The following is a 61,175-nucleotide window of genomic DNA, read 5'->3' on the forward strand; positions in this document are numbered from 1 at the left end:
GGACAAGAGCAGCAGGCGCATTTGAACACCACCACTGTTGTGTATGTAATATGTGTGCTACTTTGAACCTATGGACAGGACTGCACTACTTGTAGGGCGTAGTGATACGCAGTACCACTCCTGGCCATAGGGGTATAAATAGTACTGTGGGTACTGATCTCCCCTCAGTTCCCGCCTGTGGGCATGAAGTAAAGACCTACGTGTAGTCCCTACCTCCAACCAGTAAAGACCTGTTTGAGTTATACGTTTAAGTCTTTGTGTTAATTGTTCAATACAATACACATACTTAACACTGGTGACGAGTCAGGTTCTTACCCTGCGGCAGTTGAGGAGAGGTTTCAAACCTCACCACCCCACTAGAAGCGACAGGCTTAGGACTCTGAAGCCTCCATCAGCCACTGAGCACTGGAGTGCAGCAGCCATCCTGACAGCTTCCAGCGACTGACAGAAGTCTTTCTGCAGTTTCCTTGTTCAACCTAGGTGGTGGGGTAAGCCGTGCAGCGTTGGCTGCAAAGACAGGGCTGGGGAAGTCGGAGCAGATAAGGGCCATCGATCACGATCGGAGATAAGGCCGGGCCGCCTTCAAGTGCCAGCGATCGGGACCAAAGATAAGGGCCGCACTCGGACTGAAAGGCGCGGCGGCTGCAGAAGCTCAAGGTGCGAGAGCCGCGGTGCACAGCGCGGGCTATCGATCGCACAGAAGATAAGGGCCAAGAGCCGCTTCGGTCGGGAGCCACTTCGCGATCCAGCGATCGCATCCGCTGATAAGGGCCGCACTCGGGCGATCGCGGCGAAGATAAGGGCCGCACTCGGGGGCTGAAGGGAGACGGCGTCGGGGGACGGGTGAAGACCGCCAAGCGCGGGAAAACCACCATTTTGTGGGCGGAGGACGACGGCAAGAGCGGGAAGCTGCCATCTTTGATAACAAGTAAAGAAAATAAAATCTGAGAAATTGCAAATCTACAATGCCTAAACACGGGAATATTAGCACCTTTGATAGTGACCTCGAAGATTGGGCCATATATGTTGAAAGAGTAAAAAATTATTGTAAGGCCAATAAAATTCGTGACCAAGATAAAGCTCTAACATTATTAAATTTAATGGGTGCGAAGACATACGGGCAATTGAAACACCTGTTATCACCAGATGAACCGGCGGATAAGACGTTCGATGAGATTGTTACTGTCCTGAAAGATCATCTAAACCCCACGCCGCTGATGCTAGCGGAACGATTTAAATTTTATGACAGAAGGCAGCTACAGCATGAAAGCAATGCTGAATATTTGCTGGAATTGCGTAAATTAGCGAAATATTGCCAGTTTGGAACGGGACTGACAGATGCACTACGAGACAAATTTGTGTGTGGTTTATTTAAACAGGATACACAAAAGCGACTGCTCGAGGAGAATGAGCTGATGCTTGAGAAGGCGGTCACTATGGCAGCAGCACAGGAAGCCGCAGCGAGAGGCACGGCAGTAATGCAGCTACGGTCACCGGAGCTCAGTGCACACAAATTGGGTGTGAGTTCTGGCAAATGTTATCGTTGTGGAAAGACAACGCATGATCAGAACCAGTGTTGGTTTAAAAACCAAGAATGTAGAACTTGTGGTAGGCTTGGACACATAGCTAGAGTATGCAGGTCAGGGAAGAAGACCAGCAACAAGAAGTCACCGCAAGGAAAATAAGCAAAAGTACACAAGGTGGCCGAACAGGAGTCCGATTCAGACGCTAGCAGTAATGAACTGGCTGGCTTAAGCAGTATTGAACTGGCTAGCTTAAGGGTACTCAACGTTGGTAAGGGTGCAGACCTCCAGACAATTTGGGTCACTCTTCAGATAGAAGGAGTCCAAGTAAAACTGGAATTGGACACTGGATCGGCATTGACGGTCATAAATAAGAAAGATTATGGAAGGTTATTCCAACATATTCCCCTACAGGATACGGAGCTCATATTGAAAACATACACGGGGCAAAGAGTGTACCCCATCGGGAAAATTGAGGTCACAGTGGTCCACAAGGGCGAAGAAAGTCAAATAATGGACTTATATGTGCTATCTGAAGGAGGTCCTCCACTACTAGGACGGGAGTGGATTAGGAAAATGAATATCGACTGGCATTTCCTACAAACAATAACGAGTGAGAACTCGGTGAACATAATCAACCCAGACTCTGGAACTGATGATGGTAAGACCAACCCGTGTGCAAAAGACAAAGTTTCAGCACACAATTCCACTGAGATAGAGAATTCTGAGTCTGTCCAGTCTACTGACATGCACATTTCTGAGGGACACCGGGCTCGAACTCAACTCCATTTCAAACTGCAACAGCAATTAGAACAAATGATTCGCCGTTTTGAGCAAGAGATGAATGCGACGAAAGAGTTCTTTGATATAGAGTGGGAACATCTGGAAAGACAACAGAAGCAGCTGCTGGAGCAAATGGAGCAGGAGCACACAAAACGTCTGATGTCAGAGGAGTTAACGGTCAGCCAACTCCTGCATATGCTGAAGGACAGGACTCTGAAATGGGAAAAACTTGAACACGAACTTCAATATTCAAACGAAAGGGGTTCGGAGCTCTCAAAGGTTATTGGAAGAGCTGAGGTGGCAACACAGACTGAGATGACTGCAACAGAGCAGCCCTTGGATGCCAAAAGTACGCTGATTCACGTCAACGTAGAACAACAGACCGCTGAAACAGCTGCTCCGGTAGAGGGATTGAATAGTCCGATCAATCAATCTCCAAAAGAAGTTGAAGTAGTAAAATCTCAAATGAGGTCATTAGTAAACGACTTGCTGAAAGCCCAGAAAAAGCTGGATGAAGAGGTACGCATGAAGAAGTCTCTTCAGGAAAGATGTCTGGACTTGGAACAAAAGCTGGCTAACGCCCAGCTGGGTATGGAGGAAATAGAAGACCCTCTCGCTGGCCTAGATCAGGACGACACCGAATATTACCATGACCTATTGAGTGACACTGAATATTATAGTGACCTGGTCTGCCCAGCTTGTGATGAAAACTCCCAAAGTGCAGAAATCAGGATGAATCACTTAAAGTCTAAGGAACATAGGGAGATGGTGGCGCTACAGCTGGCAGCTGACAGGGGAGCCCAGAGAGTCTCTAAGAAGCAGAAAAGGAAAAGACGAAGCAGAAGATGATAACCATCTGAACCATTATCACCCCTACCAGAGCACACACGTGGTCCCTCCGAACGGAGCCAAATCAGTTCGGAAGTTCAAGCCGTTAAATCCATGGAAGGACTATTGAATGAGTCACTGCAGCAACGTGAACCGACTACACCACAGAGATTGAATCTGTGAACTGTTTTCCGCAGAGACTGAATCTGTGATCTGTTTTGACATGAAGTTATCTATGTATCTATGTTATTCTGTTATGTAAACCTGAAGTTATATATGTATATATGTTATTACGTTATGTTAAATGGGGAGATGACTGTAAAGCTAAGAAGGGAGGAATGTTGTGTATGTAATATGTGTGCTACTTTGAACCTATGGACAGGACTGCACTACTTGTAGGGCGTAGTGATACGCAGTACCACTCCTGGCCATAGGGGTATAAATAGTACTGTGGGTACTGATCTCCCCTCAGTTCCCGCCTGTGGGCATGAAGTAAAGACCTACGTGTAGTCCCTACCTCCAACCAGTAAAGACCTGTTTGAGTTATACGTTTAAGTCTTTGTGTTAATTGTTCAATACAATACACATACTTAACAACCACCTCCAAGTTCCCCTCCAAGTCACACACCATCCTGACATGGAGATACATCGGCCGATCCTCCATCGTCGCTGGGTCAAAATCCTGGAACTCCCTCCCTAACAGCACTGTGGGAGGACCTTCACCACACGGACTGCAGCGGTTCAAGAAGGCGGCTCACCACCACCTTCTCAAGGGCAATTAGGGATGGATAATAAATGCTGGCCTTGCCAGCGATGCCCACATCCCAGAAAAGATTGTTTTTTAATTCCTCAATACGATTAGTTTTAGGAAGCCTCCTCTCCAGGTTGAATCGGCCAAGTCTCTCCACATAACTCAGTCCCTCTGGCGCCGGGGATCGGTCTCGTGGCTCTACTCTGTGATGCCCCTAGTAGTCGAATTTCTCCCTTATGTCTCCATGTACAGAACTGCACCCAGTACATTTAAAAGAAAGATTTGCATTGATAAAGCGCCTTTCACTACCACCAGACATCCCAAAGCACTTTACAGCCAATGAAGTACTTTTGAAATGTAGTCACTGTTGTAATGCAGGAAACGCGGCAGCCAATTTTTGCACAGCAAGCTCCCACAAACAGCAATGTAATAATGACCAGATAATCTGTTTTCTAGTGATGTTGGTTGAGGGATAAATACTGGTCAGGGCACCGGGGAGAACTCCCCTGCTCTTCTTCGAAACAGTGCCACGGAATCTTTTACGTCCACCTGAGAGAGTAGACGGGGCCTCGGTTTAACGTCTCATCAAAAAGCCAGCACCTCCGACAGTGGAGTTATCCCCGGTGTCCTGGCCAATATTTATCGCTCAATCAATATCACTAAAACAGATTATCTGGTCATTGTCACATTGTAGTTTGTGGGAGCTTGCTGTGCACAAATTGCCTGCCGCGTTTCCTACATTACAACAGTGACTACACTTCAAAATTCCTTCATTGGCTGTAAAGTGCTTTGGGACGTCCGGTGGTCGTGGAAGGCGCTATATAAATGCACGTTGTTGATTCGGAGGAAAGCAGAGTAACAGCAGCCTGGGCAGACGGCAGGAAGGAACAAGATAAACGGGGTGTTCGAAGGGAGGAAGTGATTACCTTCTCAGCGTAAAACCTCATCTCATCAGCCCGGGCCAGGGTGGTTTCAATCCTCTCGTGTCGCACCAACGCTGTCACAAGGTTCCGCAACATATCGATCCGGGACCATGTCCCACACTGATCACCGACCCCCCGGACCATGTCCCACACTGATCACTGCACCCCGGACCCCGTCCCACACTGATCACTGACCCCCCCGGACCCCGTCCCACACTGATCACTGACCCCCCGGACCCCGTCCCACACTGATCACTGACCCCCCGGACCCCGTCCCACGCTGATCACTGACCCCCCGGACCATGTCCCACACTGATCACTGCACCCCGGACCCCGTCCCACACTGATCACTGACCCCCCGGACACCGTCCCACGCTGATCACTGACCCCCCAGACCCCGACCCACACTGATCACTGACCCACAGCTCACTCGGGCTGCTAACTCTGGTTGCAGGTGTTCCTGGATATATCATCACATGAACTCCGACCTCCAACCACCCCGCCCGGTCAAACAACCTTCCCCCCGCCCCCATCTCCCACTTGCCTGAATGAGTGCAGCTCCAGCAACACACAAGAAGCTCGACAACATCCAAGACAAAGTAGCCCGTTTGATTGGCACCCCATCCGCCACCTTGAACATTCACTCCTTCCACCACCGGTGCACCGTGGCTGCAGTGTGTACCATCTACAAGATGCACTGCAGCAACTCGCCAAGGCTTCTTCAGCAGCACCTCCCAAACCGGCGACCTCTCCCACCTAGAAGAACAAGGGCAGCAGGCGCATGGGAACACCACCACCTCCAAGTCACACACCATCCCGACTTGGAAAGAGCACTTCAGCTAGTTCCACTCACCCGCCCTTTCCCCGTAGCCCTGCAAATTCTTTTTCCTTCGGGTACTTATCCAATTCCCTTTTGAAAGCCACGATTGAATCTGCCTCCACCACTCTTTCAGGCAGTGAATTCCAGATCCTAACCACTCGCAGCGTAAAAAAGTCTTTCCTCACGTCGCCTTTGCTTCTTCTGCCAATTAAAAAGTGGAAATAAATTTCCCGGATTAAAGTGGATGAAACGTTTTAATGAAATCTAAAAATAATAAAACTAAAAGTGTCATCAGTGGCTAGCACACTCGCCTCTGAGTCAAAAGGTTGAGGGTTCAAGTTCCACTCCAGGGACTTGTAGCATATAAATCCAGGCCGACACTCGAGTGCCGTGCTGAGGGAGTGCCGCACTGTCGGAGGTGCCGTCTTTCAGATGAGACGTTAAACCGAGGCCCCGTCTGCTCTCTCAGGTGGACGTAAAAGATCCCATGGCCACTATTTCGAAGAAGAGTAGAGGAATTATCCCCAGTGTCTTGGCCAATATTTATCCCTCAACCAACATAACAAAAACAGATTATCTGGTCATTATCACATTGCTGTTTGTGGGAGCTTGCTGTGCACAAATTGACTGCTGCATTTCCCACATTACAACAGTGACTACAGTTTGAACTTAATTGGCTGTAAAGCACTTTGAGATGTCCGGTGGCCGTGAAAGGCGTTATATAAATGCAAGTCTTTCTTTTAGTAAGGTTAGATTTAAAAATAGAAAATACATTTATATTTAAAAGATTATAATCATGTCTTTTTTAAATCAAATAAATTACAATAAAATTAAAGAGGGGTTAAAATGAGCTAATGTTTTTTAAGTGTGACTAAGTGTAAGAGGTTGAAGTGAATGAGAAGTTTGAGTGGAATGTGAAAGTGCTGCTCAGGTTGAACTGGGCTGAATGTGGGTCCTGGGCCTGAGGTTGGGGGAGGGGAGAGGAGGGGGACCTGGGCCTAGTCTCCAGGGCCCAGCCCGCCCACTCATTCCTGCTCCCGGCGCCTCTCCGGCCCCACTTACCCCAACTCCGGGGCCTTATCGGCGGCTAGCGGGTGCCCACTCCCTGGGCGCCTCTTTCTCCGTGGCTCCGGCGGGTTTTTTAAACCCGGTTTTCTTCCTCTTTTAAACAACAAGAAGCCGCTTTTCCCCCTCACATGGGTGCCACCATCTTCATTCCAGACCCGCGTCCCCGCGCTAAACACGCTGGCCGGCACACCTCGCCCCGCCGACAAATGTTCCGCCTGACTCCCCTCGGATCAGAGGCAATTCAGTCATTTTCAGAATAAAAAGAAAGACTTGCATTTATATAGCGCCTTTCACGACCACTGGACGTCTCAAAGCGCTTTACAGCCAATGAAGTACTTTTGAAAGTGGAGTCACTGTTGTAATGTGGGAAACGCAGCAGCCAATTTGTGCACAGCAAGCTCCCACAAACAGCAATGTGATAATGACCAGATCATCTGTTTTTGTTGCACCCACTATTAGAGCCAGGGGAACTTAAACAGCAGAAGAGAGGAGACTGGGTTAGAAAGAGCAAAGGATGGCAACGGATGGCCAAGGAGCTCCCTCGGGAGCTGCCAGCCCAGGAGCCATTTGTAAAAAAAATTGATCTTTCACAATTTTGTGCCCTCAACCGCTATCTATAACCGGCTAGAGGCTAAAATATATTAGCATTAAATAAACTGCTCAATGACAATGAATCAGATCACAATTTGCTTGTTTAATAATGTTCAAATAACTCTGTGCACCAACATAGATTTTACTTGGACAATGTAGACACAGATCAACCAGTTTGCATGGAAATATTTTAAAAACAATACACAATAATACAAATGAAAACACATTTCGGCCTGTCAAGCCTGAGTCAAATAAATTACACGTTTCAACCAACTGTACAATTTTCAAATTCAGCTTCTGATTAAAATTTTGTCAACAGTTTCTTAAACTTTGAAAACTACAATAACAGCATTTTACTGAACATCTGTTCACGAAATCTTATGGGCAACAATTTTTCACTCACTATATTTATTAACACAGTATATTTTGTGATAGGCACCTTTACCAACGCAGATGTAACCAGACTAAATAAAAACAGCATCGATCCCAACGATCTCTGACGAACAGAATAAAGGGGCTGTGACAGCTCGGTGGGACAAAGACTCACGGAGATTAAACACATTCTGCAGATGCTGCAGTTTATATCAGAGGGAATATTTTGAAATCCAATTCGGAATATACAATTTCAGAGCGAGTGGATCAGACATTAGGCTACAGTAACATAGCCCCGAATCTCCAATCCTCACTGGGAGTGAGGGATCATGGAATTTACCCTTATATTCCATCTTAATCCGCACACAAATATTATCAGGAAGAGTGAAAGGTAAGAATTATAAATATGAGTAATCTTTGAGATGACTAGTGGTTATTGAAGGTCATTCAAATACAAAGAAATATTTAAACTTCGTCAAATTATAAATTGGTTACCGTTCTCTTCATTATGTTTCGGAACATTTTCTCAGGTGAATTTTGAAAGCTGTTGAATCCTTGAAGACTTCCCCACAATGACGGCAGGTTTCAAAGCACGTATGAGCTTTCAGCTGATAGATGTAAGCAAAGCTCTCTCCACATTCAGTACATTTATACGGCCTCTCTCCTGTGTGGATCCGCTGGTGTTTGTGGAGGCTCCCTGACTCTGTGAAACTCTTTCCACACTCAGTACATTTATACGGCCTCTCTCGTGCGTGGATCTGCTGGTGGATCTGGAGGCTCCCTGCCCGTGTGAAACTCTTTCCACATTCAGTACATTTATACGGCCTCTCTCCTGTGTGGATCCGCTGGTGTCTCTGGAGGTGCCCTGACACTGTGAAACTCTTTCCACATTCAGCACATTTATACGGCCTCTCTCCTGTGTGGATCCGTTGGTGATTATGCAGGTGCCCTACCTGTGTGAAACTCTTTCCACATTCACTACATTTATGCGGCCTCTCTCCTGTGTGGATCCGCTGATCTAGGTGAAAGTCTCCTGATTTTATACATTCTCTCCTGTGGATAGATTGTGTGAACAACCCCTGCCCATTTTTGCGTTGCGCAAGATACTTTATGCTGGAAGGAGGAGATTGTCCTGCTGAAATCTGTCCACTGGATTCTGGATGTCTTCTGATGTGTTTCTGAAGAAAATCTGCAGTGACAAAAGCAACACTGCAATGAGGGCAAGGATGACACTCATCTCGGTGCACTTGTTGCCCTGCTGGAGAAGGAAGAAAGAGAAATTGTCAGTGTAATGAATCATCTATTAGTTTCTTTTGGTAGTACAATTCATGGTTATTTCAGTGTAAACGCGGGGCTCTTTAGATGTTAATGGCCCAGTAATTCCGTTCCAAACGCGTGAGTACGGTCGGGGTACTCACGCGTCTGGCCGGAGGAAATGCCGGTTTTCAGCATGCACAGCGCATGCGGGGAAAACCGGCATTTCCAGTCCTCTGAACGAAGGGGTTCAGAGGCAGAGCGCGTGCGACTGCACAGGCAGCGCTTGTGCAGTGAACTTCGTCAATTTCATTCATGGATTCAGTGAGGTTAAGTCCTTACAAGTTACACTTGAAAAAAGCATGTGTAAAGCTGCTCCAGAGGCTGCGGAGGAAGATATATTTTATCATGGAGCTTCTGAAAGGCAATATTTTTGTTTGGGAAAGGGAGGAAAGTTATTTTAAGAAATGCTGAGGTAAGTTTTAAAGTTTAAATTTTTTTTTTTAAACGGGTTTTTAGTACTGTAGGTAGAAGGAGCAATTGTGGCTGTGTGAATTGAATGTGAAAATGAGTGTTCTAAAATGAGTAATGTAACATTTCCAACACTTTTAAGAAAGAAACTTTTCATCAGTAATAAGTAATTATGTATGTATGCCCGTATATATTCCTTTACGTATATGTATATATGTTTTATATTCCTTTACTTATGTGTATGAATGTATGATTTTAATTATGATTTTCCAATAAGTTACTTTCTCTGAAAGTCATAATTAAATACATACATTCATACACATAAGTAAAGGAATATATACATAACACGCAAAGGAATATATACAGACATACATACATAATTACTTAAAAGAATATATTACTGATGAAAAGTTTCTTTCTTAAAAATGTTGGAGTCATTTTTACATTTAATAAACACAGCAAATTCAATTCACATAGCCACAATTGATCCTTCTACCTACAGTACTGAAAACCCGTTTTAAAAAACAAAAATAAACTTTAAAACTTACCTCAGCATTTCTTAAAATAACTTTCCTCCCTTTCCCAAACAAAAATATTGCCTTTCAGAAGCTCCACGATAAAATATATCTTCCTCCGCAGCCTCTGGAACAACTGTACTCATGCGTTTTCATGTGTAAGTTGTAAGGACTTAACCTCACTGAAAGCATGAATGAAACCGGTGAATTTTACTGCGCACGCGCTGCCTGTACAGTCGCACGCGTTCTGCCTCTGAACCCCTTCGTTCAGAGGACAGGAAATGCCGGTTTTCCCCGCATGCGCTGTGCATGCTGAAAACCGGCATTTCCTCTGGCCAGATGCGTGAGTACCCCGACCGTACTCGCGCGTTTGGAAGGGAATTACTGGGCCAACATTTTACATGTCAATAAAATGAAAAATTTAACAATTGCACGATTTGCCCCCTCGCATCTGCGACTGAGGTTCCAAGGAGGTGAATTGCGCAAGAGGTCATCGTCGTACGTATCCTCACACTGTTCCCTTTCGGGAACTGTATGAAGTGGTGGAAGGATTTCTGGCCACATTAACACTCCTTCCGTGACCATAACCATCTTCATACCAGCCATTAGGATGGTTAGTCCTATGGCGCGAGGGTTTTACGGGCTCCCACAACCCATCCGAGGGGGGTGGCCACCCACACCCGCGGACGCAAGTATCCCGCTGGATGTCCACCCAGAATTTATAGTTGGAGCTCCGACTACACTTGCCGGGACTGGCTGGAGCGGGGTTCGAAACCCTACTCCTTCTGGCCCAGCGGCGGGGATGCTTACCGCTACGCAAAAGGCCCACTCCGCGCAAAAGATGACACCCTTACGTTTCCTGCACCTTTTCCCTCCCCGTGACTGGAGCCCTATGCTGCCACTTGAAAGACCAAGCTATCATCTGTCCTTTTTGCGGAGCCTTGGACTTCTCATTGCCAATGATGAGCAGGCGCTGCACCTCCACCTCATTGAGGAGATTGCTGAGGTCATCATCAGTTCAATTGTGAGTTCTGTTAATGCCGTGAATTGTGCTCATTCCAGCCATTTCACGTTGTTAATCTGAGTGGGCCTTTAGCGTAGTGGTAGCATCCCCGCCACTGGGCCACATGGCATAGGGTTTCAAACCCTGCTCCAGACAGTCCCAGCAAGTGGAGTCGGAGCTCCGGTTCTAAATTCTGGGTAGACATCCAGTGGGATATTTGCGTCCATGGCTGTGGGTGGCACCTCCCCCCTCGTATAGGTTGTGGGAGCCCGTAAAACCCTCCCGCCATAGGACTAACCACCCTAATGGCTGGTACAAAGATGGTTACGGTCACGGAAAGAGCATTAATCACGGCTAGAAATCCTTCCACCACTTCATACCGTTCCCCAAAGGGAACAGTGTGAAGACACGTACGACGACAACGTTGCTAATTAAATAAATGGAATGAAAAAAATGCTTTCAGGGCTTTTAAAAGTCGTGAAATCGCTTTAATTCTGTTTAAAACTACTTCAGATTCTTCAAAATAATTTTAACGTTTTTAAAAGTTTATAAAAGTTACCAAAAGCTTCTTAAAAATACGGAAAACCTATTTAAAATGCTGCTCTACATGTAAAAATGCTTTGCAGCTTGTAAGAAGCATTGGGGGCGTGTCCTTTTAAAATGAGACCTCAAGGGGCGTGTCTCACTTGCACAGCGCGCTCCAGGTTTCGCGCTGGCTGCACTCCTGGGCGGCGTGACGTCAGACGCTGCCCGGGATTCTTCAGTTTCAAAATGGAATTCCAGGCGTCCCTGGAGGTGACCGGCAGGCGCGTCGGGTAAGTGCAGATCGGGGGCTTGCACGCGCGGCAAGCCCCCGACCCGAATTACTGCCCCATTATTGTGAATTTAGAGCCTCCTCCAGTGAAAGAAGTGGTGAGGGGGGTGTCGTGTATTGATTGCGAGTTTGACACCAGTCAATACGGTAATGTAATGTGCGAGTTTGACACCAGTAAATACGGTAATGTAATGTGCATTGCATTATGGGAATTACCCGGGAAAACGGCAGTCGGCCATTTTACACAATAAAGTGAACATCGCAGTTATGAGCCTGTCTGCCTGATTCTATGCTTTAATGCGTTCATACAACAGGGGTAATCATCAATAGTGTGTGTAGATTTAAAGGGCAGTCCCAGCCCTGCTCACAGCTCCCTGACACAGCCCCGTCCCCAGTCCTGCCCCAGCCCCACCCCCAGTCCACAGACACAGCCCCACCCCAGTCCTGCCACAGCCGTGCCCCCAGTCCTGCCACAGCCCCGCCCCAGTCCACAGTCACAGCCCCGCCCCCAGTCCACAGTAACAGCCCCGCCCCAGTCCACAGTAACAGCCCCGCCCCAGTCCACAGTAACAGCCCCGCCCCCAGTCCGCAGGCACAGCCCCGCCCCCAATCCCAGACCCCATCCCCCAGTCCCAGAGAGAGAGAGAGAGGGGGGGAGAGAGGGGGGCAGAGCGAGACAGTGGGGCAAAGAGAGAGAGAGAGTGAGGCAAAGATGAGAGAGAGAGTGGGGCAGAGAGAGAGAGAAATGGGCAGAAAGAGAGAGGGGCAGAGAGAGAGAGTGGGGCAGAGAGAGAGAGAGACTGGGGCAGAGAGAGAGAGAGAGAGTGGGGCAGAGAGAGAGAGACAGTGGGACAGAGAGAGAGATAAAGTGGGCAGAGAGAGTGGGACAGAGAGAGAGAAGGCAGAGAGAGAGAGTGGGGCAGAGAGAGAGAGAGAGAGTGGGGCAGAGAGGGAGAGAGAGGGGGCAGAGAGAGAGAGTGGGGCAGAGAGAGAGAGAGTGGGGCAGAGAGAGAGAGAGTGGGGAAGAGAGAGAGAGAGAGAGAAAGGGGCATAGAGAGAGAGTGGGGCGGAGGGAGAGAGTGGGGCAGAGAGAGAGAGAGAGTGGGGCAGAGAGAGAGAGTGGGGCAGAGAGAGAGAGTGGGGCAGAGAGAGAGAGAGTGGGGGCAGAGAGAGAGAGAGTGGGGAAGAGAGAGAGAGAGAGAGAAAGGGGCATAGAGAGAGAGTGGGGCGGAGGGAGAGAGTGGGGCAGAGAGAGAGAGAGAGTGGGGCAGAGAGAGAGAGTGGGGCAGAGAGAGAGAGTGGGGCAGAGAGAGAGAGAGTGGGGCAGAGGGAGAGAGAGAGAGACAGTGGGGCAGAGAGAAGGAGAGAAAGAGGGGCAGAGAAATAGAGTGGGGCAGAGAGAGAGAGGAGCAGAGAGAGGGAGCAGGCAGAGAGAGAGGGGGGAGGCCGCAAGAGAGAGGAGATCAGAGGGGGGAGAGAGAGAGAGGGAGGGGGGAGAGAGAGAGGGAGGGGAGAGAGAGAGAGAGGGAGTGGAGAGAGAGAGAGAGAGAGGGAGGGGAGAGAGAGAGAGGGAGGGGTGGAGGTCAGGAAGTTGGGTGGGGTGGGGAGGGAGTCAGGAAGTTGGGTGGGGTGGGGAGGGTGTCAGGAAGTTGGGCAGGGTGGGGAGGAGGTCAGGAAATTGGGTGGGGTGGGGAGGAGGTCAGGAAGTTGGGTGGGGTGGGGAGGAGGTCAGGAAGTTGGGTGGGGTGAGGAGGATGTCAGGAAGTTGGGTGGGGTGAGGAGGGGGTCAGGAAGTTGAGTGGGGTGGGGAGAAGGTCAGGAAGTTGGGCGGGGTGAGAAGGGGGTCAGGAAGTTGGATGGGGTGAGGAGGGGGTCAGGAAGTTGAGTGGGGTGGGGAGGTCAGGAACATGTTTGGGGGTGGGAGATGGTCTTAACCCGCGAGGGTGAGCCCTGTCTGTTCCAAGTGAGCTCTCTTCTGTCTGGAGTACGCAGTCAGAATGGCTCGAATTACACTTTGCAAAGTAACTGATTACGTAGGCTGGGAGGATCTAATTACACATTCCAGAGAAACTGCTGGGTGTGTCTTGTCCTCCAAGGGGACCAATCAGCAATCAGGACTTGTCATCCAAGGGAACCAATCAAAGCTTTAGGTGTTGCAAATAAACACATCCTTTAAAGAATACTACCAAAGATTTCAAGATTCATGCATTCAGTCTTTGAAATTCTCCAAGGAACAAAGTAGATATCAATGCTCTTTCAATAACTTTTATAAACCAGTGTGAAAATCAGTTTTCTTACAACGGGACAGAAAATTAAACAGCAAGTGTTGAATAAAAGAGCAGGGGAACTGGCTGGGAGTTGCCAGGGGCCCCAACAGTGCAATGAAGCTCATTGTATCTTTATAATTAACAACAACAACTTATATTTATATAGCGCCTTTAACGTAGTAAAACGTCCCAAGGCACTTCACAGGAGTATAATAAAGAGAACAACCCCAGCTTCTTTAGTTTCTTTACGTAACATAAGAACATAAGAGTTCTGATGAAGGGTCATCGACCTGAAACGTTAACTCTGTTTCTCTCTCCACAGATGCTGTCTGACCTGCTGAGTATTGCCAGCATTTTATGTTTTTATGTTATATTATATAAGACATAAGAATTAGGAGCAGGAGTCGGCCATACGGCCCCTCGAGCCTTCTCCACCATTCAATAACATCATGACTGATCCTCGACCTCAACTCCACTTTCCCGCCCGATCTCCATATCCCTTGATTCCCCTAGATTCCAAAAATCTATCAATCTCAGCATTGAATATACTCAATGACTCAGCATCCATAGCACTTTGGGGCAGAGAATTCTAAAGATTCACAACTCCCTGAGTGAAGAAATTCCTCCTCATCTCAGTCTTAAATGCCGACTCCTTATCCTGAGACTCTGCCCCCTAGTTCTCGACTGTCCAGCCAGGGGAAGCAGCCTCTCAGTCTACCCTACAATCACCCTCAGAATCTTATATGTTTCACTGAGATCACCCCTCATTCTTCTAAACTCCTGTGTATAGGCTCAATCTACTCAATCTCTCCTCATAGGATAACCCGCTCATCCCAGGAATCAATCTAGTGAACCTTTGTTGCACCGCCTCTAAGGCAAGTATATCCTTCCTCAGATAAGGTGACCAAAACTGTGCACAGTACTCCAGGTGTGGTCTCACCAAAGCCCTGCACAATTGTAGCGAGACTTCCTTAATCTTGTACTACAGCCCCCTTGCAATAAAGACCGTCTTGCCATTTGCCATCCTAATTGCTTGCTGTACCTGCTTGCTAACTCGGTGCTTCCTGTGTGAGGACACCTAAATCTTTCTGAACACCAACATTTAATAGTTTCTCACCATTTAAAAATATTCTGTTTTTCTATTCTTCCTACCAAACTGAATAACCTCAGATTTCCTCACATTATACTCCATCTGCCACCTTATTGCCCACTCACTTAACCTGTCTATACCCCTTTGCAGGCTCTTTGTGCCCTCCTCACAGCTTACCTTCCCACCTAGTTTTGTAATGTCAGCAAACCTGGGTACTTTACACTTGGTCCCTTCATCTAAGTTATTAATATAAATTGTGAATAACTGAGGCCCAAGTACTGATCCTTGCGGCACCCCACTAGTTACAGCCTGCCAACCCGAAAATGATGCGTTTATCCGTACTCTCTGTTTTCTGTCCGTCAACCAATGCTCTATCCATGCTGATAAATTAACCTCAACTGCATGAGCCCTTATCTTGCATAACAACCTTTTATGTGGCACCTTATCGAATGCCTTTTGGAAATCCAAATTTACTATCTACCCTGCGAGTTACATCCTCAAAAAACTCGAATAAATTTGTTAAACACGATTTCTCTTTCATAAAACCATGTTGACTCTGCCTAATGATATTACGATTTTCTAAATGCCCTGTTACCACTTCCTTAATAATGGATTCCAGCATTTTCTCGACAATTGATGTCAAGCTAGCTGGACGGTAGTTCTATGTTTTCTCTCTCCCTCCTTTCTTGAATAGTGGTGTTACATTTGCTAACTTCCAATCCGCTGGGACTGTTCTAGAATCTAGGGAATTTTGGAAAATTACAACCAATGCACCCACTATCTCTGCAGTTATCTCTTGTAGAACCTGAGGATGTAGGGGTCCAGGGGATGTGTTGGCTTTTAGTTGCATTATTTTCTCAAGTACTTTTTCTCTACTGTTCTTAATCATTTCCCTTCCTTTCATTTGCCCCTTGGTGCCCCACTATTTTTGGTATTTTTTTCTGTCTTCTACTGTGAAAACAGATCCAAAATATTTGTTTAAGGTCTCTGCCATTTCCTTATTCCCCATTATAATTTCTCCTGTCTCAGCTCCTAAGGGATCAATGCTTACTTTTGCTACTCTCTTCCGTTCTACATACTTGTAGATACTCTTACAATCTGTTCTTATATTTCTTGCTACTTTACTCTCCTATTCTATTTTGTCCCTTTTTATCAATGTTTTGGTCATTATAAGCCTCTTTTAATCTAATACTATCCTTAACTTCTTCAGTTAGCCAAGGATGGATCAGTTTTCAACAGGAGTTTTTAATTCTCAATGGAATGTATATTCACTGAGAATATTGGAATATGTTTTTAAATGTTTGCCAGTGTTTCTATACCATCATATCTTCTAATCTAATTTCCCAATCTACCATAGCCAACACACCACTCATATCTATGTAATTGGCTTTATTTAAGTTTAAGACACTAGTTCAGACATAAGTATTTCACTTTCAAGCCCAATGTGATATTCTATCACATTATGATCACTCTTTCCCAGAGGATCCTTTACTGTGAGATAACTGAAGTCTCCCATCCCTGGTATGATTCTGGTAAATCTCCTTTGCAACCTCTCTAAGGCTTTAACATTCCTTCTAAAGTGTAGTGCACAGATTTGGACACAATAGTCTAGCTGAGGCCTAAACAGTGATTTATAAAGGTTTACCATAATTTCCTTACGTTGGTACTCCATGCCTCTATTGGTAAAGTCTAGGGTCATGAATGATTTATTAATAGCCTGAACAATATTCCCTGCCACCTTCAAAGATTTGAGTATGAATCCCAAGGTGTCTGTTCCTGCACCCACTTTAAAATGTTATCATTTAATTTATGTTGCCTCTCGTCAGTTTTCCTTCCAAATGCATCACTTCACACTGTTCTGCATTAAATTTCATCTGCCATGTGACTTCCCATTTCATTAGTCTATCTACATCTTCCTGAAAACTTCTACTATCCTTTTCACTGTTTACTACGTTTCCAAGCTTTGTGTCATCTGCAAACATTGAAATTATGCCTCCAATAGTCAAAGTCTAGATCATAAATATGTATCAGAAAGAGCAGGGGTCCTAATACTGACCCCTGGGGGATACCACTGTATACTTCCCTCCAGTCTCATAAACAACCATTCAGCACCACTCTTTGCTTTCTGTCTCATGGCCAATTTTGAATCAACGCTAACATTCCCCCTTTGATCCCATGGGCTTCAATTTTGCTTACAAGTCGATCACTTTATCAAACACCTTTGAGACTGTAACAGAAAACAAATGATACTTTGGCTACAGTTCCCAATTTTGGTCAGAATCCTTACATTTTGGTTCTTGTTTTGCCACCGACATTGTGGTCCTTTTGATACCGAGTTCCTTGGCATATTCATCACCATGCCAGACCAGCAGCTCGCACCGAGGAGGAACAGGCTTGCAGGTCCTGTAATAAATTTTGCCGCAGTGCTGAAAGGCTACAAGGTTCTGCTCCTCCTCCTTTCTGGCACAGTTAACAAACCTGGAACATAACATACAGATATTTAAGTGGCCAAAAATAAGTTAAAATTGTTAAATGAATACAGAATGTAAAGCATATTAGTACAGTGAGTTAGAATGAGAGAACATATCACCAGCCATGGACAAATTTCAATTTCAAACATAATGGCCCAGAACTTGGTGTCGGGGGCTTGCCGCGCGTGCAAGCCCCCGATGTGCGCTCACCCTGCGCGCCGACATCTGAAACCTGGCCCGCAGTGGATTTCCTGTCAGTGGCCAGGTTCTGATGTCGGCGCGCTGTGCTAACCTGACCCAGCGGCGTAGTTAGTGCGATGTGCCGGCTGGGATCAGGTGAGCACTGTTCAGCCAATCAGGGGAGGGGAAACTTCATTCATAAGTTTGAGAGTAAGAACTGTCAAACTCATGAGAAGTACTGCACCCCAAAACACTACTTAAACTTTAAATAAAATTTTAAAAAACATCCCAATCATTAAATTAAGTATAAATAAGTTAAAAAAAATAATTTAAACAATTGAAAAAAATAAATTTTTAATAAAAAGGGTCTAAAACTAAACTTACCTTATTGTAGATTGTTTAAAATAATAAACCTGTGGAAATTTTTTTTCTAAATTACACTAAAGCACCACTTACCTGTAAAAATAAATACTTACGTGTGCTTTTTACAAGCGTAAAGGCCGGAGGCCTTTAGACATGCGCAAATCCCCCAAAACACAGGAAATCCAAGACGCACGCGCTGCCCCCTACAGCGCACGCGCTAGCCTCTTCAACTCTCGGGTGAGAGGAGAGGAAATGCCGGTTTTCAGCGCGTGCGCTGTGCATGCTGAAAACCGGCATTTCCTCCAGCCAGACGCGTGAGTACCCCTTCCGTACTCACGTGTTTGGGGAGGAATTTCTGCCCCACTGTCAGGAGAGGACACTCAGTGGGGACCAATCACTTCACTGTAGATACGAAAGATAATGGCCCCAATATTTCTAAGCAGGGAGTGTCTGATTACGGGGGTGGGGGAGGTGCAGCGATCCAGAAATACAGATTTCCCGGAGTTCCTGCTGAATTTAATGCCTAGAGCTGATTAAAAAATTTGGCTCGTTTTCCCAGCCACAGCCACCCAGAATGAAAGGCTGACTGGTTGTTGGGTGGGATATTGCACTGGATGGATCATATGAAATGGGACAAATGATCTTCTTCATCCGTTACTATCTTGTGATCCTCACAATATGGTATCAGTCTTCCCTCACCTCATCCAATTTGATGTAGATTCATCCTTCGCATCAATGTATTCAAAATCCTTGTTGGATTTGCTGATCTGCAGAAAAGTATTTTGATAAAAAGACTGGATTAATAAAAATTTTAAAAGCAACTTTATCTTTATATTAGATTGTCATAAGGCTGAACACGTATTGCAAGATTCTATTACATCGCCTCCCACGTCTTTGAGTAAAAATTGACCTTCCTCTTACCTGTGTTCTGTGATTATACCTTTTCATCCGAGTGCCCAGTTCAACACGATGTCTGGGACTGAAATGATGTAGCATAGGAGCTCAAAAAATAGTATAATGGTGCTGAACAATTTCAGGAAGCTTTCTAAAGTCGGGAAAGGTCCCTGAATTACTGTATTGTCAGAGCTACTGTTCAATGCATTCTGAAACTAGGAATGATGAGAGTTGGTTGAGGTGATGCCTGACTCACCTTTGTTCATAAATACAATGACAGCAGGCTCTGGGAATCTCCTGGAACTGCTTTAATACCTGAATTAGAGCAGCAGGACTAAATTAATCAGAAGATGAACAAAGTACAAGGGACTGGAATGTAGGCTCATTCTCAGTTGACCTTGGCTCCAGTGCAAAGCCATTCGATTAAAATGATAACAGCTACAAGGCCATCCAATACCGATAGGCTCTATTCCTCAAAAACAGGAATGGGGAATCAAGCTAAGAATGCAATAGACAGAGGCCTAGAAATTGGATAAGACCCAAAAACAGGCGCGGGCAGCACAATGTGCTCACGCCCATTCAAAGTAGTGCAGGCAGCACATAAAATTCATGCAGCATGCTCATTATAATGATTGTAGCGCTGAAATGTGCTGCTGATTGTCTTAGTGCTGATTCGGGGGGCCAATATTGGGTGGAGTCTAGTGGCCAATAAAGTTGGTTCAAGGCTCTAATACAGGGGAAGTGCTTTTTTGCACAAACACCTCATTGTCATTGCGGAGAAAACGATGGCCCAATAGCCAAGAACAAGGGCAAGGAGATTTTCTGATGTGGCACTGGAGGCCTTGATCCTGGAGGTTCTATGACATCTTGAGGTCCTCTACCAACAGGGGGCAGGAGGCCCGTGGACACAAGAAGGCTGTGGGTGGAGACTGCTGAAACCGTCAGTATGATGAGTGTTGTCCGCAGAACCTGGATCCAGTGCTGCAAAATGTTTAGTGACCTCACACGACTGGTCAAGGTGAGTAAATGCATCTTCAAATACCATATCCCACTATCTGTGCCATGAATCGCACACACTGTTCAATGCACCACACCCCCATCAGTCACCTACCAACAATCTCTAGCCAGCACCACTCATACCTCACACACTTACCACTGCAAGACTTACACCCACATCTCACACCTTGCACAAATTGCCAGCTATTCAACCATGGCAGGCACATCACCCAAACATACTGTACCGCACTCACTGACACTTCCCTTTCTCTTGCAGGCCAAGTTGGCACGCAACATCTGGGAGCACCAGCAGATGGGTGAAGGGTCATCGGGTGGCAGTACTGTCAACAAGGGCAAACGGCAATGACGAAGTCCAGCATTGCCTTCAGTGTGCCAGTGCAGCCTTCGGTCGCCTCAGGAAGAGAGTGTTTGAAGACCAGGACCTCAAACCCGGTACCAAGCTCATGGTCTACACAGCAGTAGTGATACCCGCCCTCCTGTATGCCTCAGAGACGTGGACCATTTACAGTAGGCACCTCAAAGCACTGGAGAGCTACCACCAACGCTGCCTCCGCAAGATCCTGCAAATCCATTGGCAGGATAGGTGCACCAGCATCAGTGTTCTCGCCCAGGCCAACATTCCCAGCATCGAAGCTTTGACCACGCTCGATCAGCTCCGATGGACAGGTCACATCGTCCACATGCCCGATACGAGACTCACAAAACAAGCGCTCTACTCGGAGCTCCGACACAGCAAGAGAGCCCCAGGTGGGCAGAGGAAATGCTTCAAGGACACCCTCAAAGCCTCCTTGAAAAAGTGCAACGTCCCCACCGACACCTGGGAATCCCTGGCCCAAGACCGCACAAAATGGAGGAGAAGCATCCGGGAAGGCACTGAACACCTCGGCCCCGATTTTCTCCCAGCCGTCGGGCAGGTTTTCAGGTGGGCAGGGGCCAAAAATCGCAGAAATAGGGGGTCGCGACCCCCCCCCCCGCCTGATTCCCCGCCCCGTCTGACTTTCGGACCGCCGTTTCTCTCCGACCTGAATCAGTCCCGCCCGCCACTGGCGGGGCTGGCCGTCGGGACCCTAATCAGCAATTATTGGCATGTTTAATGCCATTTTAGGGGGCCCTTGCTATTTTCAAGGGTTCCCCACGCTAAACACGCCTGCGGGGAACCCCGCTGATGAAACCTGGCGTGAAGCATCCCGGCTTGCTTGCTCTCAGCTGCAGGTCATTCGGGAAAGCTGAGATTTAACCGGAGAGCATTTGTATGTTGAAGGACCTTGTTGTTGCAGGCTTGGGGCTACTTGTTCAAGGCTTAGGCACAGCTATGGAAGGTTGGAGCCTCACACACTTCTCCAATGTGATCTCTTGGGAAGCCCCTCTCACCACCCTCACTCAGCGCTTCCTCAGCGGAGGCATCTACTGTAGTGTATGTAACCGTCTACCTTTAAGAGAACTATTGTATGTAACCGTCCACCTTTAAGAGAACTATTTTAGGGGTTGCACTACTTTATCTTGGCTGCTGTATACTGTAATACCGGCGGTGACCACACCGGTATATAAGTGCTGTGTAATGATTTATTGGGCAGATCCGCCCTGACCTTCAACCAGTAAAGTCCTGTTAAAGTTTACTCTTGTGGTCTGTGTAGTAATTCGCAATATAACACACAGACTTAACAGTGGCGACGAGTTCGATCTTACCCTGCGGCAGAGATACATCCAAGGCAGTAACGGGCGTCGAGAAGAGGCATCCGCCCTCGTCGTTCTGCTGAGAGAAGACTCGAGTCTGCAGAGCAAGGAAGAAGGAAGAATTCTGACATGAAGCCTTCCATCAGCAACAGGCAGTGATCGTCCCTTCTATCACGGTGGTGAGGAGCCGATCAGCGATGAGAAGCAAGTCGGCCACGTTGACTGTGAGTAGGGGAGAAAATAAAAAATAAAAAAAAAACAGAGGATATAAGGGCGGAGAACTCGACCACGGCCGGGGAAAGGAGCCGGACAGAAGTCGGGGCCAGAGGCGCTGAGACTGGGGGCAGCGTAAGGCACGGAAGCCGCGGTGCAGGCAAACGCAGCCGGTGTGAGAGACCGGGCTACAAGCGGGAACGCAGCCGGTGTGAGAGACCAGGCTACAAGCGGGAACGCAGCCGGTGTGAGAGACCGGGCACAAGCGGGCTGGGAGACGCAACAGCGTCGAGAGACAGCTCGACCGTGACAGGGGAAAAGGGCCGGGCAGCTACCGAGGCCGCGAGGCACTGCGACCGGGATCGTAAGGCGCGAGAGAGGTAATAAAAATTTTTAAAAACCCGCAAAGAACTCAGCCGCAGCCGGGGGAGGAAAGGACCGGACTGCGAGAGGGGCTGGGAGGCACAATTGAAAACCGCTGAGGGAGAGACAGAGCCCGAGTGAGCGGGAGAGACAGAGCCCGAGCGAGCGGGAGAGCGAGGGAGAACGAGACCGAGCGAGGGAGACCGAGCGCGGGAAACCGCCATTTTCGGAGGCGGGGAAGAAGACAAGAGCGGGAAACCGCCATTTTGGAAGTAGGCGGGGAATAAGACAAGCGCGGGAAACCGCCATTTTGAAAGTAGGCGGGGAAGAAGACAAGCGCGGGAAACCGCCATTTTTGAAAAAAAAAAGTTAAAGAAAAAAGTCGTGGTTGTTTCTCAAAAAGATTGCGAAGATGCCTAAGCGTGGTAACATCAACGATTTCGATCCCGATGTGGGAGATTGGGCCACGTATGTAGAACGCATAGAGATATATTGTAAGGCAAATAAAATAGCAAATGATGATAAAGCTCTAACCTTACTAAACTCAATGGGTGCGAAGACATACGGGCTATTGAAGCATCTTCTATCACCAGCTAAACCGGCGGATCAGACTTTCGCTAATATTGTTGCTGTCCTGAAGGATCATTTGAACCCCACACCGCTGATGTTAGCGGAACGATTTAAATTTTATGCGAGAACGCATCTGAAAGAGGAAAGCAACGCGGAGTACTTGGTGGAACTGCGTAGACTAGCGAAATACTGTCAGTTTGGGGAAAATCTGACAGAGGCACTGAGAGACAAGTTCGTGTGCGGGTTGTCGAAGGAAGGAACACAAAAGCGACTGCTCGAAGAGAACGATCTTACACTTGATAAGGCTGTCCTTATTGCAGCATCGCACGAAGCCACAGCGAGAGGCACTGCGGAAATGCAGCTGAAGGCAGCGGTACTCAGCGTGGATCAAATGGCTTCGGGTACAACGAAATGTTATCGTTGTGGAAAGACAACACACGACCAGAACCAATGCTGGTTTAAAAACCAGGAATGTAGAAAATGTGGCAAGCTTGGTCACATAGCTAAAGTATGCCGGTCAGGAAAGAAGACCAGCAACAAAAAAAAGTCACCGCCGGAAAAGTACAGCAAGGTACACAAGGTGGCTGAGAAGAGTTCGGATGAACAGAATTCGGATTCAGACTCCAACAGCAAGGAACTGGGTAGTCTGAGAATTCACAATGTGAGTAAGGAAGCTGACCGACAAACTATCTGGGTCACACTGCAGATAGCAGGAGTCCACGTGAAAATGGACTTGGACACCGGATCGGCGTTGACGGTCATGAATAAACAAGATTACAAAAAGTTATTCACACATATTCCCCTACGGGATACGAAGATAGTATTGCAAACATACACGGGGCAAAGAGTATACCCCATCGGAAAGATAAAAGTCAAGGTGAGAGACAAAGGCAAAGAACACCAAGGAATGGAATTATATGTACTACCTGAGGGAGGTCCACCACTTCTGGGACGGGAGTGGATCAGGAAAATAAGTATGGACTGGCACTCCCTAAAAGCAATAACGGTAGATTCCGGAAAGAAAAATGTCAAACCTGCACGATTGTCCAGAATATTGGATGAGGGCATATGCAACAGTGACAGGGACAAAGCAGAGAGTGAGAACTCGGTGAAGACAATCAGCTCAGACTCTGGAACTGATGATGGTAAGACCAGCCCATGTGCAAAAGACAAGTCTAAAATGGACTTGCAGACTAATGATGGAAAAACGAAGGAGTGCATAAATGCTTCAGAAGAGAGCAAAGTATCAGAACAGATTTCCACCGAACAACAACAACATAGTTTGACAGAGAATTCTGAGTCTGTCCAGTCTTCAGGCATGCACATTTCTGAGGAACACCGGGCTCGAACTCAACTCAATTGCAAACTACAACAGCAATTGGAACAAATGATTCACCGTTTTGAGCAAGAGATGAATGCAAAGAAAAAGTTCTTTGACACAGAATGGGAGAATCTGGAAGGACAGCTGAGGCAGCTGATTGAGAAAATGGAGCAGGAACACACAAACCGTCTGCGTGAGGAGGCCAAACGAATCAAAGCTGAACAAGAAAGGGAATATGTCGAATTCATCGAGCAGTTGAAAGCTAAGAAGAAAGAGCACCCTTCGGTGAGCAGTGTCAGCAGTAATAAGCCACTCAGGGAATTGGGTGCAGAGGCAAAACCTGAAGATGCTGCAGAGATCAAGTTTGTTGCTGGAAGCGCTACTTCCGGAGCTTTACTTCGAATTAAAGAATTGCCAGTTAAAATTGTGAAACCCTTGAAAGAGAAGATTAACATGGAGAAACATCGTGTCATTTTCGAATGCAAGGTTTCCAGATCAAATGCTGCTGTCAAGTGGTATTACAAAGACAAAGAGATTCATCCCAGTAATAAATATGAGATTGTGAGCGAAGATGTGTATAGGAAGCTCGTTATTAATAATGTCGCTTTTGAAGATGAAGGTAACTACATGCGCGACGCCATAGATGACCAAAGCACAGCAAAGTTATATGTAGAAGAGCAATCAATTGCCATCATTAAACCGATATGTGATGTGGAAGTGTCAGCGCCAAGTGACGCCATTTTTGAGTGTGAGCTTTCAGTTGCTGACGTGAAGTCTCCAAAATGGATACTAAATGGTGAAATTCTTCATGCTTCTGAAGATGTGGACATTGAGCATAGTGGCACTATTCATCGTCTCACTCTGAAAAAAACAACTTGTAAGATGACCGGCTTACTGCAGTTTATTGCAGGGAAATCAAAATTTGAGGCAAGGCTGACTATTAAAGAGCCTCCGTCAAAGGTAGTCAAAGAACTACAGAACATTACAGTGGAAGAGAAGCATTCTGCTACTTTGAGCTGTGAGTTTACACTTACGCCCAAGATGGTCAGATGGTACAAAGACCAGAGCTTAATCGAAGCTTCTGACCGTTACAAATTTAAACAAAATAAGAATGTGATAGAACTTACCATTACAAATCTCACACCCAAAGACTCTGGTGAATATGGCTGCAAATCAAGTAATGCACAGACCGCAGCCACACTCACAGTTGAAGCTCCAAAAATAGAAATAATAAACCATTTAGAGGACGCAGATACTGAGGAGGACAGCAATTTAGTATATTCATGTGAGTTGTCCCATGAGGATGAAGATGATGACTCATCTGAACCATTATCACCCCTTCCAGGTCACGCACGTGGTCCCTCTGAACTGAGCCAAATCAGTCTGGAAGTAGGGAAAATTCCCAAGGTACTCGAGCCTTTAGAAGCCAGCAAGGCTGGTTCGGAAGTTATGAAAGTTCAAGCTGTTAAGTCCAGTGAAGGACTATTGGATGAGTCACCCCAGCAACGTGAACCTACTACACCACCGAGAACTACTACACTACCGAGGCGTTATCCGGACCGAGTCAGGAAGCGCAGGAGGCGCCTCTGCAGAGACTGAATCTGTGAATTGTTTTCCGCAGAGACTGAATCTGTGAACTGTTTCCCGCAGAGACTGCATCTGTGAACTGTTTTTACATGAAGTTGGATATATATGTTATGATGTTATGTTTAATGGGGAATAGGTATATTGTAAGCTAAAAAGGGAGGATTGTAGTGTATGTAACCGTTTACTTTTAAGAGAACTATTGTATGTAACCGTCCACCTTTAAGAGAACTATTTTAGGGGTTGCACTACTTTATCTTGGCTGCTGTATACTGTAATACCGGCGGTGACCACACCGGTATATAAGTGCTGTGTAATGATTTATTGGGCAGATCCGCCCTGACCTTCAACCAGTAAAGTCCTGTTAAAGTTTACTCTTGTGGTCTGTGTAGTAATTCGCAATATAACACACAGACTTAACATCTACCAGAAGAATGGGACGCCTATTTTTCCTTCCCGTCTTGCCATTAGAGGATCTCCAGCAGCAGAGGCGGCAGCAGCAGAACCAGGAACAGCAGGATCAGCAACAGGAGCACCAGGCTCCTGCTCACTCACCTGAAGCTGCACAGGCCAGAAGGGGCCAGCACTTGGAAGTGGCATGAGAGCACCTTGCTGCGCATTAGGGGGCCATGGGGACCCGTATCTGCACTGGCAGTCCTACTCAGCAGGACTTCCATGAAAGTCTGGTTTCTCTGTTCAATAGGTGGCCATCGCTCCTCAAGAGATGTCATTCTCTTATGAGAACTCACCATGTTTTCCATACCCTGGCAACTTATCTCCTCCATGGAGGTTGCCAACCTTTCCATGGTGATGCGTTCATGTGCCAATGACTCCACAAAGGCTCTGCTCATGGTCGCTATGGACTCCTCCATTCGCTCCACACTCGCAGCGACACTGGAGATAAAACCTGCCAGAGACTCCTGCATCTGTGCATGAAGATCCATCACCTCTTCTCTTGCGGATGGGCCCAGAGGCAGAGGGTCGACATGCAGCGCAGCTGAGCTGAGCTGGCAGAGTCCTGCGCCCTCTGACGAGGACTCTCCACTGCTGTCCCTGTCTCCAGAATCTGCTGAGGCTCACTTGTGAGCTGTGAAACACCAGGTGACAACACTACTCTATGTCCTGAAGGTCCCCCCGAGGTGTGAGTGTCTGTGCTGGTGCTGGGTGCGATTACTTCTGCTGATGTTGCGCCCTCACAGGTTGGAGCTTCCTCTGAGGCGTCTGGCTGCACAGCCTCTTCCTCCTCCACTGTGGGGACGGGGGCTCTGGATGGTCCTGTGGGGGAGTAGAGGAAGGAGTTAGAGATGTGATGCCAAGGTTACATGCACATTGGAGTTGGCAGATGTTCATAAGTCCAAATGATGTAGCTTCAGAATCATAACAGCGACTCATGCTATTTCAATGAGAGAGATGGCAAACTATTCTGTCACCAGCTTGCGGGACTGCCCCCGTCTCTCCGTCCCCAACTTCCGTGGCCACATCAGCCCCAACAATTTCCAGCACTCCTTCCTCCCAGGGGGTCAGGTGGGCTACTGAGGGTGGGCCTCCTCCAGTCCTGGCTCGCTCTCTGTTGTTGTGAGTTCTCTTTTCCTGCAATGAGGGAGACAAGTGGAGTTTGAGTGCGAAGGAAGGAGTGAGTGTAGAGATTGCATAGCATAGATACTTAGAGGGAGACAAAGATGGTGTGAGGCTGCAAGACCAAGGGCTCTCCCTGTGTGTTGTCAGCTGTGTTCAAAGCATCAGAGTGAGAGGAAGTGTGAGGGCTGCATGGTGGAATAGTTATGTGAATGTGAGCATAGAGATGAAATGGGTAAGGGTGCATGGATGTGACTGTGAAGTGGGATGTGGAGGAAGAGAGTGCTAAAGCTGAGTGCTGGTGGGGAAAGGAAATGGGGATCAGGCTGAGGGTGTTGGAAACTTCATTCTTGCTTTTCCTGTACGGTGAAGGTCATGGAATCGTTTCCGACACTGTATCCAGGTTCTTCTGGTGACTCCCAGCGAGTTGACATCTGCTGACACCTGCATCCATGCAGCCTTGGTCTCAGTGGGAGGCCTCTTCCTGCCTGACCTAAGGAAGAGGACCTCCCTGTGGGCCCTAACCCCATGCAATAATGCCTGCAGTGAAGCTTCGTCGAATTTGGAGGCAGCTTGGGGTCTGGCACTGGCCACAGCTGCTGCAGGCTCCTCTGCCATCCTGTATGGTTAGTTTGGAAGCCAACAGAGGAAGCAATGCTTGCTGTGGACCTTGAAAGCACCACGAAAGATGACATCATACTGTGGGGCTTTCTGACTGGAAATGGACAATTAGCAAGGCTGCCCACACGCTGGAACTTAATTGGCCACTTGAGGGAAAATTGCGTCCAGCTGGCTGACCCATTTTTTTTCGGGTCGGAACCCCACATTTGGGGAACCCGAACATTTACTGCACGATCCAAAAAATCAGGCCCCTAGAGTCTCTTCACCGGGAGCAAGCGGCAGCCAAGCGCAAGCAACGCAAGGAGTGCACATCAAGCCAAGCACCCCACCCACCTGCCCCTGCAACCACCATCTGCCCCACCTGTGACAGAGACTGTAGGTCCTGCATTGGGCTCATCAGTCACCTGAGAACTCATGTTTATTGTGGAAGCAAGTCATCCTCGGTTCTGAGGGAGTGCCTAAGAAGTGAGAAGAAGGGTAAGTCAGAATTGAGAACCTCATGGACTTGAAGGAAATAGTGCTCGCAATAATTGTTGGGGCAGTGACAGAGTCCGTGGTGAGCGGGGAAGTGTAAAACATTGCTGATGATCACTGTATGCTTGTACCTAATCCTTCTTCTCACAGCCCCCTATCCCTCATCCCACAATCTCCTTTCACTTGCACGCTGCTGATGGTGTATGCATGGATATCTGGCTTTCCCTCCTACCTCACCACAACACGACTCTTGTGCATTTCTCCTTTCAGATACCCAAGCACTGTCAGCAGCCCAGCCTGTCTCTGAAGTTCTGGAGGAGGAGAGTGATGGAGGAGAAGAGGAGACAGCGGCACTGGAACTGACACTCGCAGACACCAGCTCAGCAAATGGCACTGCCCGTACTTTAGAGGGTATACTAGAGGCAGGATCTGCACGTGGTGAATCACCAGGCATGAGTGAGCTGCAGCCAAGCCAGGGGGAAAGTGTAGCTTGGGTGCCAGCTCCCCGCAGGGCGAGATTACGCACGAGTTCTGCTGCACAGGACTCAGATGTTGTTCTCGATGGGGCAGCCTTCAGAAGAAGGGTGATGGGCCTGCACACAGAAATGCTTGGTGTAATGGCAAGCCTGCCAGAGAGCCTCTGGTCGGTGTCAAGCAGCATGGAGGAGTCCGGCTCCAATATTATGGGGTTTTGCGCTGGGCTTGGAGCCCATGATTTCCAGGGTGGAAATAATGGGCAACTTCATTAGAGAACTTGTGAACCCAACCATGATGCTGGGTGTGATGGGCGAACTCACATTTTCATTCCAACACAACGGAAGCGACCCAACGTCTCACTGCTGCAGTGGAAGCGCAGACTGCTCTCCTGCAGTCTCAACTTGTTGCCACGCAAGCTCAGACTGGTGCCATTGTGGCTGGGTTTACGAGTGTGGAAAAGTGCTGGCAGATTGTCACAGCAGTCCAGCAATCTGTGCTCCAACAGATGGCTAATAGTGCTGAGGCCCCATTCCGAGGGAGTGGCTGTGGCCTCGTGGAGCAAGAACCTGCTGTCTTCTCTCAAGAAGACAGCATTCGTACTCCCACCACTGCCACCCTGCCAGTGCGCTTGCACCAGCCAGCCCAGACTTCTGCCGCCCATACCAAGGTGGTGCAGTCTACAGCTGGGCTTTCTAGGGCCAGAGCTGCTCGAGGTCATCCTGCAGGCCCATCTGTAGTCTCCCCACTGAAAGTCAGCAGCTTTCCACCAGCCATGCTGCAGCCACTGGGGAGCACTTCGTAGGAGCACTAGAGTAGGAAAAGGCACACTTAAGACAGACACTATGGGAATTCACAAGGGTGATTAGCTGACTTTGTTCTTTTGATTTGAATTTGATAAATTTATAAATTATGTTTGAAATGTGTTTTGTGGTGGCTCTCATTTCAGCTTTGTGCCCAGGGGGACGCTGTGATGTTCTGTGACAGAGGGATGGTAAGATGGGGAAGTGGTGAGCAACGGGGATCTGGGGTTTCACTCACTGCAACCAGAGTCTGTTGAGGTGCTCATGGACAGCCCATCTGGATCAGGGATGTGCTGCCTGCCTGCTCACTTCCTCCTCCTCCTCCTCTCTTATTTATCAGGATAGCATCTTTGTTATCAAGATGGGCTAAAAAAGTTGGGACTCTACACTTTAGGTAAGCGTAGACTTAAGGGGGATTTGATTGAGGTTCAGAAGATAATGAAGGGTTGAAGGGAATGATTGTGTTCCAGCTGATAGTTTGTTTCAATTAAATAGGTTAGGAAGAACTAGGGGTCACAAATTTAAGTTGTACACATCTAGATCTGGGTTCGGTGTCAGGACGAGGTTCTTTTCCCATAGAATATTGGACCTCGGGAACAGGCTGCAATCTTGTGCAGTGGACACGGACTCACAGAGTTCTTTCAAGCGAGAGCTGGACTTGTTTTTGGCTGGGGCAGAGATCACCTCTTACAGAAGGTAGATACTGCAGGGAATTCAGGACCAGAGTGATTTCCTGGACCAGTTTCGATCGCCTAGTTAGGTCGCAAAGGATTTTCCCAGATTTTTCTTTCCCAAATTGGCCTTGGTATTTTATGGTTTTGGGTGGGATGGAGTGTGTATATTGTGATACACAAGGTATCACAATTGTTTTGGGACAGGCTTGACGGACCCGTGGTGGCATGGGCTGTGCCCTCATGTGGCCAAGTTGTGGAACATGCAGCAGACCACCACGAAATGAGGAAACCCGCTCCGGCCTGTACTTGAGGGCTCCTCCTGAGCGGTGAAGGCAGCGGAACTGTTGCTTGAGAACCTCAATGGTCTGCTCGATGAGACTCCTCATGGCAGTCGTTATATCAGTGCTGGCCACAAGTGGTGATGTTGTGGAGGGAACTCATCAGCCAGCGGCAGAGTGGATAGCTCTTGTTTCCAAGCAGCCACCCTTGGGTTTGACGAGGTGGTTCAAAGACTGCTGGCACACCGGACTGGTGCAGGTTGAAGGCATCATGACTGCTGTCAGGATACCGGGCATTCACCATCATGATGCACCGGGCGTGGTCGCACAAGAAGTGCACATTAAGTGAGTGGTAGCCTGTGCAGTTACGGAACATCTCAGGATTGGTATGCAGAGCCCGCAAATCCACGTGTGCAGTCGATGGCACACTGCACCATGAGGAAGCCCTCTAGCCTGGCAAAGCCACATGCGTGCTCCTCCTACTTCTCTCTGTTCGGAGAGAAGACAATGAAGTCCCTTCTCCTGGAATAGGGAGCCTCTGTGGCCTCCAGGTTGCAGCGATGGACAGCAAACTGTGATAAAAACAGAAAATGCTGGAAATTCTTCTTCTTCTTAGGCAGTCACTAGGAACCGATGATGATTTGCTTCCACATTAAACATGAGTTCTCAGGTGACCGATGAGTCCAGGTCGCCTTACCTGAGGAAGGACGTTCTTGCCATGGAAGGAGTGCAGCAAAGATTCACCAGGCTGATACCTGGGATGGCAGGAATGACGTATGAGAGATTGTGTCGATTGGGCTTATACTCACTGAAGTTTAGAAGATTGAGAGGGGATCTCATCCAAACCTATAAAATTCTGTCAGGCCTGGGCAGACTAGATGCAGGAAGGATGTTTCTGATGGCCGGGGAGTCCAGAACCAGGGGTCATAGTCTAAGCATAAGGGGTAAGCCATTTAGGACTGAAATGAGGAGGAATTTCTTCACCCAGAGAGTGGTGAACCTGTGGAATTCTCTGCCACAGAGGGCGGTGGAGGCCAGTTCATTAAATATATTCAAGAGAGAGTTGGATATATTTCTTAAGGTTAAAGGGATCAAGGGATATGGGGAGAAGGCAGGGACAGGGTACTGAATTTGGATAATCAGCCATGATCTCATTGAATAGCGGAGCAGGCTTGAAGGGCCGAATGGCCTACTCCTGCTCCTATCTTCTGTTTCTATGCGGAACCTACAGTCTCTGTCACAGGTGGGGCAGACGGTGGTTGAAGGGGCAGGTGGGTGGTGTGCTTGGGTTGACGTGCGCTCCTTGCGCTTCGCTTCCGCTTGCTCCAGGTGTTCGGCGCCTTCCCGGATGCTTCTCCTCCATTTTCTGCGGTCTTGGGCCAGGAATTCCCATGTGTTGGTGGGGATGTTGCACTTTTTCAAGGAGGGTTTGAGGGTGTCCTTGAAGCATTTCCTCTGCCCACCTTTGGCTCTCTTGCTGTGTCGGAGCTCCGAGTAGAGCGCTTGTTTGGGGAGTCTCATATCTCAGCAGGTCATGCAGCATCTGTAGAGAAACAGAGTTAACGTTTGACCCAGCAAACTGGGAGATGTTAGCTATATCTCTCGGTCCAGACTGGCAAAAAAATTCAGGGCCACGGTGACTTCAGGGCCACTGGGAGAGCCACTCTGCTCTGTGGCTGCGTGTTTGGCTGCAGGAGGTGGCAGAGTTCTGTGACTGCCTCCTTGGTGAATCGGAGCCTCCTAATACACTGCCCCTGGCTTAAGCACCGGTAGAAGTGCTCTTGGAAGACCCTGAGTGGGCGAGACCTCCTGCCCCTCCTCGTCCTCCCTCTGCGAGCATCTTGTCTTCTTCTTCGCTGCCTCCACTCCATCTCCGTCATACTCGAGTGCAAGGGGGACTGCAAGTAGAGACCCCATGACTGGGAGCAAGTGGTGCGAGCAGAAGCCTTTAAATGAGTAGCAAGGCTTTCTGTCACCTCAGCAACATTAAATAACTGTAGAAAGCTCCAAACAGTCGCACAAACTGTGACAGAGCCAGGACAGATCAAAAAGCAAGTCAGCTGTATGTTGTTGATGATCCGTTTAAATAGCGGTGCTGGGAGGTCCTTCCTGCTGCTGAACGTATGGTCAGCTGGTCGCGATTGGGAGAGGATGTAAAATGGAGCGGCAATGTCGAAAATGTCAGATATTGCGTCAAACCAGCATTCCACACTTATTGACGTCACGATCTGCCTCAGCTAAATATCTGGAGTGCGCACAGGCATCGGCAGCAGTGCCGACCTCCCAAAATGGCGGCCATCGCACGACCTGCCAAAAGCAAGGCGGCCACCATTTTTAAGCAAAACCGGCCTGAACGGCGAGCGCTAAAACTTCGAAATTCGCGGCCACGGAATTCAATAATTGCCTCAGCTGGCGGGGGGGTGGGGGGAGGAATTCTAGTGAGGGATTTTGTTTCCGAGTGTGAGAATGCTGCCTCAGATGGAAGCGGGGCAGGTGGCAGAGTTTTTATAAATAGTTGGGAGTCTGACTTTGCCTCAGTGGCGTGAGAGGATTTTTCTCTCAACACTGACACTATCAGCTGTGGGGAAGGTGCTGTGAACTTTGATACACCTTTGGTCTCAGTGGGGTGAATTGCAACTGTTTCCTCTGTGGTGGTGTTTGGTGGGTTTCAGTCAGATTGAGGCATGTTTGCTTTCTCACTTCCTGATGGTGGTGAGTCATGTTCGGGTAGTTCCGTGGCTGCTCCCAGCCCTACAATAAACACACCCAGTAATCCATTCTTCATTTGGCAGGTTAGTTGAACACAAGAGGCCTCACAGCAAAGACTAATTCTGTCTTCACTCGCTGTCTACTTACCAATAGGACTCACTGAGTGGCAACTAGGAATGGGAACATTGGATAATTTATAGAAAAATAAATTCAAATAAGTCCTGAATTTTTTTTTATAAAATAAGGAACTTGATAACGACAGTAGTCACTTACCGCCCATGAATACCCACTGACAGCCTCTGCTTCTTCATTTGATACTATTCCTTCATAGGGTCCAAAGTGAACGCCTTTGGGAATAACCTGCCCTTCATTCCATACACCAAGACCAGCTTTTCGAATTTTTGAAGTCGCTATGCTGAGACCCTCCGGAAGGGTTAAATGTGCTCTGTCTGGCTGACCGAATTCCACCACCGTGTCCTTTATGAACACTGGAGGACCATGCACAGGGCATTCTTCAATAAAAAATGCCTCGCAGTCTTCCCAAACTAACACATAAAATACAAATTAAAGATGGATCAGGATTTCAATTCATTATTCAGTGTTCATGAAGGTGAAGGGGGTTAGTACTGAGAAAGGATAGATTACCTATTGTAGATTTGATCTTCCTCATTGTTTGATTGCAAGTCAGTCAACACACCCAAGTATGATATTTCTGTTATCTGTCAGCTGGGAAAAAAACTTGGGGCATCTTCCCTCTACGAAAATTACACCCAGTGCCAGTCAAATCTTCCCCCACTCTGTTGTATACAAGGGCTTGTTCTGGGCAACAGGTTCGGTTCTTAACTCCAAGAAGGCAGTACTGACCTCAATTCATAACAGCAATGCAAAAACTGTCAACAGTATCTCCAAGCTGTGCCACACCAGATAAGATTAGGAGTGGGCAGGAAGAGAATTTTGCACAAGGAGGCTGACAACTACATGTGCATCGAGCTGCAGCTACTGACAGACCGCACTGCGGCACTGGAGCTGCGATTGGATGCATACTGGAGCATTCGCGATGCTCAGGACATTGTGAATAGCACGTTTACGGAGTTGGACACACCACAGGTAGAGGTTGGACAGGAAGAAATGGAATGGGTGACCAACAGACAGAGAACTAGGTGCTGGCAGGTAATGCAGGGGTCCCCTGTGGACATCCCCCTCTCAAACAGATACACCACTTTGAGTGCTATTGGGGGGGATGTCTTATCAGAGGAAAGCAGCAGCAGCCAACTTCCTGGCACCAGGGGTGGCTCTGCTGCACAGCACAAGAGGAAAAAGAGGGGTAGAGCGAAAGTAATAGGGGATTCTATTGTAAGGGGAATAGATAGGCGTTTCTGCGGCCGCAAACGAGACTCCAGGATGGTGTGTTGCCTCCCTGGTGCAAGGGTCAAGGATGTCTCAGAGCGGCTGCAGAACATCTTGGAAGGGGAGGGTGAACAGCCAGTTGTTGTGGTGCATATAGGCACCAACGATATAGGTAAAAAGCGGGATGAGGTCCTAAAGGCGGAATATAGGGAGTTAGGAGGTAAATTTAAAAATAGGACCTCAAAGGTAGTAATCTCAGGATTGCTACCAGTGCCACGTGCTAGTCAGAGTAGAAATAGAAGGATATTTCAGATGAATACGTGGCTAGAGGAATGGTGCAAGGGGGAGGGATTCAAGTTCCTGGGACATTGGAACCACTTCTGGGGGAGGTGGGACCAGTTCAAACCGGACGGTTTGCACCTGGGCAGGGCTGGAACCGATGTCCAAGGGGGAGTGTTTGCTAGTGCTCTGGGGGAGGGTTTAAACTAAAATGGCAGGGGGTTGGAAACCTGAGCAGGGAGACAGAGGAAAGGGAAACAAGGATAAAAGCAAAAGATAGGAAGGAGAAAAACAAAAGTGGCAGTCAGAGAAATCAACAGTTTAAATCAAACGTGGCCACAGTAAATAATAATTCTAATAGGTCTAAGAGCGTTAAAAAAACAAGCCTGAAGGCTTTGTGTCTTAATGCAAGGATCATTTGTAATAAGGTGGATGAATTGGCTGCGCAAATAGAGGTAAACGAATATAATTTGGTTGGGATTCCGGAAACGTGGCTCAAGGATGGCCAAGGCTGAGAACTCAACATCCAGGGGTATCTCATATTCAGGAAAGATAGGCAAAAAGGAAAGGGAGGTGGGGTAGCATTACTGGTTAAAGAAGGGATTAACACAATTGTAAGGAAGGATATTAGCTCTGATGATGTGGAATCTGTATGGGTAGAACTGAGAAATACCAAGGGGCAGAAAATGTTAGTGGGAGTGGTATATAGACCTCCAAACAGTAAGGTGGAGGTTGGGGATGGCATTAAAAGGGAAATTAAAGCAGCGTGCAATAAGGGCACAGTAGTCATCATGGGTGACTTTAATCTACATATAGATTGGGCTAACCAAATTAGTAACAATACTGTGGAGGAGGAACTCCTGGAGTGTTTACGGGATGGTTTCCTGGACCAATATGTCGAGGAACCAACCAGAGATCAGGCCATCTTAGACTGGGTATTATGTAACGAGAAAGGATTAATTAGCAATCTTGTTGTACGAGGCCCCTTGGGTCGGAGCGATCATAATATGATCGAATTCTTCCTTAAGATGGAGAATGAAGTAGTTGACTCAGAGACTAGGGTCCTCAATTTAAATAAAGGAAACTACGATGGTCTGAGGAGTGAGTTGGGTAGGATTGATTGGGGAATGTCACTCAAAGGGTTGATGGTGGATAGGCAATGGCAAACATTCAAAGACCGAATGGATGAACTACAGAATGTGTTCATCCCAGTTTGGCATAAAAATAAAAGTAAAAAGGTGACTCAGCCGTGGTTAACAAGGGAAATTAGGGATAGCATAAGATCCAAGGAGAGGACATATAAATTGGCCAGAAAAAGCAATAATCCTGAGGATTGGGAGCAGTTTAGGATTCAACAAAGGAGGACAAAGGGATTAATTAAGATAAGGAAAATAGAATATGAGAGTAAGCTTTCAGGGAACATAAAAACTGACTGTAAAAGCTTTTATAGATATGTGAAGGGAAAAAGATTGGTGAAGTCCAGCGTAGGTCCCTTGCAGTCAGAATCAGGGGAATTTATAATGGGGAACAAAGAAATGGCTGACCAACTAAATACATATTTTGGTTCTGTCTTCAAAAAGGAGGACACAAATAAACTCCCAGAGATGCCGGGGAACATAGGGTCTGATGAAAGGCTGGAACTGAAAGAAATCAGTATTTGTAGGGAAATGGTGTTAGGAAAATTGATGGGACTGAAGGCCAATAAATCCCCAGGGCCTGATAATCTACATCCTAGGGTACTTAAGGAAGTGGCCCTAGAAATAGTAGCTGCATTGCTGGTCATCTTCCAGAACTCGATAGACTCTGGAACAGTACCCATGGATTGGAGGGTAGCTAATGTTACCCCACTATTCAAAAAAGGTGGTAGAGGAAAAAGCGGGGAATTATAGACCGGTAAGCCTGACATCGATGTTGGGGAAAATGCTAGAGTCCATTATAAAAGATGTAACAGCAGAACACTTGGAAAGCAGTGACAGGATTGGACAAAGTCAACATGGATTTACAAAAGGTAAATCATGCTTGACTAATCTACTGGAATTTTTTGAGGATGTAACTGGTAAAATAGATAAGGGAGAACCAGCGGATGTGGTGTATTTGGACTTTCAGAAGGCTTTCGATAAGGTCACACATAAGAGGTTAGCGTGCAAAATTAAGGCACGTGGGATTGGGGGCAAGGTATTGACTTGGATAGAGAACTGGTTGGCGGACAGAAAGCAAAGAGTTGGAATAAACGGGTCGTTTTCCGAGTGGCAGGCAGTGCCTAGTGGGGTACCGCAAGGATCGGTTCTAGGACCCCAGCTGTTCACAATATATATTAATGATCTGGACGAGGGAATTGGATGTAATATCTCCAAATTTGCAGACGACACAAAGTTGGGTGGGAGGGTATGCTGTGAGGAGGATGTCGTGAAACTCCAGTACGATTTGGACAGGTTGGGTGATTGGGCAGAAGCATGGCAAATGCACTATAATGTGGATAAATGTGAGGTTATCCACTTTGGTGGCAAAAACAGGAAGGCAGATTATTATTTGAATGGCAATAGATTGGGAGAAGGGTAAGTGCAAAGAGACCTGGGTGTTCTTGTGCACCAGTCGCTGAAGGTAAGCATGCAGGTGCAGCAGGCGGTTAAGAAGGCAAATGGTATGTTGGCCTTCGTAGCAAGAGGGTTCGAGTACAGGAACAAGGATGTCTTGCTGCAGTTGTGCAGGGCCTTGGTGAGACCGCACCTTGAGTATTGTGTGCAGTTTTGGTCGCCTTATCTGAGGAAGGACGTTCTTGCCATGGAAGGAGTGCAGCGAAGATTCACCAGGCTGATACCTGGGATGGCAGGAATGACATATGAGGAGAGATTGGGTCAATTGGGCTTGTACTCGCTGGAGTTTAGAAGAGTGAGTGGGGATCTCATCGAAACCTATAAAATTCTGTCAGGCCTGGACAGACTAGATGCAGGAAGGATGTCTCCGATGGAGAGGGAGTCCAGAACCAGGGGTCATAGTCTAAGGATAAGTGGTAAGCCATTTAGGACTGAAATGAGGAGGAATTTCTTCACCCAGAGAGTGGTGAACCTGTGAAATTCTCTGCCACAGAGGGCGGTGGAGGCCAGTTCATTAAATATATTCAAGAAGGAGTTGGATATATTTCTTAAGGCTAAAGGGATCAAGGGATATGGGGAGAAGGCAGGGACAGGGTACTGAATTTGGATGATCAGCCATGATCTCATTGAATGGCGGAGCAGGCTCGAAGGGCCGAATGGCCTACTCCTGCTCCTATCTTCTAAGTTTCTATGAATTACTTCCTATAGGTTATAGCTTCCTCATTCTTTGAATGAGTTTCATCCTGCATATCCAGTAACAAAAGTCCCTCTAAACCATCAGGTAAATCACGCTAGAGGACAGTGCCACTTCTCAAATTTGCCCTTTCAGTTATGCCATCATCTTAGCCCCACACCTCTTTTCAAACCATGATGACACCCAACTTAATTCTGGCTGCATCGTCAATTCTTTGGAGATGGTCACTGCTTGCCATTCATAAGTTTGAATGTTAGCAGTCGCTTGTCAGCCCAAGCCTAAATGTTGTCCGGGTCCTGCTGTAGGCTGGTATAGGATGCTTCACTATCTTAGACAAAGGGCTGCTATTCCCTCTAATCAGGGGCCATTCGTTTATGGTTATTGAAATTCATATTATATTTCATGAGAGAATTCCAGAATTATTATCAATAGTTTGGGGATCATATTTGTGATTGTTTTTCCTCAATGATAAAGAACTATTGGTGCCTGTTTGTGGGCAAACAGAGGCCTGCACTCCTGTCCCACCACTCTGACATGCTGTATTGCTCCACCAATCCCCTGGCCTACCAAGGCCCCTGTGTCATCACACCAAAACGCCCAATAATTATTCCAGCCCTGAGGAAATGGATAGGTTGCTTTGCACATACACAGGTAATCATCGTCACAAAGTTCCCTTTCTTCAGTGTAAACTTTTCTCTCTCTGTTTCTCAAACAGTATCTTCTGCTTTCAGTCTCTTTGGTGGTTTCCTAATTTGCTGACCCCAAGATCTTTCCAGTACAGACAACTGAGGAATAAATCCAGAAAATCATGATCAAAAATTGAACCAATTAGTTTTAATATTCTTGCATGTAAAGCTTGTTTGTTGTTGAACAGGAGATGCTGAAGATATGTGGCCCTGTGGGTAGCACTCTCACCTCTGAGTCACAAGGTTGTGGGTTCAAGACCCACTCCAGGGACTTGAGCACAAAAATTAAGGCAGACACTCCAGTGCAGTGCTGAGGCAATGCCGCACTGTCGGAGGTGCCGTCTTTCAGATGAGACGTTAATCCAAGGCCTCGTCTGCTCTCTCAGGTGGATATAAAAGATCCCATGGCACTATTTCGAAGAAGAGCAGGGGAGAAATCCCCGGTGTCCCTGCCCAATACTTATCCCTCAATCAACATAAAAAACCAGATTGTCAGGTCATTATCACATTGCTATTTGTGGGAGCTTGCTGTACGCAAATTGGCTGCCGCGTTTCCTACATTACAACAGTGACTACACTTCAAAAAGTACTTCATTGGCTGTAAAGCACTTTGAGACGTCCGGTGGTCGTGAAAGGCGCTCAACACGGTGGCATAGTGGTTAGCACTGTTGCCTCACAGCGCCAGGGACCCGGGTTCGAATCCAGCCTCGGGTGACTGTCTGTGTGGAGTTTGCACATTCTCCCCGTGTTTGCGTGGGTTTCCTCCGAGTGCTCTGGTTTCCTCCCACAGTCCAAAGATGTGCGGGTTAGGTTGATTGGCTATGATAAATTGACCCTTAGTGTTAGGGGGATTAAATACGTGGGGTTACGGTGATCGGGTGGGATATGTGTCGGTGCAGGCTCGATGGGCCGAAATGGCCTCTATCTGCACTGTGGGGTTTCGGGGATTCTGTGATAAATGCAAGTCTTTCTTTCTTTCTTTACATAAATATTGCATTAATCTGATTTGAATGACTACTGTTGTGATGGCATTATCAACATAGAGCATCTCTTGCTCGTTAAAATACCCTCAATTATTCAAAATAGAAATACTTTACTGAAATCCTTTATTCCAGGACAAATACCTTTACTGGATTCACTACGAGCTTCACGTTCACAAACCAAGGTGCTCGTTTCTATTCTGATCTTTTGAACTGAAACAGTCTCTTCCTTAGCTGAAGCAGTTTCCTCAGTGAAGCCTCGGAAAACTTCATCTTCAGCCACTTTGAAATGGGACACAATCTGTGACGGGGTTTTTTGGTTCTGAAATGCAGAATGTGAGAGTGAAAATGTACCTCACAGCACCTGAAGTAGACAATAGCTGCCTCAGGGCTCCCTGCATTACAAGTCAAAGCAGTTGTCTATTGTTCCTCTCCATTAGTTATTGTAGGATATTTAATAAACAGAGCTTCCCAATTACCCAACTGGGGAAAATCAGTTGTTCCCCAGTGTAGTGCTGAGCCACACATATCAGATCATTCCCTTCTTTGATACTGTACTGTACTGATCTCAGCAAATATGGTAAACCTATTACATTAACCTCAGCACCCTTTTGCAAGGGAAGGAATAAAATTAGCCAGGATTCAAAATTGAATTTGTCTGGGCTTGTCGTACCACACATGGAGAAAAGTACTTTAGATTCAAACCACTTTGCACACAGAACATTCTTCTTGAAGTAACAGCTAATTGCTCGTTCATGAAGCATCATAGCTACAGAAGCTTAGTCAGAGGCAAGAGCCCACGAGAGGAAATAAATGGAGGATCTAGAAGCAGATACAATTTCATTTAAAGTATCTGTCATGCTAGTCACCAAAATTAAGGCCGGATGTTTCTTCAGCCCTGCGTCACTGGACATTGTGTTCCTCATATCTAGTTCCCAACATCAGAATTGCAATTCTTGATTACAACAACAGGAAGAGAAACCTTGAGATGTTAGTGCAGCAGCAATGACCAAAGAGCTTTGTCTTCATGAACCAGCTAGATCCATATTATGGAGCCTCAGGGGCAACATATCAAATTCATACCATTAATTTGCAGTTATTTCAAGCTGCTGATTTTCACAGATTTTGGGATGCTGGTGGAGGATTTATCCACCAACAGCGCTAAGAGACCTTTCCAACTCTCCAGGCCATGAATTTCAAGGACAAGTAACCAAGAATGAACTAGAAATAGAAATAGGACCAAGTTGCCAGGGACCATGGACTGTAAATTGGGCTCTCATGCAGCAGAATGAAAAAGAAAAATTGTTTGCTAGAAACCTAAGATAAAGACAGAAAATGCTGGAAGTGTGCAGCAGCTCAATTCGTCACTGAAGGAGAAAGACTGGTTAATGTTTGGGTGGGAACTTGTATCTGTATATCCTTCAGATGCTGACAGGCCTGCCGTGATTATCTAGCAGCTTATTTTCATCTTGACATATTAGTCTGTAAGAATTTCTGTTCACTTTGAATTACCTTTCTGGTATTCTCGCTCTTAGTCTTCTTGGTATCTTCATTCTTAAAGAGAGGCTGAAAGAATCTCAACTCTTAAAAAAAGAAAGACATCTGTGTGATTGAGATAATCTCAGATTTCAGTTTATTTATGGTAACAGCATGAATATTCTAAAAATATCTTGTTTATTCAGGCCCAAAAAAGAATCAACATATTATGCAGATAAAAAGTAAAGAAAACTTACACAAGTATAAGGGAAAATGTGATCAGACAATTTACTTATATTTCCAGCTCTCCAAAACTTCAAAGTGACTGCCTGCTGATAAAAAATATGTACTGGTTGCTGGCCAAACTGGTTATATTCAGAGTGTGAAAAAAGCACATTTAATACTTTAACAAAGAAAACACATCCAATTTACTTGGTGGGTTTTTCATAAGAAGTTTAGGCGTCCACTCCTCATCCGAGTCACTAGAAACATACACACGGGGTTGGCGCCCACTGCTAGGTCTTGACATGAATGCTGGATTTGGTACATTCAATCCTGTGAAAATTCAAATATTCCAATCATCTACAGTTGATAATTGCCTGCATTTAATTTGACTTAACTTACTAACGTAAGGCATCTGTTGAATCGAACCATTTTAGAATAATATCAGGTAAGAGCAGCACAGCGGCTTTCCTTTCATCAATGGCATCTGGATTTAAATCCAACCCAGACTGATCAGACGAAAAGGAGCTTTTATGTTATGTTGGGGAGCTGGTAGCACAGCACTCAGACCCATGCCCTCTAAGAGCCTTGTTCTCCCAGATTTTTATGCCACTGATCCCTATTGGACCCATTGGAGAGTCCAAAGGAAGGAGATTTACATTTGTGACAGCTGACGGTCACTCTCAGTACCGAGGGAAAGGAAGGTCCTTGATGGCATCTGAGATGTAGAGCTTTCCTCCCTTATTCCAATATTTACTGTTTTTATCCTTCATTTAGTTTTAATGACAATCATTTAGTAGTTTTGTACAAAAAGTGGGGGAAAAGCCGCACAGGTACAACAGGAGGTGTTCTGATAGTCAGGTGAGATCAGGATCAGCTGCGCTGTCCCCATATCACAAGCCTACATACAGTCACAGGATTTTTTCAAGGCAAGTAAATTAATATTCAGTGAATCACAGGTTGGGGGTGCTGCATTTCCTGATATGTTTTCCTGATGTGTGCCAGGAGCAGTGAAATGGAAAATCCCAACCAAAATGTCTAACCACATATGAGAACATTCACTTGGGTGTAATATTGGAAGAATTGTATGTCAGTACGAATCAGAGTGTTCAGGAGAGCAAGGAATAAATGTTGAAACGGTGGCATAGTGGTTAGCACTGTTGTCTCACAGCGCTAGGGACCCGGGTTCGAATCCGGCCTCGGGTGACTGTCTGTGTGGAGTTTGCACATTCTCCCTGTGTTTGCGTGGGTTTCCTCCGGGTGCTCCGGTTTCCTCCCACAGTCCAAAGATGTGCAGGTTAGGTTGATTGGCTATGATAAAAATTGACCCTTAGTGCTAGGGGGATTAAATACGTGGGGTTACTGGGATATGTGTTGGGGTAGGGATTACGGGGATCGGGTGGGATATGTGTCGGTGTAGGCTCGATGGGCCGAAATGGCCTCTATCTGCACTGTGGGGTTTCTGTGAATTCTGTGAAAGCAAGAAAATAATTGATATTGTACAAACCTATTGTAAGCATGGTTTCATAGTTCTGCTGCACTTTCTTATAACGGATGTCGACCCATTCACTTAGCACTGCCCAATCATCTTTGGAAAGATAAACGGCAATGTCTTTCAGCTTCTCTAGAATCTGGAGACATAAAATGAATGTAGTTTCTGATACATCTAGGCATTTTATCTGTAATCTTCACAAACTACAATTGTAAGATTAGCTACCCTGTCAGATCTGCCAATCTTTAAAAGAATATCCTCCACAGCACTTGAATGGGCCGGCACAGCCAGCCTTTATTGGAAGCCATCAATATCGTGGCAGCATGATGTTGAAATGTCTTGAAGGAAAGTTGTCTCAAGACCTTCTACAATCAGTGTTGGTGCTACCATGCTCCAGAGGATTTCTCAAAGCAAAACAAAATGGCTAAAAATGATACCACACACCATCTTCTTTTCTAAATTATTCTTCCTCACCTTCTTTATGCTCACATGCAACATTCCAGAGCCAATTGTACACAAAAACCTTACAGCTGGTTTTTCGGTACTGCTGTTTTTGAGCCAGTTGTTCAAGGACACCCATAGTGAATGCCTCCGATTCCTCCCCCTCAGTGTGACATTATCCACAGTCACCCGAACGTCATAGTTACATAGAAACATAGAAGATAGGAGCAGGAGTAGGCCATTTGGCCCCTCGAGCCTGCTCCACCATTCAATGTGATCATGGCTGATCATCCAAGTTCAGTATCCGGTCCCTGCTTTCTTCCCATACCCCTTGATCCCTTTAGCCTTAAGAAATATATCCAACTCCTTCTTGAATATATTTAATGAATTGGCCTCTACTGCCTTCTGTGGTAGAGAATTCAACAGGTTCACCACTCTCTGGGTGAAGAAATTCCTCCTCATTTCTGTCCTAAATGGCATACCCTTTATCCTTAGACTGTGACCCCTCATTCTGGACTCCCCGACCATCGGGAACATCCTTCCTGCATCTAGTCTGTCCAGTCCTGTCAGAATTTTATAAGTTTCAATGAGATCCCCTCTCATTCTTCTAAACTCCAGCGAGTACAAGCCCAATTGACCCAATCTCTCCTCATATGTCACTGCCATCCCAGGTATCAGCCTGGTGAACCTTCGCTGAACTCCTTCCATGGCAAGAACATCCTTCCTCAGATAAGGCGACCAAAACTGCACACAATACTCAAGATGTGGTCTCACCAAGGCCCTGTACAACTGCAGCAAGACATCCTTGTTCCTGTATTTAAAGCCTCTCGCTATGGTGGCATAGTGGTTAGCACTGTTGCCTCACAGCGCCAGGGACCCGGGTTCGAATCCGGCCTCGGGTGACTGTCTGTGTGGAGTTTGTACATTCTCCCTGTGTTTGCGTGGGTTTCCTCCGGGTGCTCCGGTTTCCTCCCACAGTCCAAAGATGTGCGGGTTAGGTTGATTGGCTATGATAAATTGACCCTTAGCGTTTGGGGGATTAAATTCGTGGGGTTACGGGGATAGGGTGGGATATGTGTTGGTGTAGGGGTTACAGGGATCGGGTGGGATATGTGTCGGTGCAGGCTCGATGGGCCGAAATGGCCTCTATCTGCACTGTGGGGTTTCTGTGATTCTGTGAAGGCCAACATACCATTTGTCTTCTTAACCGCCTGCTGCACCTGCATGCTTACTTTCAGCGACTGGTGCACAAGGACACCCAGGTCTCATTGCACTTCCCCTTCGCCCAATCTATTACCATTCAGATAATAATCTGCCTTCCTGTTTTTGCCACTGAAGTGGATAACCTCACATTTATCCACGTTATATTGCATCTGCCATGCTTCTGCCCAATCACCCAACCTGTCCAAATCATCCTGGAGTTTCTCGGCATCTTCCTCACAGCTTACAGGTCAACTAGCTTTGTGTCGTCTGCAAATTTGGAGATATTACATCTAGTTCCCTCGTCTAGAACATTAATATATATTGTGAATAGCTGGGGTCCAAGGACCGATCCCTGCGGTACCCCACTAGTCACTGCCTGCCACTCGGAAAACGACCTGTTTATTCCAACTCTTTGCTTTCTGTCTGCCAACCAGTTTTCTATCCAAGTCAATACCTTGCCCCCAATCCCATGTGCCTTAACTTTACACGCTAACCTCCTTTGCGGGACCTTATCGAAAGCCTTCTGAAAGTCCAAATATACCACATCCACTGGTTCTCCCTTATCTATTTTACCAGTTACATCCTCAAAAAAATTTCAGATTAGTCAAGCACGATTTACCTTTTGTAAATCCATGTTGACTTTGTCCGATCCTGTCACTGTTTTCCAAGTGCTCTGCTATTACATCTTTTATAATGGACTCTAGCATTTTCCCCACTACCGATGTCAGGCTGACTGGTCTATAATTCCCCGTTTTCACTCTACCACCATTTTTGAACAGTGGGATAACATTAGCTGCCCTCCAATCCATGGGTACTGTTCCAGATTCCATCGAATGTTGGAAGATGATCAGCAGAGCATCTACTATTTCTAGGGCCACTTCCTTAAGTACCCTGGGATGTAGATTATCAGGCCCTGGGGATTTATCGGCCTTCAGTCCCATCAATTTCCTTAACACCATTTCCTTACAAATACTGATTTCTTTCCGTTCCTCCCCTTCATCAGACCCTATGTTCCCTGACATCTCTGGGAGGTTATTTGTGTCCTCCTTTGTGAAGACAGAACCAAAATATGTATTTAATTGGACTGCCATTTCTTTGTTACCCATTATAAATTTCCCTGATTCTGACTGCAAGGGACCTACGTTTGGCTTCACCAATCTTTTTCTCTTCACATATCTATAAAAGCTTTTACAGTCAGTTTTTATGTTCCCTGAAAGCTTACTCTCATATTCTATTTTCCCCTTCTTAATGAATCCCTTTGTCCTCCTTTGTTGAATCCTAAACTGCTCCCAATCCTCAGGTTTACTGCTTTTTCTGGCCAATTTATATGTCCTCTCCTTGGATCTTATGCTATCCCTAATTTCCCTTGTTAGCCACGGTTGAGTCACCTTTTTTGTTTTATTTTTATGCCATACTGGGATGAACAATTTCTGTAGTTCATCCATGCAGTCTTTGAATGCTTGCCATTGCCTATCCACCGTCAACCCTTTGAGTGACATTCCCCAATCAATCCTACCCAACCCATGCCTCAGACCATCATAGTTTCCTTTATTTAAATTCAGGACCCTAGTGTCTGAGTCAACTACTTCATTCTCCATCTTAATGAAGAATTCGATCATATTATGATCGCTCTGACCCAAGGGGCCTCGTACAACAAGATTGCTAATTAATTCTTTCTCATTACATAATACCCAGTCTAAGATGGCCTGATCTCTGGTTGGTTCCTCGACATATTGGTCCAGGAAACCATCCCGTAAACACTCCAAGAATTCCTCCTCCACACTATTGTTTCTAATTTGGTTAGCCCAATCTATATGTAGATTAAAGTCACCCATGATGACTGCTGTGCCCTTATTGCACGTTTCTCTAATTTCCCTTTTAATGCCATCCCCAACCTCCGCATTACTGTTTGGAGGTCTATATACCACTCCCACTAACGTTTTCTGCCCCTTGGTATTTCTCAGTTCTACCCATACAGATTCCACATCATCAGAGCTAATATCCTTCCTTACAATTGTGTTAATTCCTTCTTTAACCAGCAATGCTACCCCACCTCCCTTTCCTTTTTGCCTATCTTTCCTGAATATTGAATACCCCTGGATGTTGAGTTCCCAGCCTTGGCCACCCTGGAGCCATGTTTCCGTAATCCCAATCAAATCATATTCGTTTACCTCTATTTGTGCAGCTAATTCATCCACCTTATTGAGATCAGTCTGGTAACTTCAAGGTACACAGCAAAAGACCATGCAGAATGCTTCACCATGTTGTTAACTATGGTAGATCTACTCTTTTAACCTCATTTTTCCCATAATTCTGCATTCAATTAATATCCATACAACCCAAGTATCTATCCCCTTTTAAATACCCGATTAAATTCTGCATCAATGGCCTCCTGTTGTAGTGCACTCCACATTCCCACAATATTTCCTATTAATAATTTTCTCCTGGATTAACTTTTCAAAAGCTGTTTTAATTTTAAATAGATGTCCCTTTATTACAGATTTGCCGATTGGAAAAATGACTCTTGGAAATCAGCTATCTTGTCAATTCCCTTTCTTATTTTTACTCAGGATGTGGTCAGTGCTAACAAGACCATCTTTAATGCTCATCCCCAGTTGCTTTGAGGAGCTGGTGGTGGACCTTCTGTTTAAACACCTCGATCAGATCACTCCTCGTGTTTTGGGAGGTTTGCTCAGTCTCTGATCAGACCGAAGGTACTAAATGGAATAGAAAAGGCAAATCCACAGCAGTACTTTCAGTTAAATTGTAACTACAAGACGAGGATAAACCTGGTAAAAGAGTTCAGAACGAAGGTCAGAGAAAGAATTGTCAGTACCTGAAATGGTCACCTGGGCAGAGTAGTAGAGGCAAAAAAACAAAAATGAATTAATTTAAACAGTTAGATATTGTGATAAAGGAATCTTAAGTTTCTAGTGGAAGGATAAGTTTGATGGGCCAAATGGTCTCACTGCTCAATATTAATGTTAGTGATCCAATCTAAACACTGGGGAACTCAGCCACTCCCTACTGACAGTATTAATGTGATTGGTATCTTTTGGGACTGAGCAGCTGAATCTTCCCCATCTCAAGTTGCAAACTATACATTTCTCCAGCATTTTCTTTCTGGTTTCCATTTGAAATCTCCCCTCATCTCACCTCCGATTTGCTCTTCTCAGACATGGCCTTGCCCTCTTCAGTATCTTCCCTGTCACTCTGAGTTTTGCCCATCCCTTCCTGAGGTTGGCCACCTTATTTACTCAACTTTTCCCTTGGATTTTTGTGCCCTTCTCGATCCCTCAGTGTTTTCAATGGTTTTGCCCCCGGGTCGATTATTTCTTCCTTTTTCTGTCACCTCACGGGGCTAAAATGAAGCCCAATGTGAGTGAAAGACTTTCCTGTCAGCGGCAGTGTTTAGTTTATGTGGCACTAATATTTGAAGCGGTCTTTTCTTCTCACTTTCCCTCAGTCCAGCACCCGGAGTCTCTTTCTGACTAAAAGTAACCCTCCTAGCTCCTGGTTTTTCCTCAGGATATTTTTTCTTCCTTTGCTGGTCAGAAATAATTTGTGACCGGATTTTTTTTGGTTCCGCTACAAATTCTTCAGCATTTGGCCTAAAAGTGTGAAATGACTGGGAATGTGCTTTCCCCGCCCAGCCGCACACCTCCTGCAGCCTCCCGCTTTCTGCCCCGTTGCCCGGCGACGCCGACTCCATTTATAGCCCCGCCTCCCCCCGGGGGCGGGGCAGGTAGAAGGGCGACACGTGAGCGGCGCTGCGGCCAATCAGAGCGCTGCGGCTGAAGGATGAGCGGGGCGCGAGCGCCGACGTGAGGAGACAGCCCGCCTCACGCGCCCAGGGAGGCCGAGCGCGCGCCCTTTGAACCAAGATGGCGGCGCGGGGACAAGTCTCACATTCCTTCACCAAGATGGCGGCGGGTTGCCGGGGTAACCCGGGTCTGCCGCCGGGGAGAAATCCTTCAGCAAGGTGGCGGACAGTCGCCCCGCTCACCCGGGGGGCCGGGCCGGGCCTGGCGCTGCGACGCAAACACGAGGCCCCGCGGGGTCTTAAACCCGCCCTTTGTCTTTGGGCCTTGGTTCAAAGGGCGCGCGCTCCGCCTCCCTGGGCGCGTGAGGCAGGCTATCTCCTCACGCCGACGCTCGCGCCCTGCTCAACCCTCAGCCGCAGCGCTCTGATTGGCCGCAGCGCCGCTCACGTGTCGCCCTTCTGTCGGCCCCGCCCCCGGGGGCAGGCGGGGCTATAAATACAGGCGGCGTCGCCGCACAGCAGGCAGAAAGTGGGAGGCTGCCGGGGGAGGGGCGTGCCTTTCACAGGGCGGGCGGGGAAAGGACGTTCTCACTCAGTTCACACTTTTAGAGCAAATGCTGAGGGATTGTAGCTAAAAAAAAATCGGGTCACAAATTATTTCTCAAGAAAAGGAACAAAAATATCCTGGGGGGAAAGCAGGAGCTGGCAGAGTTACTTTCAGTCAGAAAGAGACGCAGGTTGTGTTAGTCTGAGGGAAAGTCAGAAGAAAAGACCGCTTCAGATATTAGTGCCACATAAACTAAATACTGCCGCTGACAGGAAAGCCTTTCACTCACATTGGGCTTCATTTTAGCCCCGTGAGGTGACAGAAAAAAGGAAGAAATAATCGACCCGGGGGCAAAACCATTGAAAAAACTGAGGGATCGAGAAGGGCACAAAAATCCAAGGGAAAAGTTGAGTAAATAAGGTGGCCAACCTCAGGAAAGGATGGGCAAAACTGAGAGTGACAGGGAAGATACTGAAGAGAGCAAGGCCATGTCTGAGAAGAGCAAGTCGGAGGTGAGATGAGGGGAGATTTCAAATGGAAACCAGAAAGAAAATGCTGGAGAAATGTATAGTTTGCAACTTCAGATGGGGAAGATTCAGCTGCTCAGTCCTAAAAGATACCAATCACATTAATACTGTCAGTAGGGAGTGGCTGAGTTCCCCAGTGTTTAGATTGGATCACTAACATTAGTATTGAGCAGTGAGACCATTTGGCCCATCGAACTTACCCTTCCACTAGAAACTTAAGATTCCCTTATCACAATATCTAACTGCTTAAATTAATTCATTTTTGTTTTTTGCCTCTACTACTCTCCCCAGGCGACCATTTCAGGTACTGATAATTCCTGCTGTGACCTTTGTTCTGAACTTCTCTTTCACCAGGTTTATGCTAGTCTTGTAGTTACAATTTAACTGAAAGTACTGCTGTGGTTTTGTCTTTTCTGTTCCATTTATTACCTTAGGTATGATCAGAGACTGAGCAAACCTTCCGAAACACGAGGAGTGCAGATACAAGAAATCCTGGCAGCCTAGAGAGAATAGAATATGCGATCAATGTCTGGCCGGCGAGGTTGAAACAGAAATGCATTTCCTCCTAAAATGCGAAAAATTCAACACATCAAGAAACATATTATTCAACAAGCTAAGCCAAACAACCCCAGATTTCAAGGAATTGGATGACCTGTCAAAATTGAGATTAGTCCTGGGAGAAGGAGACAGACCATACCTTGGGGCCAAATATGTAACAACATGTCACAACCTGAGGACTGTTTAAAAGTAAGACTGTTTAAAATTAATATTGTTTAAAAGTAATATTGTATGTACCCAACAAATGTCAAATCGATTGACACCTACAGAATGTTGGAAAACTACCTTTTTGCTATGTAAGCTTTGGCAATATGGTTCTCTGTAAACTTTCATGCCAATAAAGCATTTGAATTGGAATTGGAATTGGATCTGATCGAGGTGTTTCAAAAGAAGGTCCACCACCAGCTCCTCAAGGCAACTAGGGATGGGCATTAAAGATGGTTTTGTTAGCATTGACCACATCCTGTGTAATAATTAAAAAGGGAATTGACAAGATAGATGCTTTCCAAAAGTAATTTTGCTGATCGTGAAATCTGTAAGAAAGGGACATAAATTTAAAACTAAGCTATTGAAAAGTTAATCCAGGAAAACATTCTTAAAGCAAAATGTTATGGGAATGTGAAACGCACTACCACAGGAGGCCATTGATGCAGGTTTAATTGAGGTATTTAAAAGGTGATAGATTCTTGGGTTGTCAGGATATTAAGTGAATGGTGATAGTGGCAAAACATGAATGAGGTTGAAGGGTTGGATCTAACATACTGAACAACATGCTCAGTGGACTATTCCTGTTCCTGTATTACTTGAAGTTACGAGACTGATCTCGACCATGACGTTCAGGTGAGTGTGAATAATGTCGCACTGAGCTGAGAGGAATCAGAGGCATTTACTATGGGTGTCCTTAAATTGCTCAAAAACAAGTACCGAAATCCTGCTGTAGGTTATTTGGTTACAATTGGCTGTGGAATGTGCGTGTGCGCTTAAAGAGAGGAAGAATCATTTTTAAAAGTGGTGAGTGGAAACATTTTTAGCCATTTTATTTTGCCTCTCCAGACATCCTCTGGCGCATGTTAACACCACAATTGTTGTAGAAGGTCTTGTGAGACAACTTCCCTTCAAGACATTTCAACATCATGATGCCATAATAATGATTACTCTGCTCCTAATAAAGATTGCCTGTGCCCTTGGAACAAATGTCATTGTCTTCACTGGACAAAAAGGATGCCAGTGGATTTGTTGTTAATTATGTCTTCAAGAACCAGGCTCCAAGAATGACAGAATTGTACAAAGACTTTGACCCCAGCAGATCTTCCATCAAGACAGTGCCCTTAAATAGACAATCACACTTTTGGTCTCATCCTGAGGAGGTCATATCTGCAAATCTTGACTGTAAATGATTCTCCCCGGTGCCATAGATATTCAAGGCTGGGCCTTTGATTGCCCCCAGAGAGCTGCACATTGTCAAACTGACCAATGTTGGGCCACTGGATCCCAGCGGAAGCTTGTGACTTGGGAACACATCCCGCTCAACTCTCAGGTCCTACTGAGTGGTTTCTTCTACTGAATGGTGAACTCTGCACTGTTGGTGAAGTGCAAGATCCTCACAAGCTTACTTCCTTTCTGTGTCTTGTATTGCCATTTCATGGGCACCTTTTGTAAGTCTGCTCTTTACAACTCCTGAGGGCCATCTGTGCTTTCATGATCTAGAGTCTGGGGGGGGGGATTGAGTGCTCTCATAGTACATTCTGAATGACAGGAGCTGATTTTGGTGGGTGTGGGAGTTATTCTATCAACACCTTTATTTATGAGTGTGCAGCAAGCATTGTTAACCTGGTTCCTACTCTGAACTAATTTCAAACATCTCTGAGGCAGCATTCGCTATGACAATACTGGTGGCCAAGATACAGCTGAAACCCTCAGCCCAATCTTAGATCTTAAACTTATGAAAAAGTTCCTTTCAGAGCAAGTTTACAAAGCAGGCTGGGCACAGTTGACCTAAAAGATACTTAGTTTGAATAACATTTAGCTTTGCTACTTACAACTCCCTGAGGTTTAGTTTTGAGGGTCCTAGATACCAGCACACAATGGTGTTTTTGACCTTTATTTAGCTATGCTTGTGTGAAATTCCTGTCTGTCTTGTATAGCCCTTATAAAGCTGTAACTAGCACCATGTCAACAGGTGAACAAGTTCCTGGAATTTCAGATTCTCTATTAATTGAGACATCGTCGAACTAATACAGAGCCCTAATGTTTGTAGCTGCCTTGTATCAGACAGCCCCAGGAAAGTTCTTGTCTCCATAACTACGCAATTACTTAGATACTGATGTAGCTTTTGTGTGAAGAGACTCAGATTACACCAGAGCTTCCTTTGTGTTCTTGGACTGAAGATGTTCTGTTTGTCATTCTAAGTACTTTATTATTTGTGACATCCTATGTGACTATGACAAAAGTAAACTATCTCACCTTGTCCTTCTCAACCTGTCTCCAGCCTTTGACACGGTTGACCATAGCATCCTCCTCCAGCGCCTCTCCACCGTCATCCAGCTGGGTGGGTCTGCACTCGCCTAGTTCCATTCTTATCTATCTAATCATAGCCAGAGAATCACCTGCAATGGCTTTTCTTCCCGCTGCCACATTTACCTCTGGTGGCCCCCCAAGCATCTATCCTTGGCCCCCTCCTATTTCTCATCGACAAACTGCCCCTCGGCAACATCATCCGAAAACATAGTGTCAGTTTCCAAACGTACACTGACGACACCCAGCTCTACCTCACCAGCACCTCTCTCGACCCCTCCACAGACTGCTCGTCCAATATCCAGTACTGGATGAGCTGAACTTTCCTCCCACTAAATCACGGGAAGACCAAAGCCATTACCTTCAGTCCATGAAACAAACTCCATTTCCTAGCCACTGACTCCATCCCTCTCCCTGGCAATTGTCTGAGGCTGAATCAGACTGTTCGCAATCTTGGTTTCATGTTTGACCCCGAGATCAGCATCTGACCACATATCTGCGCCATCACTGAGACCGCCTATTTCCACCTCTGTAACATCGCCCGACTCTGCCCCTGCCTCCGCTCATCTGCTGCTGAAACCCTCATCCATGCCTTTGTTACCTCTAGACTTGATTATTCAATGCACGCCTGGCCAGCCTTGCACTTTCTACTCTCCTCAAACTTGAGGTCATCCAAAACTCTGCTGCCTGTGTCCTAACTTGCACCAAGTCCCGGTGACCCATCACCCCTGTGTTCGCTGATCTACATTAGCTCCCTGTTAAGCAATGCCATGACTTAATAAATTCTTATGCTTATTTTCAAATCCCTACATGGCCTCACCCCTCTCTGTAATCTCCTCCAGCCCCACAAACTTCCAAGACATCTACACTCCTCTAATTCTGGCCTCTTGAGCATCCCCAATTTTAATTGCTCCACCGTTGGCAGCTGTGCATTCAGCTACCAAAGCTTTAAGCTCTGGGTTTCCCTCCCTCAACCCCTCCGCTTCTCTACCTCTCTTTCCACCTTTAAGAAGCTCCTTAAAACCTACCTCTTTGACCAAGCTCTGCCCTCATATCTGTTTATGTGGCTCGGTGTCAAATTTTGATTAACAATGCTCCTGTGAAGCAGCTTGGGATGTTTTACTACATTAAATGCGCTATATAAATACAATTTTGTTGTTGTGATACCCCTTCAGCAGAACTTGTGTTGTCCATGGTCTCTTCATCCATCTCCATTGGGCCAGCTGGTAGAGGTGGGCTGGGCCTCTGCTCTGGAATTGAAGATGATTGGAGCATCAAAATCTTCTCTAAAGGTTTCTGCTGTAGTCACTTCCTTCTCAAATATAGCTGGTGACAGATGCTTCCCTCTCGAAGATGACTACTGAAGATTCATCCTGGCATATGAGCTGGCTACTACTCTGTTCCCTCAGAGCCTGGCATGAAAGAAATGTATCATATCCTTCTCTACCAGGCAGGCTTTTTGGGTAAAATGAACTGATAGTTGGGCTTGTCCAGCTTTATTTTTAGTGTACCATAGTACAAAGATCATATGGACAACAACCACACCATGACATTGACATGTTTTGTAGTGATTTTCTACCAGCGATTAGTGCCAGCACACTCTAGTGCCATGCAGGCTATTCTTGTAAAGAATGGCAGATCTGACTGGGCAGCTAATCCCACATTTGTAGAACTTTACTTTGTGGAGATTACAGATTTTGATGCCTAGATGTATCAGGAATCACATTCATTTTATTTTTTCAGATAATAGACAAGTTTAAAGACATTGCTGTTCATTTTTCTAAAGATGAATGGGCAGAGCTGAGTGAATGGGAAAAGATCCGTTACAAGAATGTGAAGCGGAACTATGAAGCCATGCTTGCAATAGGTTTGTACTGAATCCATTTTTTTTCTTCCTTTCTACATTTCTTCCTTCTTCTCCTGAACACTTTGATACGTACTGGCAGACGTTCCTTCCAATATTGCACCCAAGTGGATATTCTCCTCATATGAGGTCAGACATTTTGTCTGGGATTTTCCATTTCACTACTGCTTGCACACATTAGGAACACATATCAGGAAATCCAGTATCCTCGGCCTATGATACTCTGAATATTAATTTAATGGTTGTAAAGTTACTGGCTGAGGTTCAGAATTTCCCAATATGTGCTCCTTATGAGGGTCAGGAGTGCTGAAGCAAAAAATCCTGTCTGAGAGTTGATGGACAGCAATGCTGATCCTGAACCTGCCTTCATCTGACTAGCACACATGTATTTTTCAACAGAAAAACTGGATAGTGACCAAGAGTGAAACTACTGACTGATATTTTTACCCCTTCCTAACCCGAAGTGAGGCCACTTTTAACATTTCTGTTGTCACTGTGGCTGAGATGAGCTAACTGCACAGGCCAGGCATAAAACCTGGATCTTTCTGGTCTTTATGCCCTGTTCCATTATTAGACAGTACATTTTACCAAATAAGCTATTTGGAGAGCCTGATAGTATTCAGCTTTTGGGATTCCTTCCAATCCCACTATTCCTCCCAGGCAAGCAATGAATGTCGCTAATGTTGTGTATGTAATATGTGTGCTACTTTGAACCTATGGACAGGACTGCACTACTTGTTGGGCGTAGTGATACGCAGTACCACTCCTGGCCATAGGGGTATAAATAGTACTGTGGGTACTGATCCCCCTCAGTTCCCGCCTGTGGGCATGAAGTAAAGACCTATGTGCAGTCCCTACCTCCAACCAGTAAAGGCCTGTTTGAGTTATACGTTTAAGTCTTTGTGTTAATTGTTCAATACAATACACATACTTAACACTGGCGACGAGTCAGGCTCTTACCCTGCGGCAGTTATTCCAGGCGGCTTCGTCCAAAGACAGGACGTTGAAGAGAGGTTTCAATCCTCAACACCCCACTCAAAACTGAAGGGCAGCAGAAATCCTGACAGCTTCCAGCGACTGGAAGAGACAGGCATTAGGACCCTGAAGCCTCCATCAGCTTGTGAACCGGAGTAAAGACAGGACTGGGGAAGAGAGAGAGGTAGGGCGATAGCGATCGGCAGATAAGGGCCGGGCCGCTTTGAAGTGAGGGGCGCAGCCGGGCCAGCGATCGGGACCAAAGATAAGAGCCGCACTCGGACTGAAAGGCGCGGCGGCTGCAGAAGCTCAAGGTGCGAGAGTCGCGGTGCACAGCGCGGGCTATCGATCACGGCGAAGATAAGGGCCGCACTCGAGGGCTGAAGGGAGACGGCGTCGGGGGACGGGTGAAGACCGCCAAGCGCGGGAAAACCGCCATTTTGTGGGCGGAGGACGACGGCAAGAGCGGGAAGCCGCCATCTTTGATAACAAGTAAAGAAAATAAAATCTGAGAAATTGCAAATCTACAATGCCTAAACACGGGAATATTAGCACCTTTGATAGTGACCTCGAAGATTGGGCCATATATGTTGAAAGAGTAAAAAATTATTGTAAGGCCAATAAAATTCGTGACCAAGATAAAGCTCTAACATTATTAAATTTAATGGGTGCGAAGACGTACGGGCAATTGAAACACCTGTTATCACCAGATGAACCGGCGGATAAGACGTTCGATGAGATTGTTACTGTCCTGAAAGATCATCTAAACCCCACGCCGCTGATGCTAGCGGAACGATTTAAATTTTACGACAGAAGGCAGCTACAGCATGAAAGCAATGCTGAATATTTGCTGGAATTGCGTAAATTAGCGAAATATTGCCAGTTTGGAACGGGATTGACAGATGCACTACGAGACAAATTTGTGTGTGGTTTATTTAAACAGGATACACAAAAGCGACTGCTCGAGGAGAATGAGCTGACGCTTGAGAAGGCGGTCACTATGGCAGCAGCACACGAAGCCGCAGCGAGAGGCACGGCAGTAATGCAGCTACGGTCACCGGAGCTCAGTGCACACAAATTGGGTGTGAGTTCTGGCAAATGTTATCGTTGTGGAAAGACAACGCATGATCAGAACCAGTGTTGGTTTAAAAACCAAGAATGTAGAACTTGTGGTAGGCTTGGACATATAGCTAGAGTATGCAGGTCAGGGAAGAAGACCAGCAACAAGAAGTCACCGCAAGGAAAATACGCAAAGGTACACAAGGTGACCGAACAGGAGTCCGATTCAGACGCTAGCTGTAATGAACTGGCTAGCTTAAGAGTACTCAACGCTGGTAAGGGTGCAGACCTCCAGACAATTTGGGTCACTCTTCAGATAGAAGGAGTCCAAGTAAAACTGGAATTGGACACTGGATCGGCATTGACGGTCATAAATAAGAAAGATTACGGAAAGTTATTCCAACATATTCCCCTACAGGATACGGGGATTATATTGAAAACATACACGGGGCAAAGAGTGTACCCCATCGGGAAAATAGAGGTTGCAGTGACCCACAAGGGCGAAGACAGTCAAATAATGGACTTATATGTGATATCTGAAGGAGGTCCTCCACTACTAGGACGGGAGTGGATTAGGAAAATGAATATGGACTGGCATTTCCTACAAACAATAACGAGTGAGAACTCGGTGAAGATAGTCGGCCCAGACTCTGGAACGGATGATGGTAAGCCCAACTCAGGTGCAAAAGACAAAGTTTCAGCACAGAATTCCACTGAGCAACAACAACATAGTTTAACTGTGGATTCTGAGTCTGGCAAGTCTACTGATGTGCCCATTTCTGAGGGACACCGGGCTCGAACTCAACTCCATTTCAAACTACAACAGCAATTAGAACAAATGCTTCGCCGTTTTGAGCAAGAGTTGAATGCAACGAAAGAGTTCTTTGATATAGAGTTGGAGAATCTGGAAAGACAACAGAAGCAGCTGATGGAGAAAATGGAGCAGGAGCACACAAAACGTCTGATGTCAGAGGAGTTAACGGTCAGCCAACTCCTGCATATGCTGAAGGACAGGACTCTGAAATGGGAAAAACTTGAACATGAACTTCAATATTCAAACGAAAGGGGTTCGGAGCTCTCAAAGGTTATTGGAAGAGCTGAGGTGGCAACACAGACTGAGATGACTGCAACAGAGCAGCCATTGGATGCCAAAAGTACGCTGACTCACGTCAACGTAGAACAACAGACCACTGAAACAGCTGCTCCGGTAGAGGGATTGCATAGTCCGATCAATCAATCTCCAAAGGAAGTTGAAGTATTAAAATCACAAATGAGGTCACTAGTAAACGACTTGCTGAAAGCCCAGAAAAAGCTGGATGCAGAGGTACACATGAAGAAGTCTCTTCAGGAAAGATGTCTGGATTTGGAACAAGAGCTGGCTAACGTCCAGCTGGGTATGGAGGAAATAGACGACCCTCTCACTGGTCTAGCTCAGGACGACACCGAATATTACGATGTCCTGTCCTGCCCAGCTTGTAACTTCGACTCCCAAAGTGCAGAAATCATGGAGGAGCACCAAAAGTCTACGGAACATCGGGAGAAGCTGGCTCTACGACGGAAACAGGAGGAAGAGAAGGAGGAACTGCGCATGCAGCTGGCAGCTGTGGCAGCTGACAATGGAGCCCAGAGAGTCTCCAAGAAGCAGAAAAGGAAAAGTAAAAACAGAAGATGACCCATCTGAACCATTATCACCTCTACCAGATCACACACGTGGTCCCTCCGAACGGAGCCAATTCAGTTCGGAAGTTCAAACTGTTAAATCCATGGAAGGACTATTGAATGAGTCACTCCAGCAACGTGAACCGACTACACCACAGAGATTGAATCTGTGAACTGTTTTCCGCAGAGACTGAATCTGTGATCTGTTTTGACATGAAGTTATCTATGTATCTATGTTATTCTGTTATGTAAACCTGAAGTTATATATGTATATATGTTATTACGTTATGTTAAATGGGGAGATGACTGTAAAGCTAGGAAGGGAGGAATGTTGTGTATGTAATATGTGTGCTACTTTGAACCTATGGACAGGACTGCACTACTTGTTGGGCGTAGTGATACGCAGTACCACTCCTGGCCATAGGGGTATAAATAGTACTGTGGGTACTGATCCCCCTCAGTTCCCGCCTGTGGGCATGAAGTAAAGACCTATGTGCAGTCCCTACCTCCAACCAGTAAAGGCCTGTTTGAGTTATACGTTTAAGTCTTTGTGTTAATTGTTCAATACAATACACATACTTAACAGCTAAAATGGCGATTGAGTGCCATTCTAGGCACAAGTCGTTGCTGTTTTGAACCAGGCGATAGAATACGTACACTTTTTCCTTTCATTTTCCCTTCCCTGAGAGAAGAGTTTCCAAACCAACCCTGCAACACAATCTCCATTAACTGATTTCCAATAGATATTGGAGATTTTACACTGCAATCAAAAGCAATGATTTATCTCAATGAGATGATGGTGTTCATAGATAGCACAAAGCCATATTTAGTGGCCCCCGGTTACCCCTTATTACCATGAGTTTAAACTTTAGAACTAGTTGCTAGACACAGCCTGGCAACATATTTGTGTGGAAATTGCCCTGAATGGAGAATGTGCCCACAACTCAATGCTCCCATTCATATAGGGAGGGATTGCCCTGGTTAAGGTTACGGTTGCATAGTGGTTCTGTTACTGGACTAGTAATCCAGAGGCCTGGACTAATGATCCAGCGACATGAATTCAAATCACACGATGGCAGCTGGAGAATTTAAATTCAATTAATTAAATAAATCTGGAATAAAAAGCTAGTGTCAGTAATGGTGACCATGAAACTACCGGATTGTCATAAAAACCTATCTGGTTCCCTAATGTCCTTTAGGGAAGGAAATCTGCCATCCTTACCTGGTCTGGCCTATATGTGACTGCAGACCTACAACAATGTGGTTGACTCTGAACTGCCCTCTGAAATGACGGCTCACCACCACCTTCTGAAGGGCCATTCGGGATGGGCTCAACATGCGGGCCTTGCCAGCGACGCCCACATCCCGTGAATCAATTAAAAAAGGGTTGCTATATGTAGTGGCATCATAAGCACATTGATGTTCAATGCATTTACAGTATCGCACAGTGACACTCTCACTGGAGGTAGCAAAAGCAGAGTTATTGTGTGAAACGAAAGAAGTGTACTGTTCTGTTTTACTTTATGTAGAAACGAGTGAAACTGGAAGGAAAATAAGGATTGCATTTTTGTTCCCTTTAAAAAAAACTTGACTGGTCTCCATCCAGTGTGGCTTTTCCCCCATTCTTTATGCTAAACCGTTACATTATTATCATTCCATTACATTATTATCATTAAATACTAAACCAAGAATAAAATCAATAAATATTGGAATAAGGGAGGTGAACTCTGCATCTCGGATGCCATCACTGCCCTGCCTTTCCCTTGGTCCTGTGAGTGACCATCAGCTGTCACAAATGTAAAGCTCCTTCCTTCGGACTCTGCAATGGGTGCAATAGGGATCAGTGACATACTACTAAAGAAGAACTGTGAAAAGACGACTCTTCGAGGTCCAGGGTCTGAGTGCTGTGCTCCCAGCACCCCAGCATAACATAAAAGCTCCTTTTCATCTGATTAGTCCGAGTTGTATTTAAATTCAATGCCATCAATGAAAGGAAAGCCTCTGTACTGCTCTTACCTGATATTATTCTAAAGTGGTTAGATTCAACAGATGCCTTACATCAGCAAGTTAAATACAGGCAATTATCAACTGTAGATGATTGGAATATTTTAATTTTCACAGGATTGAATGTACCAAAGCCAGCATTCATGTCAAGACGTAGCAGGGGGTGCCAACCTCGTGTGTATGAATCGAGTGACTCGGATGAGGATTGGACGCCTAAACCTCTTGTGAAAAACCCACCACGTAAATTGAATGTGTTTTCTTTGTTAAAATATTAAAAGTGTTTATTTTTTAAAAACCTGATTGCAACCAGTTTGGCCAAGAGCTCGTACAAATTTGTTGTCAGGAGGCAGTTACTTTTAGGTTTTGCCTAACTGGAAAGATAAGTAAATTGACTTATATTTTTCCTGGCTGAAATATATACTTAATGCAAGTTTTCTTTTTCTAATTTTTATCTGCATAATGTGTTGATTCTTCTTTGGGCTGGAATACACTCGATATTTTTAGAATCATCATGCTGGTAACTTAAATAAACTAAATTCTGAGATTATCCAAATCACTGACATTACTTTTTTTTTAAGAGATGAGAATGTTTAAGCCTCCCTTTAAGAATGAAGATATCAAGAAGACTAAGAAAGAGAGCACCAGAAAGGTAATTCAGTGTGAACAGAAATTCTTATCAGACTAATGTGTCAAGGTGGAAACAAACTGCTAGAAATTCACAGCAGGCCTGTCAGCACCTGAAAGATATATTGATACAGGGTCCTCCTCAAACACTAACCAGTCTTTCTCCTTCAGACATGAATTGACCTGCTACACACTTCCAGCATTTTCTGTCTTTATCTCTCATTTCCAGCAATTAATTTTCTTTTTAATTCTGTTGGATGAGTGCCCAATCTGCGGCCGATGACCTTGGCAACTTGGCTCTTTTGGTAATTATATTTCTTACTTTTCTCTCTCTTT

The 61,175-nt window shown here is 46.1% G+C and overlaps 1 protein-coding gene and 2 long non-coding RNA genes across 3 annotated transcripts; 1 reads left to right on the forward strand and 2 right to left on the reverse strand.

Annotated features, from left to right (window-relative positions):
• Positions 1-8,767: 8,767 nt before the first annotated feature.
• LOC147109767 (histone-lysine N-methyltransferase PRDM7-like) lies at positions 8,768-33,886 on the reverse strand (the record flags this gene model as incomplete). The annotated part of the gene is made up of 5 exons (XM_086002367.1): positions 8,768-8,917; positions 15,251-15,309; positions 17,361-17,551; positions 18,787-18,854; positions 33,605-33,886. Coding segments are annotated over 5 exons (750 nt in total), but the record flags the coding sequence as incomplete, so codon positions are not given.
• Positions 33,887-41,530: 7,644 nt separating this feature from the next.
• On the reverse strand, positions 41,531-43,236 carry LOC147109768 (uncharacterized). Its single transcript, XR_015080349.1, has 2 exons — positions 43,117-43,236; positions 41,531-41,942 (listed from the first exon to the last, which is right to left on the reverse strand). It is a non-coding gene; the product is annotated as an uncharacterized LOC147109768 (long non-coding RNA).
• A 5,860-nt stretch (positions 43,237-49,096) lies between these two features.
• On the forward strand, positions 49,097-50,327 carry LOC147109769 (uncharacterized). The gene is made up of 3 exons (XR_015080348.1): positions 49,097-49,567; positions 49,874-49,886; positions 50,017-50,327. It is a non-coding gene; the product is annotated as an uncharacterized LOC147109769 (long non-coding RNA).
• Positions 50,328-61,175: the final 10,848 nt, after the last annotated feature.

Source organism: Somniosus microcephalus, chromosome 12 (genome assembly GCF_052327205.1).
Source record: "Somniosus microcephalus isolate GS21.2 chromosome 12, FLI_Smic_1.0, whole genome shotgun sequence".
NCBI lineage: Eukaryota > Metazoa > Chordata > Chondrichthyes > Squaliformes > Somniosidae > Somniosus > Somniosus microcephalus.